Source organism: Gouania willdenowi, chromosome 11 (assembly GCF_900634775.1).
Source record: "Gouania willdenowi chromosome 11, fGouWil2.1, whole genome shotgun sequence".
Taxonomy (NCBI): domain Eukaryota; kingdom Metazoa; phylum Chordata; class Actinopteri; order Blenniiformes; family Gobiesocidae; genus Gouania; species Gouania willdenowi.
In genome coordinates this window covers 29,022,946-29,095,034 of record NC_041054.1, presented here as the reverse complement: position 1 = coordinate 29,095,034, position 72,089 = coordinate 29,022,946, and the positions used below count along the sequence as shown (strand labels likewise).

Here is a 72,089-nt window from a genome sequence, read left to right as displayed (position 1 = left end):
TTAACGGGGCTACAGTTCTGGATGTTTTCAAATGTTAAAATTGCAGCTTTTCTCTTCAAAAAACGACTTAATTATGCAGCATAGTTGTGTAAGGCTGAGACCACCACATGTAACCTGTTAAAACAGTTTGTTAAAAAACCTCTTCTGTTATGATTCCTTCAGCAAACTGATGAGTCATGATTGAAGTGAAGATTCCGGACTTTTGTGCAGCTCTAATTAACGTTCTGTTGAAACCAGAGCCATGGGATCAGCTTTCACATGTAACATATTACAATACTATGACTATATTAGTTACTTAGTGGAAGTATTTACAATAGTGGTCCTATATATATATATATATAGAGGTTTGTTTTATCAATCACTGAATGTTTCTTCTGGATACCTTTTTATAACTCTTTTATGTGATTATTCTTAAAGTATCATCTGAAGTATCCTTATATAACAAATATTATTTATTAATTCCACTATGTTTTTTGAATCATTTCTTATCTCTGTCCTCCACAGTAGTCTAGTTCTGGATGTGTATTTGTAAAGGGAAATATTGTATGTATTATTATTTTTTTTTTATTATTATTTTATCATATTAGTGATATCCCTATATTAAAAGTATACATATATCTCCTGTTGCCATTCTGTACGCTGAGTTTTAGTAGCTCATATATTGATTTGACATATTAATAACGTGTGTGTGTGTGTGCGTGTGTGTATTAATTGCACCTATCTGAAGTCCAATAAGTAGGTCATCCAAAACTATTGACCATAAATGTAATATAATTATCCATAAGTGCAGTGTTATAACAACACCTCTCCTTTATAACAAGGCCATAGGTGTCCTTTAGCTGTTTCTCTCCCTCACACACACTTTACTCTGCATTTTCTTTCAGTGGCTGTTAATATTGACTATCGTTTTATTGAAATTATTTTTTGATACTAGAAAGGTTACCTGGAGCATTTTTTCCATCTCCACTGTGTATTGTGTCAACCTTCAGAGCAGCGATGATCTCTGTGTGTGAGTTTTCACCTGCCTTTGAGTCTTACTATTTTCGGCGCAGAAACAGTCACCGCAAACAATTCCATATTTTGATGAATTGCATTGCATCATTGTTGTATTATCTATTAGCATTTTCCCCTCCCATTATTTATTCTCTTTCATCAGAGGGAAACGTGCTAAATGGATTGTGGGCACATTGTGACGGGCTGAAGATATGCAGTCCTGATTCCCTGGGGTTTGTACCCCTTATTAGCGAGTGGAGTGACATATGCACACATTATAATACCCCTAAACCTTTAGTGAATCCACCTCATAGAGTGCACCGCCATATAGGCCACACCCTCAACTTTAAATCACTACATTAACGACCTATAAGCTGGAAAATACAGTACTTTTCTTCTCAGCGTTAGAGTTCTACTTACGTCAAATAAATCATTAACTCAGAAGTTTTCAATAACTAGGTTTAACCTTAATAAATAATATATTTTATCAATATTTATCAGATAATAATTCATAACAGTGGGGAGAGAAACACAAGTTTAAAATGTAAATCCATCCACATATAGATTTATAAAACACATCTAGATTAATAAGGACATGAAAGACCCCCGGGCAACAGCTTAATCTGGGGCTTCCAATAGTTTTATATATTATGTTATATTTCATATCATAACGTTGGCATTTACACTGCATTTTTTCTTTAGAGCATAATGTAATACCTTGAAAGTTAAACAGAACAATTAAGCTATCACTGAACCAGATGTGAGGACTCTGCATTTCTTATGAAGGATTTGCTGTTATAATTTAACTTTTAGTTGTTTGTTTTTTTGCATATATAACCTGAACAAACACTTGTTAGTGAAATCCCAGGTAAGATTAGCAGAAGTAGCAAAGAGAGGTAAAGTTACGTGGTTAACGCCAGAAGCTCTGCTCCATTAAGACTTCCATAAATTGGAAGTACAATAGCTAATGGTCTGAGACCAAAGTCATGCATTTCTTCTTAATGTGCACAGTGGAAAAACGGGAGAGGCTTCACATGGTCTGATGGGACACATCTCCTGTAATAACCATCCATGACAACAAGCATTTCTGACTATTTGCCACATCATTAGCTCCATAAGTATAGGAAGAGGAAAAAGGCACTTATAATTAGCTGTGCTAAAGTAGCAGCTGGAGGCTACATAGGTAAATATCAATACATGAAAGCAGAGCCTTAAGTGGTAAAAAAAAAAAGTGCTGCTACTCATAAGGTTTTAGAAAATAATGATATTGTTCTCGATTAGCTTAATATTGTTATTTTCCTTCTGTAAAATATGTTTTTCTCAGTATTAGGCCTGGCCTCTGATTTTCCCAAACCCATCACACTTTACCAGTATTATATTATCTATTATATGAAAATATGTCAATGTCTCTAAAACTCAATTCATTGACCAGCCATACACATGCACGTGCCCTAAAGCTCAGCTTTCACAGATTCTCAGAGTAATGTTTTGCTCTCTGCACTGTTGAAGACGTGTCCCTGTCTGCTCTGAGGCGACCACAATTAGATTTTTACTGAAACCATGATGAAGCTGCATGGAATCAGAACAGTAACATAATGAATGAACTCCTCCAGGGTTTTTCACAAATACACATGCTTTGAAAATGTAAGAAGCCATATGAATGGCTGAAAGCAAACACACCTGATTGGCTGATGAATCTGTCAATCACTTTCATCAACCAATGTCGATGTTCGTTGATCCGTGACATCAGGGCAGTCTTAAAATTCACCACACACATTTCTCTCACAAATACACAGACGTTTCACAGCACAGAAGCAGTTTGTAAATGCACTTTCAGCAATTTGCATTATCTGTGGATTTATATTACAAGTGTGCCTCAAAATAATTTTTGTGAAGTAGAGCGTGTGCATTTCAGAATTTATATTACAAGCTTGCATAAAATATATATTTGCGAAACAGATCGTGTGCATTTGTGAATCTGAAATACAACTGTGAAACAAAGCATGTGCATTAGTGAAAAACCCTACAAGAGTTCATTCATTATGATACTGTTCTGATTCCATAAAGCTGTTATTAATTCAATGATACTCACCATGTGGCTCTTTATATCTTAATTTTAAATATCGTTCCCCAAGAAAACCTTAATCTTTATACCTTTGGCCATTTTACAACTTCTTTTGTCCCATTTTTGCCCTTTTTCAACATTTTTTAACACTTCTTTCAGGTTTCAGTTTTACCTTTTCGTATTTTGCCTCTTTTTGTTCCACATTTTTGCCATTTCATCTGAGTGTGCCCCGCACCCCCCTCCCCTCACTCGTCTCTCAGTGCAGCAGCACCAGCACCGACTGCTGCTGATGTGGTATCAACGGCACCAAATAGGTCTTCAAATTGTGCACATTCAGCAGCCTTAAGTTACTTTATATTTTTGGTCCACTGTTTCAAATGCCCAGTTGCCGTTTCAGAATCAGAAATATTTTATTTATTCCTGTGGGAAATTACGTGTGTTACAGAGGCTCATGAAATATCACAATAGAGAATAAACACTGACCAAAAAAAGTAATAAAGGAAAGCATACACAATTAAATAAAAGAATGTTAATTAAATATTGATTAAATACAAGTGCACCCATAACAGTAGAAATCATGTGCATTTTTTCCTGACTAGTTAAGGTTAGCAAACAGTTTTCTCACGAGGTCCCACCCCCAGCCTGGCTTATGTAGTGATTGACAGCACTGTGAGGGCTCTCTGAGCCTGTCAGCCCACGATTGATTGACAATGACAAACAATAGACCAATAATATGTGTCAATGACCGCTAGCAACACATTGCTAGGCCTCTGTAACCAATGACAGCATACCCTGCCCTACGCAACATAGAGAATACAGAGTTACGCACCGAGGGGTGGATTCACTAAGATCTGAAGTAAAGGCAAGGCAAGGCTAATTTATTTGTATAGCGCATTTCATACACAAGGCAACTCTGGGGCAGATTCACTAAGATCTTAAATAAAAGATGATAAATTAGTTGCTTCCCTAAATCCTTTCCTGTGAGGAATTCACTAAGATTTCAGCAATGATTAGTGCGTGTGCACTATTTACTGTAGATGAGCTTTTTGCTTGTTCAATGTGGAGATGTGAGTGCACAGAAGCACACAACGACATTTGAGGAAGTTAAATTGGAGGCAGATGGACTTCTCTGTCTACTACATAAACATTTGATAATGTAGAAAACTAAATTAACAAATAAAAATGTTTAAAAAACAACAAAACTTTAAAACTTATTGATTTTTTTTTTTTTACCTACATTAATGTGGCTGATCTGTTTGGTCCTGTAACTTTGCTCTGATCAGTCCATGGAAAACAGGCAGATTTGGACAGAAATCGTCCTATTGATCTGTTGATGCCATTGATCTGATGCAGAAAGTCTGTCAATCAGTTGATCAGCACCATTTGAAGATGATCTATTGAGCATCAAGCAGGTCTGAGCTCCTGAGCTTGTGCCATCACTGTGTAAATTACACAGCTGGTCAGCTGATTCTGGCCTGACGCACCTTGTCGTCAATGCAAAACGACAGTTTGATGGTCAAAAGATGGAGAGGAAAACACAGGAGCTCACTGGAGAGGTGCATCTGGAGCGACAATCATGGAGCTCCACATAAAGCATCCTCTGCATCGTTTAATGGATTGCAGGTAAATTGTGATGCTCTGAACACACGCAGTCCTGATTCCTGGGGTTTGTACCCCTTATTAGCATGTGGAGTGACGTTTACACATGTTTTAATACCCCTAAACCTTTAGTAAATCTACCCCTGACTGTGTCCATCTCAGGTGCACAGTGCTCACAACCGATGTGAACAGTGTTTGATTCGGTGTCACGGTCTGAGATCGGTTATGAGCATGCGCACTACCGGAAAATGAATTTATGCTACTTCCACTGAGCTTTTTTCTACTTCCGCCGTGCTGAGATAAAAAATGTAATTTCAAAGCTAAGGTTCAAAGCTAATGTTATTTGACAAGTGCTGGATGGCTCCTTTTCTTGTACAAAAATATACAACTGCTGAATATACGAGGCAGGAGAGGTTCCAACGGCACAAAGAAATGATAGACAAGTTAATCTTCTTCATGGTGAAGGGCACGCCATCACCAGACACCGACAAGAAGGAGCTCCATACAAAAATAAATAGATTATTTTCCAAAAAAACATCATTATAATATACATTACAGTAAAAAACAGTTTACCTAATGTAACTTTATTTTTTAAAATCAGTATAACCCAGTACGGGTACATCTCTGTACGTAGCAGTCACGTAATGAGATATTAAGAGGAACTCAGTACGATGTAACATCAGACCGTGACACCGGATCCCTTTCGTCTGGCAGGTTTATCTCACTGAGCCCTGGCCTTGAGTAATGAGGAAGTTTGGGGAAGGTGGACAAGAAAAAGTCGTGTGGGGTAAAATTTAAAAGTGCCCGCACTGTGTACCGTTGCATAGCCGACTGGCCCAACTAAAGCACTGCACAAAAGTGATTTTTATTGGGTGTCGTGGAAGCTTTGATAGCCAGCCAACTCATCTGCACTGCTGGACTGTTGTATCTGTGGCTTTAATGTGGGAATGGGAACAAGCTGCCAATTGGTTTTAAATAGTGCCCGGGGCCATCGATTGGCAGTTGCAGGTTAGCCAAGGTGGCTAAAATGATGACTGTATTAAGATCGAAAACTTGAACCACAAGGAAATCAATAGCCTTGTAAAGGAGAAGCTATGATAGGGTGATTAGGATCGACTTAGAAAGGCAATAAATCCACTAAAGTTTCCTTTAAGTCTGAAACCACAAGTAGCTGCGATGTGCAGCGGTGCATCGCTGACAAGCAAAGTGACACTTTTTAATGAGCATTTAGGAAGGTATTTATATATTTCTGTGGTGGAGCTTCGTGTTCTGATTGATTACTTTTAGACCATCTGTATCGACATATTCAACCAATCCTGAGGGTGTAAAGACTCAGACAGGGTTTCAAGGACTGGATTAATTTGGAGGCAAATGAGCTTTGATGGAAAGTGATGAGGCATCAACAAAAGCAGCACTCAGAGGCAGCAGCTGCCAGCTCCTGTGGGGCCGACTGAGCATTAATGCTAAGTGCATATAGGTAGAGAGCTCAGGGAGGAGGAAGATGCTGTTCTTTCTGATTTGTGTGGAGGAGTTCTTGTCTTTGTCCCAGATCACTTGTTGAGCCCTGAACGTATGTGTTGCCCTCGAGACTCACAGTCCTTCAGACGGTGAGTCATGTGGCAATAAACAACAGGTTCACTTCTCCTTTGTGAGAGGTTAAGAGAGGTAAAAAGTGGTTTAAGAAACTTTGATTGCAATATCAAATGCACACTGTAAACACATCACTTTTACTGGAAACAGGTAGAAGGGTAAAGATCAAACCTGTCAAGTATCCCTTTTTGGCCAAAAAACTACTGCTACTACTACTTTTACCCCTCTTTCCTCCCATCCTCCCGGAAAAGCATTTTCTCAAAAATATTCCGTATTACAATGTAGTAATAATTTAAAGATATATTTAAAAAAATAAATAGATCTTCGCTGTCACGAGTCTCGCGAGAACTGCCACCTGCAGTGTCCTGGGAGAAAGTACTCACGAGATTAGATTAGATTAGATTAGATTAGAATAGATTAGATTAGATTAGATTAGATTAGATTAGAATAGATTAGATTAGATTAGATTAGATTAGATTAGATTAGATTAGAATAGATTAGAATAGATTGGATTGGATTGGATTGGATTGGATTGGATTGGATTAGATTAGATTAGATTAGATTAGATTAGATTAGATTAGATTAGATTAGATTAGATTGGATTGGATTGGATTGGATTGGATTGGATTAGATTAGATTAGATTAGATTAGATTAGTGTCGACAGCAGGAACAAATCCGGGAACAACTAAAAAAAGAGATGATGAATGAAGAAACAAAGAACTGGTTTAAATACGTTGTAAAATGTGACATAGAGTTTATCTTCCTAAAGGCCATCAGGATGTGACACGTTCTGTTAGATTAATAACTGAGATTTGAACGTCTACCACAGCGGAAGGAACGACGTAAGTCCCCATGAAAAATCAGCCAATCACAAGCTCCACAAATATACACTGTTTATAAAGTGTTAAATAATGTAAAGTCTGTAATAAATGTGTCTATAATAAGTCATTAGTGAATACCAGAGAACCACATGAGTGAGTATGAGAAAGTATAAGAAAATATATAATAAAATTAAATATTAATGTCTAATTTAAAGACAAGCAATGTGAAATTAACAGTAAATATGCAACGTGTTGACTTGTATGTGAATTGTAAGTATATTAAATAAATAAATGTGCTTCGTATACACATTTATGTTTTTATTTAGGCTGTTTTATAATGTAGGAATTAGGGCTGGGTGATATATTGAGATTCAAGATGTATCTCATTTTCTATTTTGCTGATATAGAAAACAAGCCACACTATAGAACTCACTCACACATGCTGTCCCTTACAGGCGAAAAAGCCAAAAATGGCATATGTATAAAATAAATGGATTGTCAAAACATAAATAAAATAACACCAACAAACAAGTATAAGTATAGCTACGTTTATGAAATCTAAAACATTACGTTTAATCTGATTAATCGGATATGATGTGATGCATTTGATTGTTGTCTGGTCATTTCAGTTTTTGTAGTTTCATAATGTCCGTTGATCATTTCCAAACAAAAAATAGTAATTTACTCAGTAACGTTTGGGTGTAGAAATATAATGAATTACTTAATGTACTAACTGCAAGCACAAGTAAAATGACTAATTTAAAAATATACTGAAAAAAGTACAAGCACCCATAAAAGCAACTCACTTACAAAAAGGTGAGTACTTGGTTATTGAAGAGGGAGAAATGTCAGATCATTGAGTTTTGTTTTTTTTTTCAAAGGACAAACGAAGGGTATGTGCCTCCCTCCCACACTGCTGGAGATCCATGTGAGCACATCCATCAAGCAGTCGATCCAAATGCAGTTTACCAGCTGCCCTCCATTGTTGCTGCTCACAGGGCGCAGTAGAGCAGCGCCATGCAGCATCAATATCCAGCTGAAAGCTGCAGGATCTCAGCAAACAGTTCCCAGGGATGACATTTTTTAGACGCTATCGGATACATTTGATTTATTGACCTTCTTTAGCTTTCCACATCACTACTGAGATATTAGCTTAGTCGTGAGCCGCTACTCCTCTACAGTATGTAGCATTAGATTAGGGCTTACACTGGAAAAATCTAAATCAATAATCTGATCATTCAAATGTAGACTGTGTCCCATGTGGAACTATTATTTTCATAATTGATTAATTGATCAATAAATTAATCAATTAATCAATGAATCGGACAAAAAAAAAAAAAAAAAAAAAAAAAAACACCACATTTTTAATTTCAGCTTCTTTTTTTGTCCCATTGTGAATGTAGTGAAAGGTCAGCCTATAGTAGACTTCATTAGTTATCCATATATCAGCAGTAACAGCATGTTTGCTGTTTGTCTGAATTTCACTTCCTTTAAGTCTCTTAATATTTTCTCTTCATGAGTTTTATAAAATGTGTGGTTGAGGGCAGAGTGTGACCTGTCACTGATAATCATGTAGTGGATGTTCTCAGTCACAGCTTCTCTCTGTGGTTACAGGATGTTTAACATCATGAAACCTGTCATTGTTTGATTTTTTCTAATAAAATGAGAAATATAGTATAGCATTAGTATGTAATATTGCACAATTAACAACAGCTCAATAATTAACATGTTTTTTTTTTTTTTGCTTTATTAGGTGAAGGCAAATTAGTAGCCCAGAGAGCAAAACACATGTGCATTAGTGAAAAACCCTGCAAGAGTTCATTCATTATGATACTGTTCTGATTCCATAAAGCTGTTATTAATTCAATGATACTCACCATGTGGCTCTTTATATCTTAATTTTAAATATCGTTCCCCAAGAAAACCTTAATCTTTATACCTTTGGCCATTTTACAACTTCTTTTGTCCCATTTTTGCCCTTTTTCAACATTTTTTAACACTTCTTATAGGTTTCAGTTCTAGCTTTTCGTATTTTGCCTCTTTTTGTTCCACATTTTTGCCATTTCATCTGAGTGTGCCCCGCACCCCCCTCCCCTCGCTCGTCTCTCAGTGCAGCAGCACCAGCACCGACTGCTGCTGATGTGGTATCAACGGCACCAAATAGGTCTTCAAATTGTGCACATTCAGCAGCCTTAAGTTACTTTATCTTTTTGGTCCGCTGTTTCAAATGCCCAGTTGCCGTTTCAGAATCAGAAATATTTTATTTATCCCTTCGGGAAATTACGTGTGTTACAGAGGCTCATGAAATATCACAATAGAGAATAAACACTGACCAAAAAAAATAATAAAGGAAAGCATACACAATTAAATAAAAGAATGTTAATTAAATATTGATTAAATACAAGTGCACCCATAACAGTAGAAATCATGTGCATTTTTTCCTGACTAGTTAAGGTTAGCAAACAGTTTTCTCACGAGGTCCCACCCCCAGCCTGGCTTATGTAGTGATTGACAGCACTGTGAGGGCTCTCTGAGCCTGTCAGCCCACGATTGATTGACAATGACAAACAATAGACCAATAATATGTGTCAATGACCGCTAGCAACACATTGCTAGGCCTCTGTAACCAATGACAGCATACCCTGCCCTACGCAACATAGAGAATACAGAGTTACGCACCGAGGGGTGGATTCACTAAGATCTGAAGTAAAGGCAAGGCAAGGCTAATTTATTTGTATAGCGCATTTCATACACAAGGCAACTCTGGGGCAGATTCACTAAGATCTTAAATAAAGGATGATAAATTAGTTGCTTCCCTAAATCCTTTACTGTGAGGAATTCACTAAGATTTCAGCAATGATTAGTGCGTGTGCACTATTTACTGTAAATGAGCTTTTTGCTTGTTCAATGTGGAGATGTGAGTGCACAGAAGCACACAACGACATTTGAGGAAGTTAAATTGGAGGCAGATGGACTTCTCTGTCTACTACATAAACATTTGATAATGTAGAAAACTAAATTAACAAATAAAAATGTTTAAAAAACAACAAAACTTTAAAACTTATTGATTTTTTTTTTTTACCTACATTAATGTGGCTGATCTGTTTGGTCCTGTAACTTTGCTCTGATCAGTCCATATACTAACACATAAAGTACAAGTACCTTGTGTGAGTAGATGTGATAAGTTACTTTAAACTAATCTGGTGCCTGTCAGACTTTCTTTGTGTAAAGAATTACACAACAGCATGGATATCGAGGGATGAAGCTTGTATCATCTTTGGGAAAACTAAATGTCAACTCTTACATCTTTTCTTTCAACAATTGTGCACAATGGCATTTAAAGTTGTAATATGTTCTCAAACTTGAGCAAGAACTCATAAAATCTACAATCATATTTGTCAACAGTAATAATAAAGTTTTAAATTCATTGAAAAAATATTTTCCTTTTTTTCAAGCTCAATGTTCAGCAAGGCTCACCCCCCTTATGCCCCCCGTGATAACGTCACGCCCCCCTCCCCCCTATTTGGGAAGCACTGGATTAAAGGCTTCCTCTACTATCAACACTCATACTGCTTTATTTTGGTTTTTAATCATTACTATTGATGACACAGGATGGAACGTGTGTTGGAGATGCTTCTGATGTGTCTGAGGTTAATAACGGAACATCTGATGTGAATTGGAGCGGCCACAGCCTGCAGTCAGCTGGACTATGATGATGATGATGATGCTACGCAGAAACACTTTAGGAGAGAGACCAGATGTTGGAGAAAAACCTTTAGTGATTAGGGATGCACCAAAATAAAAAAAATGATTGTCCAAAAACTGAAAACGTAAACACCGGGAGAAATTGAAGAGGAATAAATCAATTAAAAATATATTAAAATATTTATATTCCAACAATACACAATATAATATGAAATAAAAATATTACCGTAATTTATGAACTATAAGCGCTACTTTTTTCCCCACTCTTTGAACCCTGCGGTTTTCAAGCTTCATGTCGCCAGAAAATAGAGCTCTGTCAGAGAGAGTTGAATGAAGTAAAAGTCAGCCATTGAAGGAAACAATAAACAGCATAATGTTGCTAAATCACTACGTTAGGTTTGTTCAGGTGGGATCGGTGCTCTGGACTCTGAGGCTGATGGAGAAGCTGACGTAAGGAGGACGGACAGACGGAGACACAGTGGAGATCAGAACAGCCTGGATACAGTGAAAATCAGACAGTTTGTAATAAAAGAAACAATTCCCAACATAAAGTTGTCAAATAAAATGTTTAGCTTGTTCAAAAGCGATCACGACTGTATTCTGACTCAGAGTGTGGACTCGCTGTGATCGATCCACAGTAGAATAGAGGGAGTGGTGTATCAGTCTGGATCCAGTAAAAAGTCACCATAAAAAGCTGTAAATGGACTGATGTGTAGATGTGGAGCAGTGAGAAGGAGACTTCATTTATAGATGGAATCTTATTCGTTAAAACATCGAAATCTCTGTTAAACCTAACATGAATCTAGCAGCCCGCCTACCTGTGGCTGAGTCATTTGAAGGGCATACTCATCAGCCAATAGGGTGAGGCCAATGTGATGATGCAGCCTTTGTGTGGATGTTTCTTAAAAAATTTCTACATGATTGGAATGTGGCCAATATAGCGGTGCAATTTATAGTCTGGAAACATTTTCAAGACAGAGAGAGAGCAGATTGCAACATACACAGAGCACAATTAGGGATGATGTGGATAAAGTGATGCAATGTTAGCTTTGATATGTTTGCTCCTCCTTTAGTTTGCATGAACTACCAATGTATTTGTAATACCCCGTCAGCGCGGGATATATCAGTTCTACTTTGGCAGGTGTGAGTAGTAGGTCACACACACACACACACACACACACACACACACACACACACACACACACACACACACACACACACACACGCCAATGGTGTGAGAAAGATCTCATGAGAATATTGATGTTAGTTGTACCAAATAAGGAAAAGTCATGAAATATGAATGAAAAAAAGTCAGATATTAATATTTTTTCAATTATAAACATAATGGGAGGGTTATTTAAACTGAAGTGTTGGCTGGACTTTATTCAAATAAAATGTGAATACATTTGACATTGAATGTTAACTTGTTTGTTTAATTTCCCTCATTCATTTATATAGTTGATTCCCTTACAAGAAACAGATGGAACCTATCGATGCTCACCTGCACTGTCCAGTATCCTGGGATTTATTTCACTCACACTGGTTACTTATTATTATTTTGAATAACAAGTTACTGAATCAATTTTAAATCACTGAATATGATCGAATCATTCTAAATCAACCAATATCATCCATGAATCAAATTGGCTACAACAACCATTACAGCCCTAATCTTTATGGTTATACATGATTTTTGGATTGAGCTGGCAGATAAACAAACCATAGAGGACTCCAGTTTGACAGCAGAACAAATCTACCCTTGAATCATGGGGTTAAATTAATCAAGTCTTGCAAAACACTTTATCTGAAAAAGCAGCAACAAAGGATACCAAAGAAATTCTCTGATGGGTTTGTTGGTTTAAAGATACTTATTGATTTTATGTTCATGTGAAAACAGTACACACTTTCTTAATATTTTTGATGCACAACCTTGAGATTTAATCTGGCAGAACAAGCGGACCAATCGATACATTTCCCTGTCTGTTAGCTAATGCTTGTTCTTTCTTTATCGCAGCAAAACACAGGCCTCAGACTTTTTCTCAGCTTTAGTCTCTATTGGCATTTTAATCACTTTTCCTCTTAGCTGTCCTGCCATTATGAATAATGTTATCTAGTGGAAAGACATGACATTTGTTTGAATCAGAGCTAATTTGGAAGCTAACCACTTTGATGTAGAATTTTCATGTTTTTGCTGGTTCAGCTTGACTGTCAGGTCACATTATATTCACAGCCTGGAAAAGAAAGCTACTCATGATTTATCCAGTGGTTAACACTGTGAGACTCACTCTCTATGGAAGCTACTCACTCAGCATTATGTCTTGTACCTTGCTTTATATCACAAATTGGCAACTATGATGGATCAGGGGCCACATGCGGCCATTGGTCTAATTATGTACAGCCCTGTATGCAACTGCACAAAATGACGCAAAACGCCTCCAGAAACACGAAACTGCAACAAAAACACACATTAGCATCTAAAAACACATGAAATTTATAACAAAAACTCAACTATAATACATAAACATTTTTCAGGCCCAGCCCTGCTTAGCTTCCAAGTTCAGATGAGAATGACCAATGACAGGCAGGTATGGACATATTATGGGGCCAACGTCAGGATAACTCTGACTTACAGTCAGGGTCGGCCCAGGTAATTTAGGGGCTCTAAGCAAAATCAGTACAGGTGTATTAGGGCCATAGTGCGCAGCGCTCACATTTTTTTTTTGGTAAAATAAAAACATTTTGGTGTGTATACACCTTTATTTTATTTGTCATTCCTGTTGATTGAAACTTACACTAGATGGGTCCAAACCTCAAAACTGAAAAGACAAAGACATTCTGCAATTCCTTCTTTTATTTTGTGTAACATGCAATCATTGCTTGTCAAAAGTAAGGTAAAATAGTAAAAGTGCTTTTAAATTCAAGTAAAAAAACACTCCAAATGTAAGTGTTGAACAAAAAAGTTAACTGAAATATTTAATTCTCACTGCAGACCAAACACACCCGAGTCATTTAACAAGCAAACACAACCTCTGTTTCGTGCATACGCAGTCAAATCCCAGTGGTGGTAGAGAAGCCCACAGACGGGCCACCGCGTTTTTGTGAAAAAAAAAATATTTTGGAATTATGAATATTTTGTGTTTTAATAAGCCATTTATTAGCTATACTTAAACGTAGAGTCTTACAAAAAGGCACAATCTTGAAATACGATTTTAACAAAACAAAACAAATACAATTCAAATAAATAATATCAATTGTTTTCACTTAAGTTAAATCCCAGTAAATTTTAAAACAAGCCACTGCTGGTCACATTTAAAAGTAAAATAAATTAACATAAATAAAAAAGTGCAAACATGGCCAATGAAAAAGAGATGCTATGCTAGCAGACAGAGCTAATAGAAAAATGTGACTTTTACAGATATTCACGCAATATCAATGATATTCTTTCAGTGCTAAAGGGGCGAGGAATCATTTATGAACATGTTTACGAGTAGAAGGCAATTACAGTTTTGATGCACGCAATGCACAGCAGTACCAGTAACATGCTAGTGGGGTTGCCAGGTTGGGGGCCTTCTAGTGGCCAAGGGGCCCTGAGCAGCCGCTTAGTCTGCGTATAGCAGTGGTCCCCAAACTACGGCCCGCGGGCCGGATACGGCCCTCCTCCACATTTGGCCCGGCCCCCTGAACAATACCAGAGACACCTTATGATTTTTTTAAAGTCTGGCCACGCGATCGAGATTACCCGCATAGAACATGACATGCTATTCCACCCTTCTGCAGTGTGTGCCCCTCCCTCCCTCCCTCCCCTCCCCTCCACTCCCCTTCCCTCCCCTCCTAGACTTGCCCCTCCCTGTTAGAACAGAATAATGGCGAAAAGGTTAGGTAAGAGAAAAATTGATTCTGAATGCAGGGTATTTAACCTGCAATGGACAAACGATTATTTTTTTGTTCAATGCAAAGAAAAGGCTGTTTGTCTCATCTGTCAGGAGGCGGTGGCAGTATTTAAAGAATACAACCTGCGCCGACACTATGAATCCCGTCACAAAGACAAGTATGATAGCTTGCAAGGCCAAATGCGCGCAGACAAACTCGCAAAGCTAAAAAGTGGACTGTTAACTCAGCAGAATACATTTGTACGCCAAGCTCAGCTGAACCAGGCATCCATTCGGGCCGGCTTTCGGGTTGCTCAACTGATAGCAAGCAGCGGTAAACCTTTCACTGATGGAGAGTTTGTCAAGAAATGTTTGAATGCTGTCGTGGAGGAGGTGTGTCCCGATAAGAAAGATGTTTTTAATGCCGTGAGTCTGTCAGCGAGTACAATCACCAGACGCATTGAAGAAATCGGGGGTAATGTATATGCCCAGCTGCAGCAGAAGACGAAAGAATTTTACTTTTTTTCATTAGCAATGGATGAGAGCACGGACGTGCAGGACACGGCGCAGCTGCTCATTTTTATTCGTGGAGTTAGTGCAAACTTTGAGATGTGCGAGGAGCTGGCAGCCCTCCAAAGTCTCAAAGGGACTACAACGGGGGAGGATATTTTCGGCAAAGTATGTCAAACCATGGAAGAGTTGGACCTGGACTGGTCAAAGCTTGCCAGCATTACGACTGACGGGGCTCCTAGTATGGTGGGCGCGTCTCGGGGTCTAATAGGACGCATGAACCGGGAGATGGAAAAACGGGGTCTCACCGCCCCGCTACAAGTCCACTGCCTAATTCACCAGCAAACACTGTGCTGCAAAGTGTTGAAGTGGGATTCTGTCATGAAGGTTGTGGTGTCATGCATAAACTTTATCAGAGCAAACGGACTTAAACACAGGCAGTTCCAACAATTCCTGACTGAACTGGAGTCTGCGCACGGCGATGTGCTGTACTACATGGAGGTCCGATGGTTAAGCCGGGGCAGAGTTTTGAGGCGTTTTTACGAGCTGCTACCCGAAATTAACACATTTCTTCATTTAAAAGACAAAACAATCCCAGAGCTGATCGACCCAGAATGGAAATGGCACCTCGCCTTTTTAACAGACATGACAGAAATGCTGAACAGCCTCAACTTGCAGCTACAGGGCCAGGGGAAACTCATTTGCGACATGTATTCCCACATAAAAGCATTTGAGGTGAAACTAGCGCTGCTTTTGGAACAAGTGAAAAAGCACAACTTCATCCATCTCCCTGCTACCCAAAACCTCTCTACAGAGAACCCAGCGGTCCCGTTCCCAGCTGAAAAGTGTGTGGAAGCACTGGAAATGCTGAAGGCGGAGTTCGGTGTGCGATTCCGTGAACTACATGTTAATGCAAAAGAAATCCGTCTTTTTCAGAACCCCTTTGTTGCCGACATCGATGAAGCCCAGCCTTCTTATCAGTTTGAGTTGGCTGAGTTACAGAACTGTGATGTTCTGAAAGACGCATTCAAGCCCAACAGTCTCATTAACTTTTATGCCGCCCTCCCAAACGACACGTACCCTAACATAAAAAAACACGCAATGAAGATGTCCACACTTTTTGGCAGTACGTATATTTGCGAACAAACCTTTTCACACATGAAACACCTGAAAACTCCGACTAGATCAAGACTGACAGATGAACATCTGCATCAGTGTTTGAGACTGGCTGTGACTAGAATGGAACCTGACATTAGCCTTCTCACCAGCCAGATGCAGGCGCACAGTTCACACTGATGAACATACAGGTAAGCTCACTTTTCTGACTTGAATGAGTCATTCTGAGTATAAACAAATATAATCATAAAAAAATCTACTGGGTTAAAATCCATCTCCACAACCATACTGGTAGTGAAATGTATTGTGCTGTATCACTTAGTTTGGTTTCTCAACCTGCTGGCTTTGTGGTTTTCACAGGGAAGTTGATGAGAGAGGGCTGCAAACAGCGATGTCTACAAGCCTACTAGAACCTACACATTCTGCTCTGACAACTAAGCTGAACTTTTACCTGTTAAGATTGTGCACGGCACAACAGAAAGTTAATGTTCCATGGATGTTTTTTCTGTGAAGAACCCAGAGAGGGTTATTTGATTATTATTTGTTTCATAAATAGTGTCATTATATATTTCCTGACTTTATTTTTTTTTGTGAAGAACCCAGAGAGGGTTATTTGGTGATTATTTATTTCATAAATATTGTTATTATATATTTCCTGAGAAGAAACCAGAGAGGGTTATTTGGATATTATTTATTTCATAAATAGTGTTGTTATATATTTCCTGACTTTATTTTTTCTGTGAAGAACCTAGAGAGGGTTATTTGTTTTTTATTGATTTCATAAATATTGTAATTTTATTTCAGAAAGTGTTATTTATTCCCTGACTTTTTTCTGTGAAGATCCCAGAGAGGGTTATTTGGTTATAATTTATTTCATAAATAGTGTTATTCATTTCATTAATAGTGTTTTTATTTATTTCCTGACTTTGTTTTCTGTGAAGATCCTGGAAAGGGTTATTAATATTTGGTTATGTGTGGCCTTCTGGAAAACAATAAATGTGTACGTTTAGGCACCCCTGTGATCGTCACACTTTTTCTGTTACAAACTGACCCCGGCCCCCCATCAGAGAAGGGAAAAGTTATGTGGCCCTCACAGCAAAAAGTTTGGGGACCCCTGGCGTATAGGCTGGTAGCGTCCGTATTTGGTTTCGAGACGCAAAATAAATGTTCCTGCTGGGTTTTTCTCTTGTTGTTATAGCAACCATTGGCTTTATGTTCAGAAAATGTAGACCAACAGAACACTATTGCAGAGCAACAGCTAACAGAAATCAACGAATGTGCGTCATATCCTGACCAAAATGGGGGATCTCTATAGTTTATGTCCCAAGGTATAAAATCATTCTATAAAGTTATTTTAGTTTGTTTTTTTATACTAGTACAGTGCCAGAGGTGTACATACTCTGTACTCTGTAGTGTTATGAAGGGGTATATTTGTAATTTTGTTTAAAGCTGTTGTATCTATATAAATCTGATCATGACAATCAATTGTTTTTTTTTTTTTTAACCATTGGTCGATTTTTTATCGATGGCATTTTTTAAAATCAGTACAGCAATCTCTGTGGATGGCTAATTCAGCACTGGTACATCTCAGTACGTAGCAGTCACGTACTGAGAATGGAAGAGAATCTCAGTACGGAGGTAAACTCAGACCGTGACACTCTCACACATCAGCCGTGTGTGTGAGTGTGTGTGTGTCTCTGTGTGTGTGTGTGTGTGTGTGTCACTACCTGTCCGTAAACTCCTCCGTGGGCGCAGTCTCACACACATGCACGCACATCTGCCGCACGCGCGCACCTACTGCGACTTCAGACCTTTGCTAGTATATCACTCACCCTTGCGCAGAACAAACGATAATCATTGTGGACTCAAAAAAGTTGCAATCCTCTGTCTGACGATGCCGCTGCGCACAGTAATGGAGACGGAGGAGGAAGTGAACTCCGTGACCCGTGATTTAAAGGAAGTTTGGATCACAGGGATCATTTTAAATAACCATGAAATATTAACTTAACTTTTAGCAGTACAAAATGTCTTTTTTAAATCCAAACAAAATGCGACAGTGACGTCATGAACCCGGAACCGGAAATACCGCGCTCAGTATAGAGAGCGAGGTATAATCTTAAAATTACATTTTGAGCATTTTGCAACACCAAATTACTCCAAAATAACGGATGCACACACTTGCGGTATTTGGAAGCCGTTGACAAAGTTTCAGGCCAAACTCATACCGTGTCAGGGAGATATTCACTAAACAAACACACTTACACACACAGCCTTTGCTGCTCTATATGTACTAGTACAATGCCCGTCAGAGAGTATGCATTCATTTGGGAGCTTAAGTAAAGTTTATTATGGCCAAATGAGTATGTGTTTGAAGGTTGGATGTACAAAGAGGTATACATAATCTGTACTCTGTAGTGTTATAAAGGGGTTTATTTGTGGGTGCACAGTAAAATAGTGTGTGTAATTTCCCTGGTTTAATTCTGAGACATGAACATGATAAATGTGTTTGTTGTTTTATTTTTTACTCACTTTTATATTTTTTGTTTGGTGTATTTTTCTGTAATGTATGTTTTTTAGAGTCATTATGTGTATTTTTGTATCTTTCTGTTGTGTTTTTGTGCATTTTTGTATAAATGTGTTTGTTGTTTTTTTTTTACTCATTTTTACATTTTTTGTAATGTATGTTTTTTGGAGTCATTATGTGTATTTTTGTATCTTTCTGGTGTGTTTTTGTATAATTATAGTTTTTTGTTGCCATTGGCATGTGATTCTGTTGTAATTTTGTGTATTTTTTTTAGTTTTATGTATTGAGTCATTTTTATATTTTTGTTGTTTGGTGTATTTTTCTGTAATGCATGTTTTTTGGAGTCATTTTGTGTGTGTTTTTTATCTTTCAGTTTATTTTTTAAATTACTGTTTTTGGTTGCCATTATAGAGTGATTCTGTAGTCAATTTGTGTACTTTTTGTATAAATATTGTTTAGTTTTTTACTCATTTAGTATATTTTTATTATAAATAAATAAATACCTTGTGTGTGTTCCCGTGAAATGTTTGAGACGCTGATAACCAAACTCCATATACATTGTAGCACCAATCAGAAAAGTAACAAAACTGCGCAAAACAATACGTAAAGCTCCAAATTACATGAGTAAGTAAATTAAAGTATTATCTACAATTCAGCTGTCTTTTTTTGAAAAACAATAATCATTTTTTACCTTTGAACCGAGTGGTCAGAGCTTAGCTTCCATGCACGGCACCACAGAGAATCCACAGTTTTCCAGATGGAGAATTGAACAGGTTGAGAAAGTTGTCTGCAAAAGACTCACCAGTGGCTGATGGTTTTAAATGATCTATTCAGAGAGCTCCGTGTCTCGGTCTAAACTATCTTCTTCTCTATCGCTCGTGTGTTTACAGTCCGTGTCTGCTTGGCTGTGCGCAGCAATTGGCTCTGGCTGCACACGTGACTCTTGCTCGGGTGAGGAGCTGTGCAGTGAAATAGATATAGATGGTGCGCTAGCGCCCCCTCACACCCTGAGGTCAAAAGCTGAATAGGTTTCATTTCGGGGCCGTCCAGAAGTGAAATAAAATTAAAATAAACATTTTGAAATGATCAAATTACTCCAAAATAACAGATACACACACTTGGGGTATTAGGAACCCGTTGACCAAGTTTCAGGTCAAACTCGCACCGCGTCGTTGATATATTTGCTCTACACACACACACGCACACACACACACACACAGACGTTCCTTGCTTTTTAGATAGATATTGATTTTAAGCAGTTGAATGTTTTCTGTTGCACTTTTTGATCATGTAAAGCACATTGAGTTGACTTGTGTATAAAATGCGTTATGCAAATGAATTTGCCTTTCCTTGCCTTGCCTATAGATAGATATATAAAAAGGTGCACATATTTTGTTTATTGGTAATACATTTCCACTACACGTAACCTTTAAACGCCCAACTGGCAACGCTGACAAACAGGGGAACTGGTGTATCGTCTACCAGTTGGATGTCCTCCACATGCATCAACCATCCAGTGTTTAGTTCTCATCATTTAATGACCTCTGAGACGTTATTGTTTTTGCTATGGCAGAGTGGTTTCTATGGTAACAAAGTTATTTGTACACATGTTTACTCAAAAGAACTGCCTTTTTCAAGTGTTAAACTGTTTTCTATGTTAGATATCACAACGTAGCACCTTGGCAACCGTCATAAATGGATCATCAGCAGTTTGGAGGTAAAGTGACCTTTGCTTTGTGTTTAATCCTCACCCTCACAGATGATTTCAAACACAGGCCGGCTCAATTTGCTGTGGTGATTATTGCACTGATGAATGACATCCATTAAGCAGAGAGCAAACCACGGCTCTCCTGACTGTGAGTCTTAACCTCTGTCCAATATAATTGTTATTGTGTTATTATGAGTGCCTAATAAAAAGACTTTCAGCTCCTCTTCTCCGTCACTGAATGAAATGAGTCCCTCAGTAAGTGATGAGCTGTCAGGAGAGCTGGAGCCATGATCCCACTGTCATTTCCACAGCTGAAACTACGCAGGAAGCTTCAATCGATGGCGACTCGTACTGCTTTTCACAGGATTGGCTTTTGTTAAATGGGGTGAAATGACAAATCCTTATCGACCACAGGGATTTTCTTTGAATGCAAAGAGCGAATCCTTTATCTGAGATTTCATCTGCTTTCTACGACGAACAAGCTCCTCAATGGACTGCATGGGCTAGCATGTTGGTGACATTGTTTCTGTTAGCTTTACTTAGCTCGTATGGTTAGCATTTATGTTGGCTGCAAGAAAGTTGTTTGGGCATAAATTAGAAATCCCTGTACCCTTCGTTCTTTAGTTATTTTGTTTCAAAACCAAATCAAAATAACAAATAAATGGTGTGGTTATTTTGTTTTACTGATTTAAAACCAAAACAAAATTACAGAAAAACTAAAAACCAGAAAAGCAGCATTTTTCTGTTTAAAAAAATAAAATAAAAAATTGTTTTGTTTGAGTATAATTTGGATATTTACCAGGAAATTAGACGAGAGCTCATGTTTTCATGCAGTCTGTGGATGTTTTAGCTCATATAAAGCTGCTCAAGCTTTATATGAGCAAAGTTAATTGTTTTATGGTGTAGGCAGTCTTAACAGTGTTACAGTCCAAATAGTAACCAAATAAACTGGTGACTGACTATTGACTGTGAGGCTGGTGTGAGGAACAATAAATGTTAGAACTTTTACCATTTGACACTTTTGCAAAAACAATTACAGCTTTTTTGAGGGCAATGAAAATATTTATTTTGCACATTATAATACCACAAGCCACTAACGGCCGCTGTCAACACACATGAAAGATGATCACAAGAAACAAGGAGCGCCAGTAGATTCATTACACCATCTCTGGTTCCTTTAATCCCATTACATGTCCATGTTTTTTGTAACATCTATTTTCTTAGTTTTGATTTGTTTATGTATTAATAACTTTTCAGTTAATCAGTAATGTGACTTATGCGTTGCTTTTTTTGTCTGAGTAAAAGTCTATGGGTCCTCTCTGTGTGGTGAGCCTAGTTTCTCCTAAATATCCAAATATTTCGCAATTCATTTTTAAACAGAAAATAGCTGCTTATTTGGTTTTTGTTTTTTATTTCCCTTATTTTGGGGGATCGGTGATCGGCCGATCCTTGCATATGAAGCCAATGTTTTCTGCCGATCTTTTCTACCTTCGCAAACGTCTTAAAGTGAGTCATAAAGTTAGCCACTGTCCTCTTCTGCTGTGAGATGACTGACAAACTCGCCCATCAGGTCATGGGTGCATGTGCGTGCGTCTCTGCTACACAGAATAACAACAACAGTCACGGAGGCACGGTTAGCTTAGCATGTCGGCAGTTCGGTAGTAATACACAAAAAAAAGAGCGCAAAGGATCACAATTTGTAATTCCTGTAACATGGAAATAAGTCCTGGTGGAGCAGCAAACAAAACGTTACCTCAATCACTATAAGACACCGTGGCAGAAATCAAGCTAATGCTAAAGCTAAAGCTAACGGAGCAAATAGTCCGTGGAGTTCTGTTAGAGCTAATACAGTTTATGATCAGTGAAAAGAGCAAAGCGACTATGAAGAAAATGATGGAGTTCATGGCTTTATACATGAATAAAAACCTTCCACTAATGAACAAGTAACTGTAATGAGCGACTAATGTGTGTCATTACACATTGACTTATGAAATTGTTACACATGCTGCGCTTTATTATTTCTGTAGAATGTTTGACTTTTAGGAGCTTTTATTTTGTAAACTGTTGCAGATCATTTTTAGACTGATATTTTTACATTTACAGTACATATCCACAAAGCTGCTGCATTTAGACGTTTTATTTTTTATTTTTGCACTACAAGGAAACTAAAACTCAGGACACTAATGGTCGTTTGAGATGTTCTTTTAGTTTGTCCTGTAGATTATTATTTTATCATCTACCCAAAACCCTGTGATTTTCTTTATTTGTTAACCCAAAATACTGCTGTACACTTTATTTTTAGACAAAGAGCTGAAAACAGGTCTGCAGTGTAACCTGATGAGCACATTTAGTTTGTTTTTTAAAATGTGAAAAATGAAAAACTAAAAAAAACTGATATATTTAAGTATTTTGGACAGCAATGTTCTAAACTGTTCATTCATATTTGAGTGAACTATCTCATGTGCATTTAAAACAACAAGTTTGTATTGTTTCGTGGATATTGTTCAATGTTTTACAATAAAATAAGATTAGAATATTCAAGGTGTATCTTCTTAAAAAAAAGAATAATAATAATCGTGATCGGATAAAATCGGAATCAGCCGGTCAGGCTTTTAAAAAAATTGCAATCGGTGCACCCCTAGTTTTAAGTCAGTAAAACGGAAAAATCAAAGAACGAAGAGTACACGGATTGTTCGACTTTGGTAATATCAACCGTAGTTCAGCTCAACTAGTGCTTACATTTTTAGTACATCTACAGGCTGTTTGTTTACTAGTTCACGGGCACACTTTTACTCGTGAAGCAAAAAGGGTCACTAGTTCTACTAGTTTGAACAATGCAAAATTGTCTACGAGTAACCAGTTTTGTGCTGCTAGTATTCCTTTTTTTCTTTTATGTTATTAAAATTATATTCTGTGTTTTATATAATCACAAAGGTTCACATTGATTAGCACCGTATTTTATGATCTTTCAGCGTCAAAGGCAATGGTTGAAAAACACTTTATGTAAAGCCTTTTATAACACCTGAAACCACAACTGTTTGCACTTCTCACATATAATATCTAGATGTGATGCAAGCATATTTTGTATTCATTAACTACTCACTGATGGAACCTAATCATGATTCATTTATGACTCTGGGGAAAAGTCCACAAATTGAAGGATGTCTACCTGGTATATAATCACGATGTAGAACTCATATGTTAGGACGAACATTGTGACACCAACTCAGGTTGTATTCTTTTGTCCTCCTTGATTTACCAGTTAATAAATCAAGTCATTATTGCAACTAAGAAGGCATATCTCTCATTTTTTCCTCTGTGTGACTCCTTTTGGTTTTTAAGGCACTACCTTAATATAATTCCAGTAACATTTTACTAGTATTATTATTATTTTTTTTTAGATCTATTAGTAATGGGGCGGACAGGGGGAGGGGTAAAGTGCCCCGGCAGCCAGCCAGCCGGAAACACAAATTGAATGTCCCTTGATTAAAAAAAAACTGCATTTGATGTTGCTTTTGACCATAATCATAAACTGTATTAATCATTAACTTGAACCAGCATTAAAGTGATTTTACAGTATGAAGTGATTTTAATGCAAACAGTTCTTGATACAATAAAATGTGGCTGACCCACCACCCCAACCAAGCTCCAGAATCCCTTATATTTTAAGTGTACAGGAAATCTAAAATACCCACTTATCAACCACTTACTAAAAACAATTATGTGTTTAGAATCTGAGAGGCCGACCTTTGTTGACATTAAAAAGCTGTGAATATTCCTACTCGGGCTGGGTGATATGGATTAAAACTTATATCTCAATTTTTTTTCTCAAAATGGTGATATAACTCTAACTCAGCTGTAGTGTAGCTCGGTTAGGGGTTAGGGGTAGGGTTAGGGTTAGGGTTAGGGGTAGGGGTAGGGGTAGGGGTAGGGGTAGGGTTAGGGGTAGGGGTAGGGGTAGGGGTAGGGGTAGGGTTAGGGTTAGGGTTAGGGTTAGGACGCACTTAGCAATCCATCTTTACAGCTTTACATGTTGTTCTGAGAAGTAAAAGCAGCCACTCCTAAAACAAGTATTTTTATACAAAATATGATATCAATTGATATATGCGATATTGGAGTTTTCTATATCCCCAAAATACAAAACTTTAAACATCTTGAATCTCGATATATCACCCAGCCCTAATTCCTAAATTATAAAACAGCCTAAATAAAAACATAAATGTGTATATGAAGCACATGTGTTTATTTAATATACTTACAGTTTATATACAAGTCAACATGTTGCATATTTACTGTTAATTTACTGCTTGTCTTTAAGTTAGACATTTACATTTTATTTTAATATATATTTTCTTTTAATTTCTCATACTCACTCATGTGGTTCTCTGGTATTCACTAATGACTTATTAGACACATCTTTCACAGAGAAAGCAGTGTATATTTGTGGCGCTTGTGATTGTGATTTTTCATGATGACTTACGTTGTTCCTTCCGCTGTGGTAGATGCTAAAATTATTAATCTAACAGAACTTGTAACTGTGTCACATCCTGCTGCTCTTTAGGAAGATAAACTCTCTGTCACATTATACAACGTATTTACACCAGTTCTTTGTTTTTTTCTTCATTCATCTCTTTTCTGAGTTGTTTCTGGGTTTGTTGCCGCTGTTGGCACTTATCTCGCGAGAACTGCCACCCAAACCACTTCAAGTGGCAGTTCTTGCAAGATTAGTGACAGCGTTCAGCTTAGAGAGGCAGAGGAATGGTTTTATTTATTTATCTTTTAATTATTATTACATTAAAATACGGGATATTTACGGGATATTGGCGGGAAAGAGGAGTAAAATACGGGAAGAACTCAAATACACCTCATGGTGATACTTTGATACGTTTTCAGGGTGTTTTGGGTCTTTAATCATCAGACACCCTCGCCCGGGCGACCCAGCCGGGGGTGATCAGACCCCAGCCTGTGTCCAAGTGGCGCACCACGCATCCCCCTACAAATCCACAGCCACCTGGAGGCCTTTGCTGTGGCGTCAATGATGTTCTTTGTGGCTTTTCTCAACTGCTGTCCTCTAATGCCTATGAGTTTGAACACTCGCTGTAGTGAGTGACCTGTAAAACCCCTGCACCCGATTTCGACTGGTTCTCTCCAGCCATTGCTCCGGCACTCTGTGGTGAGCTCACCATATTTGGCCCTCTTTCGCTCATTAGCTTCGTCAATCTGGTCCTCCCAGGGGACCGTCAGCTCCAGTAGCACCACTTGCTTGGTTGAATCAGATGTTAACACCATGTCTGGGTGGAGTGAAGGGGTAACAATATTTGCCGGGAACTTGAGTTTCCTTCCCAGGTCAACTTGGAGCTGCCAGTCACGAGCGGTGGCGAGGAACCCTCCTGAGGAGCTCGGTAGGTGGTTTGCTTTCTGTTCTGCTGTAATGAAGCTGATTGATTGCTTCGGGGCGACCTCAGACTTGCTGTTTTTCATCGCTACGCAGATGGAATCAGCCAGGGATTTTAAAACGGTCATGACGCCAGCAATACCGTCCCTCCCCTAGAGCCTTTGAGCAACAGCTCAAGATGTGCTCTAAGGTGCCCCTCCTCTGGCACGGTTTGAACTCCGGAGTGTCTGCTAGGCCCCAGTATAAATAAAGGCTCTCATGTGGGGCTGCCGGGTCCCAGATCTTGATTTTGGCCCTCTGCATTCAACCTCCGTAGACTTGACAATCATGTTCATGGCCAAGGAAAAGGGATACTTGACACTCAAGTACTCAATAAATGTTTATTCTTCCTTTCTTTTTCTCATGGCCCGACCCAGTGTCCACCGGGGAAATCCCCGGTGTCCCCGCATGCAGGTCCACCCTTGACTAGTACTAGCATTTGGCAATATATCTTGATATTTCACCGCGTGATTATCGTGTAGAACCAAAATGTCAATTTAATTGAGCTCACATATGCATAGCACCTAAACGCCCGGTCAAGAGGTGTCAGTGAACGTACCATCAGACCTTGTTAAACTACCTCACTCCTCAATGCATTTTAGCTGGAAGTTGATCCTACTTTATTTTCATAAAACATACTGGACACTTTGATAGATGTATGTGGTATATCGTTACCAAAATATACATAGAGCCTCTTCCATCAACCTAATTTTAGGCTGAGGGGAGGGCTGATATTATCACCCATCTCTAAAGCTGACTCGTGTGCTTGCTAGATAAATGTCAAGTAGATTTGTTGTTAAGACTGATTACCAAAGGCCAACGCTGCCCCCTGCAAGCTCAGTAAAGATCAGTAAACGCTCGCCTATGCAGCAGGGATTGATTAGGAGGAGATATAACGTAACACCAAGAGGCTAAAAGAAACCAAAATAATTAGATGTGTGAGCTTTGTTTTTCAGCTTGCGCTTAGTTCACAGCTTCCAACAGTATGCTTGTCAGGTATTAGCTTCCCACTGTGCACCCACACTGCAAATTCATCTAAACAAAGAGGAAATCCAGTGTGGACACATAGTATTTGTGACAGTGTGACATCGACACCGCAGGCAGCTCCAGTGTGTCACCACATCAATGACTGCCAAACCATGTTAAAGCTTAAACATAGGCTTAACTGTTTCACCAGTCATCTCTGTTTTTACAAACACACTAAAATTAGCACAAAAACACACAAAATGGCAGAAAAGTTCAGAAAATGACAACAAAAAACACAAAAAATTGTCCAAAAACACAAAATGACAATGAAAACATGCAAAATTATTCCAAAACAACAACAAAAATCACTAAAATTAGTCCAAAAACACACAAAAGGACAAAGTATACACAAAAAATACCAACACCTGATCTACCAGACCTTCAGTAAAGGTAAGGTCAGAAAATTGTTTGTATTTTCTACAGTGAAAGGAAGGATTGACTTATGGATGTGTCTCACTGAGGTTTCTGTGTTTCCAACACAAACAACAGATGTGCTGCCGTGTCATGAGATATATTTTGTTGGGAGAGTATGGAGGCTATATTAAATAATTGTTTATGTTTCTTTAATGGTGTTTTATGATGTTGATTTTGTTAGATGGTTAAATGCTTGTTCATGTGGATCTTGTTGGGTTTTTTCTTTCTGATTATGAATTTTATAGTTTGATAAGTGCATTGGAATGACTTTGTTGTAAATTGTGCCATACAAATAAAGTTGAATTGAATTGAATTAACCAGCAGAAACATATGTATTTGTCATTGGTGTTGACATTGGTGGTCTAGATTTGCAACGCCCTGCCTACCCAACCCTAGTGCTCACTGCACGTTGCTGATTATAAGAGCAGTGTATTTAGTGTAGCAGCAGCTGTGTGTAGCTGACAATATGCAGAGAGATATGGGGAGAGATTTGTCTAAAAAATTTTCACAAATAGATCCACAATTTCCACATGTGTTTTTCAAATCCACAAATATATTTACAATTTTCACATGTACTTTTTAGATTTTTACATGTTTTTCAGATCCACAAATACATCCACAACTTACACACGTGTTTTCTCATTTATGTGTGTGTATTCATCATTATTATCATGTGTAAATCTTCAATTGTGCTTGTGGATTGAGCAAAGTGCGTTTGTGGATCGGCCCGCGTGTTAAATTATTTTTGAGACAAACTTAACGCAGCTTCGCTCAGATTCACACAGAACTGCTGATCCACATGTGTCTATAGCACCATCATCCACTAGAGGGCAGTAATGAGGTATCTGCTGAAGATTAATTCCATTTACCGACACAAGAATATCTATTAATGTCACAATCACTGCAGCCTTCACTTGTCTCCTGCTGATCGTAGTACAACACTTGGTTTATCAAAAAGTATTTCCTCATAATTTTATTGTATTTCTATTCGTAAATTGTTTTTGATGACACTTCTCTTGATGTATGTGATGCTATGTTTTATATAACAGAGTAAAAATGGCATGGTTCCCAGTGCACCAGTTTGGCCAAATAAATGACAGTGTATAGTCATTAAACAGAATCCTCACCACACAGAGTCAGACACCATAATAATAAACTATTCAGGCTGCACCTCAAGTATGACAAATAGAAGGAAATTAAAATAGCACACCTTCTTAAACTTTTACAGTGTTAATTGATTATTGAAACCAGAATGTTTAAATTGATTAAATAGATTTTTCCTTTTTTTAAACCATTACAATTATGAAAAAATATTTTTTTACAAATCAAGTGTTGTAGTGTGATCAGTAGAACCATTTTGGTTGGATAGAGTTATGTCATTAGTATACAGTACATTAGAGTCTAAATATTAAATTTTATTACTAATAAATATCCATACACATTAATAAAAAAGTATTTTTTGTCAAACCAAGTGTTGTACTATGATCAGCAGGAGACAAAGGAAGGCTGCAGTGATTATGGTGACACTGCAGTGAATACCAATAACGTTATTTTTGTGTCCGTAAATACCTCATTACTGCCCCCTAGTGGTGGTGCTCTACACACGTGGATCAGCGCACTGAGCACCAGCCTCTGCAACATCTCATCATCACTGTGTCACAACACATGTTAGTGAATGAGTGACAGAATCAAGCAGCCCTTTAGTTTCCAACATCGGCCATTCATTCATTCATTCGTTCATTCGTTCTTTCATTAATTCAATCCATAAACTAAATCTTTCTTTTTACACTTCCCCAAAAACCATTGGTTCGTGTAGATCCTGATGTGTTTGTTCAAATCAGAGAATTTTAATCATCATAAAAATGCTGAATGTTTAAAAGATGTTTTCATCACTTAATGTAATAAACCCATTTGGGTTTTTTCAAGAGAAATAAGATGTGTGATGACAGGGTGATGCATCAGAGTGTCTAAGGGTGCGTTTACACCAACTGATCTTGGAGCAGTTAAAACTCTCCAGGATTAGTTTGGTGACATTGTGGGTGATCAGGAGAACTGGTGACAGTGCAAACCAGGGCTGTAAAACCACCAAAAGCACAACAACATGTTGTTGAATGTTGGTAAAGGTAAACGGAGAAGAAAGAAGTTTCTGATGCATGCATCGGGTCCTGATTTTAAATAAAGAGGAAAAAAATCTGTTCAGAATATGAATTCCATGTTTTCTGTGATCATGAGAAAACTGAACTGTCTGATTAAACATCTAAATAAAACTCTTCAATAGAAATATCGTCTGTATTTCAAAGATATTGTAGGAATTTGAAAGCCTTTTGATTGAGAACTCATTCACCTGGCAGCAGCTGCTGATTTCACCTCAGTGCATCATAAAGTTCATGCAAATGTTTCTCTTTTTAGAGATGAAAACACACCATTCTTCAAACAGTGGAGGAGCTTGTGGATCAAAATGTGTAGGACAATACACACACGTATTCTGGGCAACTTTTATCACAACCAGCCACAAAAAGAAAAGTGATTGTCTGAGCCGAGGGTCACATGAGCAACATTTATGACGACATTTTTGAGTTTTCGTTTCTTTTGTTTTGTATTTTTTTTCAAATTTGCCGTGTTTTTAGACCTATGTTGTGTGTTTTTGGAGTCTGTGTATTTTTGGCCTATGTATGTAGTCATCTTTTTGTATTTCTGCTCTTGCTATGTGTATTTCTCTGTCATTTTCTGTGTTTTTAGAGTTCTTTTTTTGATTTTCTGTGGTAGTTTGTGTGATTTTTGAGTCATTTTGTGTAATGTGGTTGTTGTTTTGTGTTTTTGCAGTCACTTTGTGTGTCGATGGAGTCATTTTGTGTGTTTTTGGAGTCATTCATGTGTATTTCTGGTGTTGTTGTGAGTATTTCTTGGGTTTTTGCATATTTGTGGTTGAATTGTGTTTTTTTCTGAGTGAATTTGTGTATTTTTGCAGTCATTTGGTGTATTTTTGAAGTTATTTTCTGTGTTTCTGAAGTAATTTATGTGTATTTTTGGTTTATATATGTAGTTGTCTTGTGTACTTTCCAGATTCATTTTTAGCATTTTTGTTGTTACTGGTGTATTTTCCACCATTTTCATTTTGTGTGTTTTTGGAGGTGTTTTGTGAATTTCTGTTGTAGTCTGTGTATTTTGGTTGTCATTTTATGTTTTTGCAATCATTTACTGTATGTGTATTTATAGTTGTCTTGTGTGTATTTTTCTGAGTGAATTTGTGAAGTTTTGCTGTAGTTTTGTAATTTTTATATTTATCAGATATTTTAATCTTTTTGTGTATATTTGTTCTTTTTGTGTGTTTACTCTGGGGGTCGTACAGATTTAAATATTTGCTAATGTGTGGTGTGATGATGATGATGATGATGATGATGATGATGATGATGATGATGATGATGATGATGATGATGAGGTTTTTTTTATAATAAAATTAAATAAATAAATGAAAAAATACAGTGTGTTTTTTGCTTCTTCTTCTTATTTCTTTTAAAAGATATTATGAACTCAGTGTGTCGTCCCACCCCTGTTGTTTATTATTTGCTCTTTTAAATTGATCTTCCCTGTCACAGTGCAAATCCTAAATGTATTTATTTATGTTCCTGGCTCTACTGCCTCTACATAACGTCTTTATCTTCTGATGCTCTGTCACTGGTTAAAGTATTTTTTTCTGCATTGACAAGCTGTTAACACCCTCTGACACTTCACTGAAGGGATCAACTTTTAACCTTTAAATCTACAAGTATAAGGCTTCACTTTATCACAGATGTCAGCGCACACTTTAGTTTTCTGCTCCACAATCAATGCAACGAAGCCTTTTACCCATAAATATCAGCTGAAATGTTGTCATTTATGTGGAACAGTTTATATTGAACGAATCAAGGGCATTGTTTTTTTTTTTTTTTTCTTTCCCAGGAAAAGACAATCAATCATAAATCACAGCAGCTCCCAGGCACAATCACCAACACACCCTAGAACAACGGTCATCACTCAAACCTTCAGGTCACTTTGGTGCAATTTGACTAAATCACACCCAAAATGACTTTTAATGAGAATTATTGGAAACGATCCTGTCAGGCAGAGTGTAAAGGAAATGTGAGCCTTCAAGGCTTTTATGGGGAGCCCAGGATGAAGAACGTAGAGCCTCTGATTTTCATAAGTTCCACAATTTATTTTCAGAGTTCACCCATCTCTGTGTCAGTTAATACATGTTCAGTGACGTGTTGTCAGGGTAGGCAAGGTAGGCAGTGCATACCCAAGGGTGAATTGATATTTTGATTATTTGTTTTATTTATAATATAATCATAAATTATTTATTTTTCCATTTCCAATAGCCTACAGTACCTATAAGTTTGAAAGTGTCAGCATTTTGTGCGTTTCATATCACCAATTACTAAACAGCGCTATTTCCTGGAACGGCTGCCGTCTCAATCCGCTGTAAAGCAGGAGGAGGCCACGCCCCGCTCAAACTCACGTTGCTCCTCTGCCTCCATTCCCATATTGTGTTTTTACGTGTTTGAGCATGCGCAGTCAGGTCCCCAAGATGACAACCATTTACGTCCAAAGGCAGCATAGAGAGCTGCCTTTGGACGTAACCGCGCTATGCTAAATGCTATACATTCACAGTACATTAGTGAATTGATCCCATGTGACCGCTGCTGCTACGTTCTCTCTCGCTCTAGCTTGTGGTCGTGATAACACTACAGTCAGGATGACAGCGCGAGAGACGATAGAGAAACTTTTTTTTGAGGAAAAACGACACCTTTTAAAAGATGGGAGACCAACACCTGAGCTACCAGAGCTTCAGCAAAGGTAAGGTCAGAACATTGTTGGTACTTTCTACAGTGAATGGAATAAAAGGAATGATTGACTTTGTGGATGCTCCTCACTGAGGCTGTTCTGAGTTGTTGTTGTTGTTGTCATTTTCTCCATGTTTCTGTGTTTCCAACACAAACACCAGATGTGCTGCCGTGTCATGACATATATCTTGTTGGGAGAGTATGGAGGTTATATTTAATAATTGTTTCTTTAATGGTGTTTTACGATGTTGATTTTGTTAGATGGCTAAATGCTTGTTCATGTGGATTATGAATTTTATTTTTTGATAAGCGCATTGAGATGGCTTTGTTGTAAATTGCTTTATACAAATAAAATTGATTTGAATTTAATTAACACTTGCCTGCAGAAACATATGAAATTGTCATAGGTGGTCTCGATTTGCAATGTGCCTACCCAACCCTAGTGGTGACGGCACGTCACTGTACAAGTTTGTTGTGTTTCTGTTTTGTCGTCTTTCCTTAATTTGATGTCATTACAGGCTATTCAACTTCCTGAAACTGGCCAAACATGCTCAATATGGTTAATGGAGTTAACTTTTGTCTTTAATTTCATATTTTTACACAACAGAAATGCACTGAAACAAGGACGCGCTCAGATCACGCCAGACCTCCTGTACGGTGAACGTTTAGGACATCCTCAGGTCTCAGAGTGATTATCAGGAAAACTTCTATCATTTATCAGACCAAACAGCCTCAAATAAAACATCCTAGGCCGTAAAACACGACATGAATTTTGAAGAAACCAGAAATACACGACGTCATCAAAAAATACGGCTTTGGATACGAGAGGAAGTTCTATTTATTTTTTCAATCAACGTTTCATTGAACTATGTATTTAATAATCAAACAATGCGTTGATATATCTTAACTTTTAAAATAATAAAAAGAATGCTTGGCTTTTCAACTTACTTACTCGTGCACTTCTGGTTCCTTCAAAATAAAACGCCATGTCGTGTTAAGGGCCTGTTGAGTTTGATGACTATTATTTTGAAGCCTGATGACGTGTCATTTGAGGCCGTTTGGTTTGACAAACAAGGCCTTTTTATCTGACGGAGGTTTTGCTGAGTCATGAGTCTGTTTGGTCTAACCAATGACAGAGGTTTTCCTGAAACCTGATACCTTACTCTGAGACCTGAGGATGTCCTAAAATGTACACCGTACGCCCGTTTTACAAGGAAAACTATCCACGTGAGCCTATATTCAGTGTTAGATTGAAATTTCTGTTTTATTTTGTTTAAAGAAATAATAAAAATAATCAAGAATATTACAATAATATTTCCATTTCCAGGTCAGAGTATTTTCCGTCCATTTTTGGCAATCACAGAAAATCAGACGACTTTTCTTGGAAAAGGAAGGTTCCGTTACATCAGGGTTTCTCAAATCGGGGTACGTGTAGCCATAGGGGTACGCAATGGCACTACAGGGGTTACTTGACAGATACAGAGAGGGGGAAATTAACAAATAAAAGCATGAAAAATATGGGGTTTTATAATGTTTATTTTTAGTAAAAAAATTATAATAATACTAAATATTATTAGCAACAAAAAATTACAACAGACACACCAAAGGAGAGAAAAACACCGAAGATCACTACAAAACACACAAAATATCAGAGAAACAACTAAACGACATCAAACACACACACATAGATAGATTAATTCAAATAATACCAACAACACACAAAAACGACTACAAAAACACACAAAATAAGAGAAAAGTATACTAAAAGATCAAAAGAACAGACAACAACAAAATACACACAAACACAAACAACAGAAAATGATGATTGAACTAATGTTGATTAGAACATGAACTAAAAATACAAAGGTCAGTCTTGGTTCCAGGAGGGAGATTACCATAAATGATAAAAACTTTAGAAATAAATCTATTCAGGAGCCACGAAATACTTTCTTTCCACTTATTCACAAAATGAGATTCTTTCAAATGTGTTATCACTCATTCATTCCATCATTATGATTTATAGATGTTGTTTAATAAACAGTGGATTTAAAACATCTACACACCCGTTTTTGTGATGTTAAAAAAAGACACAAAGATAAATAATTTCACAACGTTTTCCATCTTTAATGTGACCTAGAACCTGTACAATGCAATTAAAAAATAAAAAAAAACTGAAAAAATGAGGTTGCAAAAAAGATACCAGTCAGGGGAAGGGTACAAAATAATTTCCAGGGAATTCAATATAACATGGAACACAGTGAAGACAGTCATCATCAAGTGGAGAAAATATGACAAAACAGTGACTTTACCAAGAACAGGACGTCCGACCAAAATTGATGACAAGACGAGAAGAAAAGTGGTCAGGGAGGCTGCCAGAAGGCCAACAGCAACATTGAACGAGCTGCAGGAATTTCTGGCAAGTATTGGATGTGTAGTACATGTGACAACAATCTCCCGTCTTCTTCATATGTCTGGGCTATGGGGTAGGGTGGAAAGATGGATGATGTAAGAAAAACTTTCAAGCCCGACTACATTTTGCAAAAACACATTTGATGTCTCCCAAACACGTGGGAAAATGTGTTATGGTTCGATGAAACCAAGGTTGAACTTTTTGGCCATAATTCCAAAAGGTATATTTGGCGCAAAAACAACACCGCTCATCACCAAAAGAACACCGTACCTACAGTGAAGCATGGTGGTGGCAGCATCATGCTTTGGGGCTGTTTTTCTTCAGCTTGAACTGGGGCCTTAGTCAGGGTGGAGGGAATTATGAACAGTTCCAAATACCAGGCAGTGTTGGCACAAAACTTTCTGTTAGAAAGCTGAAGATGATGAGGAACTTTATTTTTCAACACGACAATGACCCTAAGCACACAGCCACATCAACAAAAGAATGGCTTCACCAAATTAAGATTGAGGTTTTGGAATGACCCAGCCAGAGTCCAGACCTGAAGCCCATTGAACATCTGTGGGGTGATCTGAAGAGGGCTGTGCACAGATTTGGAGCATTTTAGTAAAGAAGAGTGGGTAAATATTACCTCATCAAGATGTGCCACACTGACAGACTTTTACCCATAAACACTGAGTGCTGTAATAAAAGCCAAAAGTATTAGTTTAAGGTTATGCATGTTATGCAACCAGGTTATCTTAAGTTTTATTTTTTTATTTTTCCCCTTTAAATGTTTCAGTTTGTTTTTCAATTGTACAGGTTCTAGGTCACATTAAAGGTGAAAAAGTTATCTTGGTGTATTTATTTTTACATCACAAAAACCTGGCATTTGAACAGGGGTTCAGTAAATATCTAAGAACTGGTTCTAGCACAGCTACTGTACACTGATGATGTTCTTGTTTCTCACCTTCTGATGAGTTTCAGGTGGATGGTTGTCCAAATCATCTGGTTTCTAATCAGATATGTCAAAGCTGTTGAGGATGATCCCTAATATTTTTTCTAAATTGTACCTGTATTTCATCCAAAAGTTGTTCTACAATGACATTTAATTCATTTCAATTCAACTATAGCTCTAATTACAACAATGGTGAACTTGTAACGCTCATCACAAAATAGTAAATTGTTAAGAAAAAACCCAACAATTCTACAAGAGCAAGTATCAGCTATAGTAGGGAGAAATGATGGACAGTGTGACCCCAAAACCTCTGCCAAAGTCACACTTGTGCTGTTTTTACAGATCAAAAGTGCGTTGATGACTCACTCAAATACGGCCAAAATGTAATGTGCCATATCACAGAGAACACCACCAACAAACCAGGACAAAAATGACGTCAAGCCTATACCAGTCCTCCTCGTCTGGCAAAGAAACACAACAACTCACAGTAAAAAGACTTCTTAAATATCACAAATGTAAAGTTTGAAACTTTTGTTTTGAGTTTTCTCGAGCTGACGGAAGACGTTGAGGATGAATGTCAATTTTTAAATTTTCTTTTATTTCTTTAACCGGTACCGCAGGGGTATAAACAGAAATAAATATAAGCTGGTTTCATATTTCTATTTAGCACTATGGAGTCAATTTTGCTTTAAAAAGTATTCATTTTCTACAGAATCAAAACAACACAATGAAGCTTCTGTGAATCGCTGCCCTTTCTCATTATTTTACATGACTGCCAACACATCTGTCTGAAAACACAGACTGGTGTTTAATTAACAAGATTCAGTTAAAAAATGCAAAGCCGTATGTCAGCAAGTTGGTTTGCCAACAAAGGGATGGAAATAAAAATAAAGGATCTGGTTAATTAGTCAAGTTGGAATCAGAACGTCAGAATGCAACACTTTAAAGATTCTCTCATATAGTGAAAACATACAATACAGAAGAAATAGACAAGCTGATTTTGTGTAGCTAAATAAACATAAATTATTTTTTTTTGTTTTTTTTACAAATAAATATAAAATTAGTACCGGTATTAATTACAAAACACCTAAATGTAAATGAGATGCTGAGAAAAAAAAAAAAAAATAAAAAATCAAATAAGTGCTGGTCAAAATCTGGGAGGTGCTGGAATTTGCTCCAGCAGGATCTGGCCCAAATGAAACCCTGAGGCCAGGCACATGTTTAGTGGTGTAAAATATTGTGTAAGTATGTGATGTTTTATAGTTTTATGGCTGGAGCAGGATTATTGCCGTTCCTGCAGGTGATCCCTCTCTCCTCCATCTGATTGTCCCTTATCACTCAGATGTTTTAAACATGAACTTTGTACTTGTTGCTCTCAGCTTTGGGTCGTTTCCACTTCCTTGTGTCCCAGCGTCTTGTCTGTGGTTCGTTAGTGGAGTTTGTAACAGACGTGTTTACACACTCAGAGACCAACAACATTTTATCACCTGCTCTCAATGCTGCTGTTGCCCTTTGTTGCCGCTGTTGCCTTGTTCCCCCAACTTTACCTGCTGAGTTAGAGCTCACCTATCCATTCAGCGTCAGTGACACCACCTGACAGGTATGTGTTTATCCTGTTCCTCCTTTCCCATTAGCCAAGCTAAGCTAAGCTAAGCTAGTGTTATTAGAGAGGTGGAGACGCTGCTGCGTTGCTTTGCTGTGATTCCTGCAGTCAGGGGCTGTTCTAGTGATTTGGAGGCCCCAGACCAGGGTGTTAAACTCATTTTAGTTCAGGGGCCAAATACGGAGCAGTTTGATCACAAGAGGGCCACAGATTTTATGCTGGAAAACCAGTAATTTCAACATTATTGTGCCATAGTTTGTACTTCTACGTAGACATAAAATACTGAATATGTAACAAAACAACAATATCCAAGCAATAAGTGACATATATCAGTCCCAACAGGATCTACACTTTGAATTTCCTAGATTTTTTGACCAATTTCTATTTAATTAAGGCAAATATGTCATAATTTGAGGAAAATGTAAGGATTTTGTAAGAATTTGGAATTTTTTCAACAGTTTAACATTAAAAATGACTGCAATCATGTGATAAAAGCACCAGGAAAACTGTGAGAACCTATAAATATTGTTGAGTTTCATTTACACAATGATTCATGTTTTCTCTGTCATTTTCACTTTCTCCAGTGGGCCAAATTAGAGGCTCCAACGGCCGGATTTGGCCCTCGGGCTTTGAGTTTGACACACAAACGCCAGACAAACACAAATATCCATTTAGCTTAAAGCAATCAGAGCTAATGAACAAACAGATGTTTTCTTTTAAACAAGGCCACAGAAATAAAAGAGAAACTAAAATGAGCTTTGTTTATGTTCTAACTGAAGACCTTCAAATGACCTTCAGTCTGATAGAGAAAGACAATATGACAAGAAACATAGAAGTAGATTATCTTGCACTAGCAGTGTTAATGTAAACTATGTTTTAAAGTTTTCTGATGACGCTGTAAGCCTTCACTGTATTTTAATGAGCTTTAGTCTTTTGTTCACTGTGTGATGCCAACTTAATCACCATCAATGGAAGAAAAACCCATGAGACGGTTCTGGACCCTCCATTAATATGCATTCACAATAATAATAATAATAATAATAATAATAATAATAATAATAATAATAATAATAATAATAATAATAATTAATTCTAGAAATTCTCCAGAAATTCTTGATATCAAAACGCAGTCACAATCCAAAAAAAGGTTGGAACCACTGAACTAAATATTTTTTATTTCCACTTACTGATTCTTTAAAATGTGTTATCACTTGTTCATTCCGTCATTATTATGATCTATAGTTGTTTTTAAATAGTTTTCTAAGGAAAATGTTGAAGTTGGACAAAGGGGGGACTTTGATTCAGAAATGAGAGAAAAGGAAACTAGAGCCATAAAAGTGTGAGAACCACTGATCTAAATAACCAGTTTAACTGGGAAACGCACGTCAATAATCTGTGTTCCCGTTTACAGCAAAGGTTGTATTTTTTACTCAGACTAAGAGTGTTTGGTGTCAATCTAAAGATGATGTTTTTGTTTCATCAGCTGTTTTAGAAAGCATCATTGGTTCCAGAATGACAGCGTGGTACGGTAAACTTTGTGTCCAGTTGAGGTGAAAATGAAGTGGTCTGGTGCAGACGAGCCTTGAAGGTTGTAGGAAGGACTAAGAACTCCTCCTTACAGTCCATGTATGAACAGTGTGTTGTCACACATTAAATCTGAGTCGTCTCATATCTTCAACCCTGAGGATGAACTCCTTTTGTCTGGCAGACGATACAGAACCTGAAGTGGAAACTCAACCTCTAGAAAAACTCCTTTGTTTTGACCTTAATCAGGGTTTTCAATGGTGCCTCATAATAATGTAGCAGGACTGTGTAATAATGCCATGGTGTTGTCTTATCTCATCTTTTTATTCCTTCTATTTTTATGTTTTTCAGTTTAAAAAAAAAAAAAATCCTATTTATTGTCTGTAGGTCCTGTGTAAAATGGCTCAGTGCAATGGATGATGTGGTAGCAGCTTATTTATGCAACTTAGAGTCCAAAGTTAATTTCCCCACGAGGACGCCACAGTGCATCATATGGTATCTTTTATTGTTTCCATGCTAATATTATAGTTAATGCTATTTGATAACTCAGTTGATGATTGACTATCGTCTAGGTTAAAGTTTAAAGTCTTTAGACGTGTGTGTGTGTGTGTGTGTGACCTTCTGATTGAGGCTCTTTACAGCTTTGTTGATTGATTGCTTATCTAATGAAAACGTACCTCTAAGCCACACTTTATTGTCTATTTGTTTTTATTCTTCTTTAATCCTGACATTTCTCATTGTTTACATTGTGTTCAAGATTTGATGAAATTTGTTCCTTTCTCTAAAGGTGTTTGCTTTATGGCTTGTACTTTAGTTTCTTTATATTTTTCATGGTGAGCCTCAGCACTGATCCTTTTACACTCTGTTCATTTTCTTCCCTTTTTGTATGAATACAGTTTTTAATGGTTTTTTATAAGCTTTAGTAGTAAGATAATTTTTTTAAAGGTCCAGTATTATGCTTTTATTCATCCATCTTAATTTGTTCTAAGAACCCCAACAACATAATATTTCAGGTTGTTTTTTCCCAAACTTGCCTGTTTTCTGGAGTTTTAGCCCTCTGAAAAGCCACTCTCAGAGCAATTATCAAAAACGGGCTGATTTGCGGCATACTTATACATATTCATGAATAGGCGTGTCTGTAGACTCTGACTCCACACACAACAGCAATCACTAGCGAATATCTTTTGCTATGCACACACTCTTGTTATTGTTTTCTGCCAAAAAACTGCACATTACAGTAAAACACATACAGTAGCTATTTAAGCAGCTATTGTGATTTTGAGTCAGAAAAGTGTGTGTGCGTTGCTGCAGAACCAGAGCAGTAGTAGCAGCTCCTCCTTTCCACACACAAACACAGCCAGACTCTCTCCTTTCTGCTTACCACTCTCCATCATCTGTCCCTGTCCAATTCCACAACCGAGTCCGTTGTTAGCGCTGTGAGCCACAAATCTGTAAACATCCCCATCGTTTCCTCCTCAGTTCACAGAATAGGCTGGTGTAGCATTAGCACGGAGTGCTAACAGCTGATGTGTGTGAACAATGGCCGTGGCTCCAAGCAGTGACTCCCAACACAGCAGAAAAATATGTGCAGTTTGCATTTACATATATGGCAATAAAGTCAGGGCTCTAAACTGCGACCAAATTGGCCGCATATGTGACTATTTTATCATTGTGTGCTAGTGAAAATTTCATCTGGTTGCATCCATGCAAGTTTGTATGGGTGACCTGATTTTGGACGGAGCGGCTGAGCGCCTCGTCACATCCCACAGAGTGCACGTCTCTTTCTTTCTCCCCCCTCTCTCTCTCTCTCGCGCCGCGCTGCGGGTGAGGAGACGGTGCGCGCTCACGTAACTTGACCTTAGGTATTGGAACGGTCAATGCGCTGAGTATAAACACAAATGTGCTCCCTTGGAGTGTGCGCGGTCTGCGAACGGAGCCAGGCATTGAGGGCAATGGCTTCCTATAGCTTTAAAAAACTATTGAAATAAGGAGTTGTTTTTTTTTTACAGAAGCTATTAATGATTAATGACAAATCAAATCAAGATATAACAATTTGTTATCCTAAAATAAATCATGTTGTGCAATGACTCAGCACCTTCCAACTTCACCTCCTGCAACATCTACAGATCATCAACTTTCCTTAAGTTTTAAATCCCTGGTAAGATAATTAAACCAACAAAAACACTATTCTGGAAGAAAATAGAGATTTTAATTGTGTGGGAACAGATTAATTTAACCACCAATGTACAGGTTAAATATGCATGTTTTATGCGTGGCAAGAAATGAGTAATTAGCATGTGTTGATCTTTCAAATACATCAACTAAAAAACATCTTCTTTCTATAACATTGTGTTCATGTAAACTGAGATGTGTAAGAATTTGAAAATGCAAGATACTGTTTTATTTCTTGATGTCAATTTATTTTATTTTATTTTAAACTGTTTTCATTTATATGATCAACACAAATCAAGTCAAATTAAATCAAACATTATTCTATACGATTTTAACTGTATATAATTTAATACACTGTATTGTCTTCATTTAGAAGGTATTTTTAAGGCTCCAGGAGGACTTTAATCCAGGTGAGATGAGGTTAAATGGTTCCTTGTAGAGTAAAGGTTGCAGACCCCTGACCAGACCCCACGATCAGAGCTGGACCCTCTGAATTTAATTACATGAGGTGAAACAATGCAGATGCTAAGTTGGTTATGCTACTGTTCAAGTACAGCATTTCTGTAAAATAAAAATAAAAAACAGAACCTGTAACCTGTTGTTAAGCTTTGCTGTTATTTGAAAAAAAAAAAGTTGTTACTTCTTCTTTTTAAAATATATAAAATAAATTACCTGTTATTTCAGCCACTGTTTGTTTGCAGAAAAACTTAATATTGACACTAAAACATTAAAACATTTTGTAAATATATCTCGAGTCATTGTCAATCTTTACTTCATACAAAACTACGGTACACCAGTCGCACACAAAGGAAAAGACAAGCGCTATTTATTCCCCTTGGAGAAAACTCTACATCACATAACTATCACACAAACTCAAGGTCCGGGGGCCAAATTTGGCCCTTCAGAGCATCCGATTTGGCACGCAGGTGAAAATGAGGTCACACTTTACTTGAAGTCTTTTACATGTAGGCTGACATTACACTGTTAATATTATGACATGACACCTGTCATTTCATTTTATTTGTTTCTATTGTCATGGTAAAAATCACAATTTTTTCACAAGGAATATTGAACTTCATTACATTCCATGTCCAAAAAGGAGGAGGGAGAAGAAAACTTTCTTATATTGCTGCCACTTACTCAATCATAATGTATACATTATTGGTCTGCCAAGTTTACACTAAATGAGATAATAATATTACAGCATTATTAAAATAAGAAAGAAAGAAATAAAACATTAACAATTTCAAGGACGTACACGCCTACTCTCATAATTGACTTAGGAGTCTCTTTATGTACATTATCTTGAACTGAAATACATTCAAACAGATCTTTATATCACTATGTAAAGAATTCCATATTATTAACAGAAATGCACGTCTGCTTTAAGGTTGTTCGTGCAAACTGATGTTTGAAAATAAATTTCCTTCTGTGGTTCCATCCTCTGAAAATGAAGGCTGTCATTAAGTGTTGTTTATTACCCTAACCCCTACCCTACCAAACCCCTAACCCCTAACCTTACCTAACCCCTAACCCCTAACCCCTACCCTACCTAACCCCTAACCTTACCTAACCCCTACCCAGCCTAACCCCTAACCCCTAACCTTACCTAACCCCTAACCCCTACTCTAACTAACCCCTAACCCCTAACCTTACCTAACCCCTACCCTACCTAACCCCTAACCTTACCTAACCCCTACCCTACCTAACCCCTAACCCCTAACCTTACCTAACCCCTAACCCCTACCCTACCTAACCCCTAACCCCTAACCTTACCTAACCTCTACCCTACCTAACCCCTAACCCCTACCCTACCTAACCCCTAACCCCTAACCTTACCTAACCCCTAACCCCTATCCTACCTAACCCCTAACCCCACAACAACATCCAAAGCGTATCTTGTGTGTCCGCCGCTTCCGGATAGTGCAAGATACACTTTCTAATTGGTCGAGTAGAGGGTTGCGTGACTGCACGCAACCCGCACGTAAAAAACAACCAGCAGTGACGATTCAAACAGACGCAGTGGTATTTGTTTTGTCCTTCACCAGCCAAAATGGCTAGTAACGCTACAATGTCACCCTCCAAAGTTAATTTTTACTCACATTTGATGGGTTGGCAGGTGTAAATTTAAAGCCCTGGTTGTGAGGGTGACACTGTTCAATAGAGACAATAAAACACATTCTGATCACCATGACATAAGCAACTGATAATGTAGAAAACAGCAGAGAATTCAACATAATCATTTGAATGGACGTGACAAAAAAAATGCTACATTTTGATGAGCAAAAGTGACACAATGCTATAAAGATTGAAGAAGTACTTTTGAAAATTTCAATTTGGATCTGAGAAATGTGAAAAGCTGTAAATAAAGAGATAAAAAAGAAAGAAAAAGGACTGAGATTTTATGTTCCGCTTCAAAACTTCAATTCTGTGTTTTTCGGAGACTGTAGAAGTAGTTTAGAATTGATCAACATCTAAAACAAGGACAACTGACCTCCAGGAACAAAGTTCAACACACATAAACATAGATAGATAGATAGATAGATAGATAGATAGATAGATAGAAAGACGTGTGTACTCTGAATCAGCAGGTGTGTGTGTGTGTGTGTGTGTGTGTGTGTGTGTGTGTGCGTGCGTGCGTGCGTGTGTGTGTGTGTGTAGGTGTGTCTCTGCTATGGATCAGGACACAGTGAAGGAACAACATGAGATCCAGACGGAAGCTCAGAGGTAAGACCACGTCAGAGCTCAGCACTCACACCTCTGCACATCAGTGTTACACAGTCTGCATGTGTTCTAGGACCAGGAAGCAGCTCACAACTGCTGGACCTGAACCTGGACCTGGAGCCAGCTGTGTGTCCTTTAGAAGTGACCAGTCCAAAGACGCACCCATGCACTTCAAAGGAGCTCCATCTACTGACCCACAGTGAGTCCACATAAAGAAGTTTCTGAATAATAATCTAATTATGAAGAGCTTATTTGTGGATTCAACAAATAAACAAAGTGTCTGACTATAAAACGTGGTCATTAATTTTATGAAAATCATTTTCTGGGGGCAAATATCCCTGGGGTCGGCTTGACTTTTTTTTAACTTTTGCCCTCTGACTGAGGCTAAAGGAATGTATATCACTGTAGCAAAACCATTATAAAGTGCATTTTTTGTAATAGTGCCCCTTTATTGACTGCTCCATCAGTTGGTGTAACTTTGCTTTTATCAGTCCAAGGAAAAACAGAAACAGCTTTGTGCATGACCAGAGCTCCTAAGTAGTGCTGAGTCACCACACACTCGAATGTGAACCTTGTTCAATCTTTGTGTAAATAATGCAGCAGGTCAACTGATTCTGGTCTGATGCTCCTTACCATCAATGAGACACTTTGAGAGAGTTTGAGTGAAAATATGTAGAGCAGGGGTGCACAATACATCAATCTACTAGTATCTACTAGTTGATTGCAGACACATTTTGTGTCGATTGCTCACGTGGGCCGCAAGACCTCATAAATGAATGAGAACAGCACAGTCACGAATACTGAAAAATAAAACCTAAGAAATGAAACCTGTTCAGCTTTTGACCTCAGTTTGAGGGGGCGCTAGCGCTCTAATCTGTTCATTTACTTATCTTTCCTTACCAGGTGGAGCTAGCTTGGCTTTTGTTGGCCCTTTCTATCCATCCATCCCTGTCACTCATAGTGGTAGCCAGTTCGACATCCCGTATCATCAGTCAGTTGGTTGATGTAGGATTTCTTTGGCCACCCTTGTGATCTCTTTCCATGAAATGGCGTCCACAAGATGACTTCTGCAGCCAGTTCATTCTTGCTGCGCCAGCAGTGTCAGGCAAACCACAGTCGTTGTTGTCGTATTGAGGTGGTATTGGGTGGAATGTTGTCATAGAGTTCTTTGTTGGTATGACGGTCTTTCCAAGACCGGTTAAGAGCAGCGCGGAGAATATGCGTATAAGCACCCTCTATCTTTCTTTCAAGTTTCAAAGTCAGGGTCCATGAGATGGAACCATATATAATGACAGACTCTACAGTAGCTCTGAAGAAATGTCTCCTTAACTGGTCATGGAGGTCAGACCTCCAGAAGTTGTCAATACCATTCAGTGCTTACCATGCTTTTCCAAGTCAAATGTTGACATCCTGTTTGGTTGATGCAACGTAGTTGCCTAGATATTTGAAAACATCCACCTGCTTTACCATAACATCTCTTGGGCTTTTCATGCCTGCGGATGCATCCTGGTTGAGGCTCAGTTTTCTCTGCATTGACATATAGCGTCTTTCAGGGAGTCTGCCGCTACTGCTAGGTCGTTGGCATAGTCAGTATCTGTGATCTTCTGAGCTGCCTGTCGTCTGCTCCTTCTTTCCTTAAGGGTGAATCCAAACTCTAAGTTTTTGTCGAGAGCTTTTCTAAGCACGTAGTCAAGAAAGATGATAGATACGTATGGAGCCTAGGTGTCTCCTTGGAAAAGCCCAGCAGTGATAACAAAGAAATGGGTATCCAACGACTGGGTGTTTTTATATATCATGATGGCATCTACTGTTTCCTTTGGAGTCCCATATGCTAACAGAGTCTCCCTCATTTTCCCCCGGTGGATGGATTTGAATGCCTTAGAAAAGTCTACAAACAGGAGGGTTGCTGGTAAGTTCTTTGCGTTTACCCCCTTCTCAGATACGTCGGATAGTAAGTGTCCTGAGGTTGAGCTGTTGGTTCTAAGTCATTTTAATTTTTTCTCAGCACTGGATCAACTTCGGGTCTTATCCTGATTAACAGCATCAGATTGTAGATCTTTGGCATGATTGCTGTTAGCATAATGTCACAATAGTTCTTTATGATCCCAAAATTGCCCTTTTTGGAAAGGGGATAAGGCATCCTTTTGTCCATCCATCTATAGGGTCTTGGTTATACACCCTGTTGCACATGCCAAGTAAGATGTACTTCTGCTGGAATCTCATCTAGTCCACAGGCTTTCCAGTCTTAGATGGAGCTTACTGCCTTTTTCAATTCATCCAGCGACAAGGGGCCTCTCTTGATGTTGACCTCTTCGGTGAAGACTGAGCAGGTCTTGGAAGTGTTGCTGGCACAATTGTACCTGCTCCTTCTGGCTGTATCTTTTATTTTTGCTCTGTTGCTGCTTTTTCTGCCACTTATTTTGTTGACAGTCTTCCAGGCTTCAGCTGTTTTTTTGTTGCTGACGGCTCTACTGATGTGCTTGATCTTGCTATCCAGGTATTTAGTTTGTCCGGCTTTGTAAGCACTTTTTAGGGCTTCTTGGGCTTCTTCAAACAGGTTGAGGCTTTCAGGTCATGGATTAGAGTTTCTAAGATGTGCAGCTTTATGGATGTCTTTGCAACTTTTGGCTAATCTCTTCAGTTTCCCAGGGTTTTTGTTTCTTTACCTTTGGTTTCAATGGGTAGGTGTCTACGGCTGTTTCTTTGCATGCTGTTTCAAAGTTTTCATAGATGACATTGGCAGACGTTGGTGGGTCAGAGTCTTGGAGAGCGGCAAATCTATAGTTCAATCTAATAACGAAAGTCCTACCAATCTCAGAATTGGACTTTAGAAATGTCCAGTAATAGGGTGTTATATTACTGAATTTCTTCTTATTTGCTCATAGACTCAAGCTAAGTTTAGCAATGCAGTGATCAGATGCAATACTGACAAATGAATTAAAAGCTCTGCAGTTCTTGGCAATGTTCTTCCACTTTCGATTTATGATGACATAGTCCATTTGTGTCTTGTTTCCATTTGGTGCTCTGTGTGTCCATTGTTGGCAAGACTTTTTCTGGAAGATTGTGTTTAAGCACAGCAGGTTGTTCTCTTGAATGTAGTCTTTTAGCATCAGGCCATTTTGGTTCCCAGATGGATGTTGAAATCGCCACCAATGATAAGAACGTTGTGTTTTGGAACTTTTCTGGTGACTTGCGTCAGTTCCTCATAAAATCTTTTGACTTTGCTTACATCACTCACATTTGTCGGACTATAGCAGGAGATTACAGTGGTTTGAGGATTTCCATCCTCAAACCACTGAAAATGAAGGCTGTCATTAAGTGTTGTTTATTACCCTAACCCCTACCCTGCCTAACCCCTAACCTTACCTAACCCCTAACCCCTACCCTACCTAACCCCTAACCTCACCTAACCCCTACCCTACCTAACCCCTAACCCCTATCCTACCTAACCCCTAACCCCTAACCCTACCTAACCCCTACCCTACCTAACCCCTAACCCTTGCCCTACTTAAGGCAATGCAAGGCAAATTTATACAATTTTTGGCCACTTGGTGCACCACACACTCATACCCAACCCTTGGGGGGCTGGGGGTGGAGGGTACCGCCACCTGTGCTACTGAGTAGTGGCAAGGGAGCGGCATTCCCACCTCAAGTTGCCCTACCTGGGAGGGGTGTGGGGGGGTGTTGCTGGGGGCTTTCTTCATGGGGTCTCTCCGGGTGGTACCAGCTACTCACGACCCAACAACCATTTAGTATTAAAACTTTCTTCTTTTCAGATTCTCTTTTATCTTCATTTTCCCCTGTGTCAACAGCAGCCTTCCTTTTTTGCAGTTCAGGTTTTTCAACACCCTATAAAAGCTCCTATTGTTTGTTTTGCGCCGTTCTGTTTGTGTTCTGATACCAAGCCATAACAATTCCGTGAATGTAAACACGTAGCCAATTGTTGTATGACACGTCACGACATAGTGTTCATGGGAAATGTAGGATTATGTAACACATATGATACTTAGATTATTAAGCAAAGTAAAGTAAGAGTGAAATAATAAGTATTTAAGTCTAATTTTAGATGAGTAAATCAATAGACTAAGTACAACTCAAGGAGAGAGGAGCAGAAACTGAAGAAAGATCAATTGCTTTTAAAGGTTCCTTGTATTATGTGGAAGACATTTACATATATCCAACATGATTTTGAATGGCCATTCAGTGAATATGTACAGTGTCAAGTATGATAACTATAAATAATATTACTGTGAGTTTCTGAGAACCCTGTTCTAAATCAAAATATAGAACATTTAGAAAACAAATTATTCAAGATTACAATTCTAATAAAGAAAAGTCAAATAATAATTCCTTGGTTCAATTGTCCGTTTCATTCACACACAAATTAACAGTTCATTGACCCAAGCAGGGATTCCACAGAATATTTCTCTCTGTACACAATTCCTTAAATAATACAAGTTGTTTTATAAATAAATATATATAAAAATATTAGTCAAATATTGTAGAATATATTTCATTTAATGATTCTCAGATTATTAAATTATTCTCAATACGATTAACTATATAATTTAATCATCTAAATACTTAAATATTAGCAAATATTCAATATAAATATCAAAAAAGCAGCATTGGAACCATGAAGCACAATGTTTTTGCGATAAACACACCAGAACATAGGATAATGATCCACATTAAACATGATTACTAATATAATTATTAATTAAATTCCATTGTCAATATGATTGAAAGGAAAATGGCATAAAAAAACACCGGCTGATGAGAGGCATGATCGTGGTGTCCAGCATTGGACAGTCAGCTCCTATGACTTATCGCTTAATTAGATCACTTTCATGATTGGTCACAACAGTTTTATCATTAACCGAAGTTAACCTACCTGTAGCAACAACATCCAAAGCGTATCTTGTGTGTCCGCCGCTTCCGGATAGTGCAAGATACACTTTCTAATTGGTCGAGTAGAGGGTTGCGTGACTGCACGCAACCCGCACGTAAAAAACAACCAGCAGTGACGATTCAAACAGACGCAGTGGTATTTGTTTTGTCCTTCACCAGCCAAAATGGCTAGTAACGCTACAATGTCACCCTCCAAAGTTAATTTTTACCCACATTTGATGGGTTGGCAGGTGTAAATTTAAAGCCCTGGTTTTGAGGGTGACACTGTTCAATAGTGACAATAAAACACATTCTGATCACCATGACATAAGCAACTGATAATGTAGAAAACAGCAGAGAATTCAACATAATCATTTGAATGGACGTGACAAAAAAAATGCTACATTTTGATGAGCAAAAGTGACACAATGCTATAAAGATTGAAGAAGTACTTTTGAAAATTTCAATTTGGATCTGAGAAATGTGAAAAGCTGTAAATAAAGAGATAAAAAAGAAAGAAAAGGGACTCAGATTTTATGTTCCGCTTCAAAACTTCAATTCTGTGTTTTTCGGAGACTGTAGAAGTAGTTTAGAATTGATCAACATCTAAAACAAGGACAACTGACCTCCAGGAACAAAGTTCAACACACATAAACATAGATAGATAGATAGATAGATAGATAGATAGATAGATAGATAGATAGATAGATAGATAGACGTGTGTACTCTGAATCAGCAGCGGTGTGTGTGTGTGTGTGTGTGTGTGTGTGTAGGTGTGTCTCTGCTATGGATCAGGACACAGTGAAGGAACAACATGAGATCCAGACGGAAGCTCAGAGGTAAGACCACGTCAGAGCTCAGCACTCACACCTCTGCACATCAGTGTTACACAGTCTGCATGTGTTCTAGGACCAGGAAGCAGCTCACAACTGCTGGACCTGAACCTGGACCTGGAGCCAGCTGTGTGTCCTTTAGAAGTGACCAGTCCAAAGACGCACCCATGCACTTCAAAGGAGCTCCATCTACTGACCCACAGTGAGTCCACATAAAGAAGTTTCTGAATAATAATCTAATTATGAAGAGCTTATTTGTGGATTCAACAAATAAACAAAGTGTCTGACTATAAAACGTGGTCATTAATTTTATGAAAATCATTTTCTCGGGGCAAATATCCCTGGGGTCGGCTTGACTTTTTTTTAACTTTTGCCCTCTGACTGAGGCTAAAGGAATGTATATCACTGTAGCAAAACCATTATAAAGTGCATTTTTTGTAATAGTGCCCCTTTATTGACTGCTCCATCAGTTGGTGTAACTTTGCTTTTATCAGTCCAAGGAAAACAGAAACAGCTTTGTGCATGACCAGAGCTCCTAAGTAGTGCTGAGTCACCACACACTCAAATGTGAACCTTGTTCAATCTTTGTGTAAATAATGCAGCAGGTCAACTGATTCTGGTCTGATGCTCCTTACCATCAATGAGACACTTTGAGAGAGTTTGAGTGAAAATATGTAGAGCAGGGGTGCACAATACATCAATCTACTAGTATCTACTAGTTGATTGCAGAGGCATTTTGTGTCGATTGCTCACGTGGGCCGCAAGACCTCATAAATTAATGAGAACAGCACAGTCACGAATACTGAAAAATAAAACCTAAGAAATGAAACCTGTTCAGCTTTTGACCTCAGTTTGAGGGGGCGCTAGCGCTCTAATCTGTTCATTTACTTATCTTTCCTTACCAGGTGGAGCTAGCTTGGCTTTTGTTGGCCCTTTCTATCCATCCATCCCTGTCACTCATAGTGGTAGCCAGTTCGACATCCCGTATCATCAGTCAGTTGGTTGATGTAGGATTTCTTTGGCCGCCCTTGTGATCTCTTTCCATGAAATGGCGTCCACAAGATGACTTCTGCAGCCAGTTCATTCTTGCTGCGCCAGCAGTGTCAGGCAAACCACAGTCGTTGTTGTCGTATTGAGGTGGTATTGGGTGGAATGTTGTCATAGAGTTCTTTGTTGGTATGACGGTCTTTCCAAGACCGGTTAAGAGCAGCGCGGAGAATACGCGTATAAGCACCCTCTATCTTTCTTTCAAGTTTCAATGTCAGGGTCCATGAGATGGAACCGTATATAATGACAGACTCGACAGTAGCTCTGAAGAAATTTCTCCTTAACTGGTCATGGAGGTCAGACCTCCAGAAGTTCTCAATTCCATTCAGTGCTTACCATGCTTTTCCAAGTCAAATGTTGACATCCTGTTCGGTTGATGCAACGTACTTGCCTAGATATTTGAAAACATCCACCTGCTTTACCATAACATCTCTTGGGCTTTTCATGCCTGCGGATGCATCCTGGTTGAGGCTCAGTTTTCTCTGCATTGACATATAGCGTCTTTCAGGGAGTCTGCCGCTACTGCTAGGTCGTTGGCATAGTCAGTATCTGTGATCTTCTGAGCTGCCTGTCGTCTGCTCCTTCTTTCCTTAAGGGTGAATCCAAACTCTAAGTTTTTGTCGAGAGCTTTTCTAAGCACGTAGTCAAGACAGATGATAGATACGTATGGAGCCTAGGTGTCTCCTTGGAAAAGTCCAGCAGTGATAACAAAGAAATGGGTATCCAACGACCGGGTGTTTTTATATATCATGATGGCATCTACTGTTTCCTTTGGAGTCCCATATGCTAACAGAGTCTCCCTCATTTTCCCCCGGTGGATGGATTCGAATGCCTTAGAAAAGTCTACAAACAGGAGGATTGCTGGTATGTTCTTTGCGTTTACCCCCTTCTCAGATACGTCGAATAGTAAGTGTCCCGAGGTTGAGCTGTTGGTTCTAAGTCATTTTAATTTTTTCTCAGCACTAGATCAACTTCGGGTCTTATCCTGATTAACAGCATCAGATTGTAGCTCTTTGGCGTGATTGCTGTTAGCATAATGTCACAATAGTTCTTTATGATCCCAAAATTGCCCTTTTTGGAAAGGGGATAAGGCATCCTTTTGCCCATCCATCTATAGGGTCTTGGTTATATACCCTGTTGCACATGCCAAGTAAGATGTACTTCTGCTGGAATCTCATCTAGTCCACAGGCTTTCCAGTCTTAGATGGAGCTTACTGCCTTTTTCAATTCATCCAGCGACAAGGGGCCTCTCTTGATGTTGACCTCTTCGGTGAAGACTGAGCAGGTCTTGGAAGTGTTGCTGGCATAATTGTACCTGCTCCTTCTGGCTGTATCTTTTATTTTGGCTCTGTTGCTGCTTTTTCTGCCACTTATTTTGTTGACAGTCTTCCAGGCTTCAGCTGTTTTTTTTTGTTGCTGACGGCTCTACTGATGTGCTTGATCTTGCTATCCAGGTATTTAGTTTGTCCGGCTTTGTAAGCACTTTTTAGGGCTTCTTGGGCTTCTTCAATCAGGTTGAGGCTTTCAGGTCATGAATTAGAGTTTCTAAGATGTGCAGCTTTATGGATGTCTTTGCGTCTTTTGGCTAATCTCTTCAGTTTCCCAGGGTTTTTGTTTCTTTACCTTTGGTTTCAATGGGTAGATGTCTACGGCTGTTTCTTTGCATGCTGTTTCAAAGTTTTCATAGATGACATTGGCAGACGTTGGTGGGTCAGAGTCTTGGAGAGCAGCAAATCTATAGTTCAATCTAATAACGAAAGTCCTACCAATCTCAGAATTGGACTTTAGAAATGTCCAGTAATAGGGTGTTATATTACTGAATTTCTTCTTATTTGCTCATAGACTCAAGCTAAGTTTAGCAATGCAGTGATCAGATGCAATACTGACAAATGAGTTAAAAGCTCTGCAGTTCTTTGCAATGTTCTTCCACTTTCGATTTATGATGACAGTCCATTTGTGTCTTGTTTCCATTTGGTGCTCCGTGTGTCCATTGTTGGTGAGACTTTTTCTGGAAGATTGTGTTTAAGCACAGCAGGTTGTTTTCTTGAATGTACTGTAGTCTTTTAGCATCAGGCCATTTTGGTTCCCAGATGGATGTTGAAATCGCCACCAATGATAAGAACGTTGTGTTTTGGAACTTTTCTGGTGACTTACGTCAGTTTCTCATAAAATCTTTTGACTTTGCTTACATCACTCACATTTGTCGGACTATAGCAGGAGATTACAGTGGTTTGAGGATTTCCATTGAGGGTGGATATCATGTCCTTGGTGTTATCATTTCAACACTAGCGAGTGCTTGGTATGCTTCGGGGCTAAAGAACATACCGATTCCTCCATTTGCTGCATTCACACAGCTTTTCCATGCTGAGCAGGTAACCAGTCTCCAATTTCCAAAGGTGTGTTCCTTTGTCGCTAAGGCGTCATGTATAAGTCTGTGTTCTTGCACACACACAATGACAATGTACAATTTACAACCTCTAATATTCAGTAGAAGTAGACCCTCCTCCAGCCCGTTCACACTGGGCCGTCTAAAGCAGGGGTTCCCAAACTTTTCAGTCCGCGACCCCGAAAATAACAATGACAGAGACTGGCGACCCCCACTATCCCAGGTGGTGATTGAAAATGTGCACACAGGACTCGTGCATTTATTAACTCAAACGCGGGCTTCACAGCAGTACAACAAAGAAAAACAGCATATCTATTAAGTTATTTATATGTTTTTAGAATAATTAGTCATGGTAGGTTTAATAGACACAAACCGGGCACAGACTGGTTTCTTTTTGGAGGATGTGTGTTTGCAGTTGTATTTCTTCACTCTTCTCTCTTGCCCTCTCCACTGGCCTTACTGTTTTGTCTTTGGTCAGTATTACTATTAACCAACACTTTATTTGCCTCACACACTTGAGGTGCAGTAAAATTACGAGCAAATGTGAATGCCGTAAATCTGTCGTTATCGACTCTTGAGGAGCATTCTTGAAATCATCTCACAAACCCCACTTGTGACCCTCAGGAGGTCAGGACCCCTGATTTGGGAACCACTGCTCTAAAGAACAAAATGAGCTACAAATACTGAAATGCTCTATGTGCTACTGACTGGACTAGCTAAATGTGCTTTTTATGGGTCTTTGATGAAGTGTTTGGTGCTTTGCATTTTCAGTGAGTGATTGAAGCCAAATAAAGCCTTAGTCCAACAGACTTCTTCTCCTGTTCAGTGGAAACATGTTGAGAGGTTCCACACATGAGCTGAGCTCCAAAAGCTGCTCCACACTTACTGCACTGTAGCTCTGCAGGACAGTACCCACTGTTGCTGATGTTCACATGATGTTAGAAGAGCTTCCTGTGCTTTCCTCCAGCTGCTCCTCAGCATGTCTGAGTGTCTGTGTCTTCTCCACAGCAGCTTGGAGGGTGTGGATGGTTCCTCTGCAGCTGAGCCTGACTCCATCTTTACGGTGTGTACGTCTACAAAGACACTAAACCTGAGTCAGCCTGTGATCAAACCACTGTACACTTATTCACACACGCACACACACACACGCACACACACACACACACACACACACACACACACACACACACACACACACACACACACACACACACACACACACACACACACACAGCTTCAGGCTCTCACTGATGATTGGAGCAGGCCTTCACTCATCACCTTTAATATGTTGGTGTTCCAGCTGCTGGAGGACAACATCATCACCTTTGTTAAGGCTGAACTCAAACACTTGCAGAAGATTGTGGCTGGAGATGATCCAGAGTGCTCAGGGACTCAGATGGAAGGTGAAGATGAGGAGCAGAGGAGGAACAGGGAGGCCTTTCTGACCATCACACTGGATTTCCTGAAGCGGATGAAGCAGGAGGAGCTGGCTGAGCGTCTGCAGAGCAGTAAGAGCATGTGAACATCTTCACTGTGAGGAACATTACATGAAAGACACAAAGCTGGGTTTTCTTTTTCAAAGCAGGATTCAATCAATCACATTTAATCTGAGGAATCATCCAGACTGAGAACATCACACACTTTGATCTCCAATGTTCAAACCTGCTCTGACTTCTCCACTCTAATATTAAGTTTGTCTTCATTCAGGAACAAAGGCTCCTCGATACCGACATGAGCTGAAATCCAACCTGAAGAAGAAGTTCCAGTATGTGTCTGAGGGTGTGGCTAAAGCAGGAAGTCCAACCCTCCTGAAGGAAATCTTCACAGAGCTCTACATCACAAAGGGAGGGAATGGAGAGGTAAACCAGGAACACGAGGTCATACAGATAGAAACAGCATCCAGAAGATCAGACGCAGCAGGAACAGCCATCAGACGAGAAGAGCTCTTTAAATCCCCTCCTGGAAGACCTCGACCAATCAGGACAGTGATGACAAAGGGCGTGGCTGGCATTGGGAAAACACTCTTAACACACAAGTTCACTGTGGACTGGGCTGAAGGCAAAATCCAGCAGGAGGTCCACTTCACATTCCCACTGACCTTCAGAGAGCTGAACCTGCTGAGGGGGAGGAGCTTCAGCTTGGTGGGACTTGTTCATCACTTCTTCTCTGGAAGCAAAGGAGCAGGAATCTGCAACTTCCAGGACTTCCTGGTTTTGTTCATCTTGGATGGTCTGGATGAGTGTCGGCTCCCTCTGGACTTCCTCAGTACTAAGACCCTGACTGATGTGTCAGAGTCCACCTCAGTGGAGGTTCTGCTGATAAACCTCATTAGAGGAGAACTGCTTCCATCAGCCCGCCTCTGGATAACCACACGGCCTGCAGCAGCCAATCAGATCCCTCCTGAGTGTGTGGACATGGTGACAGAGGTCAGAGGGTTCACTGACCCTCAGAAGGAGGAGTATTTCAGGAGGAAGTCCACAGATGAGGAGCAGGTCAGCATGATCATGTCCCACATTAGGAGGTGTCGTAGTCTCCACATCATGTGCCACATCCCGCTCTTCTGCTGGATCACTGCTACAGTTCTGGAGGACGTGTTGAAGAGCAGAAAGGAGGGAGAGCTGCCCAGGACTCTGACTCAGATCTACAGCCACTATGTGGTCCTTCAGACCAAAGTCAAGACGGTGAAATTTGATGATGGAGCTGCCACAGATCCACATTGGAGTCCACAGAGCAGGAAGATGATGGAGTCTCTGGGAAAACTGGCTTTTGAGCAGCTGCAGAAAGGAAATGTGATCTTCTATGAGAGTGACCTGACAGAGTGTGGCATGGACATCAGAGCAGCCTCAGTGTGCTCAGGAGTGTTCACACAGGTCTCCAGAGAGGAGAGCAGCCTGTACCAGGACAAGGTGTTCATCTTCATCCACCTGAGCCTTCAGGAGTTTCTGGCTGCTCTTCACGTCCATCAGACATTCATCAGCTCTAAGGTCAACCTGCTGGAACATCAACCACAGAACAAGAACTCTTTGATGTTGACTATAAAACAAACCTTCTCCAATCATGAAGTTGAGCCTGACTTAAACCTTCTCCATCAGAGCGCTGTGGACGAGGCCTTACGCAGTCCAAACGGACACTTGGACATGTTCCTCCGCTTCCTGCTGGGTCTTTCACTGTCGACTAATCAGAAGCTCCTACAAGGTCTGCTGACACAGACAGGAAGCGACTCACAGACCAATCAGAGAACAGTTAAATACATCAAGGAGAAGCTGACTGAGAATTTATCTGCAGAGAGAAGCATCAACCTTTTCCACTGTCTGAACGAAGTGAATGATCACTCTCTGCTGGAGCAGATCCAACAGTCCATGAGATCAGGATGTCTCTCCACAGAGGAACTGTCTCCTGCTCAGTGGTCAGCTCTGGTCTTCATCTTACTGTCATCACAAGAACATCTGGATGTCTTTGACCTGAAGAGTTTCTCTCCTTCAGAGGAAGCTTTTCTGAAGCTGCTGTCAGTGGCCAAAGCCTCCAAGAATGCTGAGTATGTGACTTTAGAAGAACGAGTCTTAAATTTTCTCACAGTTAAACATCTGTAAAGTTTCTCTGATTCTTCATCAGGTTGAGTTTCTGTGGTCTCTCAGAGAGAAGCTGTGCAGCTCTGTCCTCAGTCCTCAGCTCTCAGTCCTCCAGTGTGACACATCTGGACCTGAGTAACAACCATCTGCAGGATTCAGGCGTGAAGCTGCTGTGTGAAGGACTGCAGAATCCTCACTGTAAACTGGACTCTCTCAGGTCAGTGGGATCACAGGGAATCAAAGGATTAAACCTTTTTACAACCATCACATTCAAGATGAATGTCTGTGATGTGTATAAAGCTAAACTACTGAGAACAGTGTTCATACTAAAAGTCTAAAAATATCTTATGAAATTACATTTAAATGTTTTCTCAGTTTATCAACTCAAAAAATAAATCATGTCATCTGCATTAGTAAAGTTTACAAGAGCACTCAGAGATCTCCAGTGTTCATTTGGACATCACATTATAATTTAGTTTTAGTCGTTTTGACTAAAATGCAGAGGTGAAAATAATTGAGTTGCTTTTATGGTACTTGTACTTTTTTGAGTACATTTCTAAATCAGTAATTTTACTTGTACATAAGTACTTTAAAAACAAATTAATTAATTTCTCCACCCAACTATTACTCAGTAAATTGTTACATATAAATTACATATGTAAATGTGGGCGTGAACACAAGTGCGCTCACATCCACGCTGATTTAGATGTTAAAGGATAGGTGCGTGGATCTTGTCCTATGCACCGTTTTAAACATCTGAATTTTTTGAAGCGTACGTCTGGCTCTAGATTGAGACGTACATCTTTTTCATACCAGTTTTCACGCAAGTCTTTTTTTTTTTTACATGAGACCCCTGAAGAAGCTGCTACATGCTTTGATCTCCATCACACTTGACTATTGTAATGGTTTTCATCAAACATCTACAGCTGTTTCAGAACGCTGCAGTTCAGGTCTGAACCAGAACAAAGACGTCAGAGCACATTATACCAGTTTGGCTCCCAGTCAGTCTCTGAATGGACCTAACTAAAGTTCTGCTGCTGGTGTATAAATCTGTGAATGGGTTTGGTCCAGAATACATCAGTGAGATCAGGTATGAACCCAGCAGGTCTCTCAGATTTATGGACACAGGTCAGATAGTGGAGCCCAGAGCTCACAGCAAACATGGTGATGCTGCTTTTAGTTGTTATGCTGCAGAGAAGAGGAACAAACTGCCAGCAGATTTGAAGTCAGCATCTAATGTGAACATTTTTAAATATATTTATTTATTTATTTATTCAGTTTATTTCCGACTTGGTTGCATTCACAGAAGTTTTCTTTTTCTCTTTTTTTTTTTTTTCTGTACATGCTGAAAAAGGAGACGAGAGAAGAAGGTTGCTGAGAGGGAGATTTATCATCATGTTATTGTTGATTTAAAGCTTTTACTGCTGATTGTAAGTCTTTTTCTGTTGGTAATGTTGTTATTGACTTTAAAACTGTTAAATATGTTCTGTTGCAATTTTTAATATCGTAAAGCACATTGAATTACCTTGAGTATACATGTAGGAGGTCATGTCTATGACAGATACCACGGCACACTTCTTGACCACTTTGGTCAGAAACAGTTTCCTCCTTTTTCCCTTTCAAACACAGACAAAGAGCTGAGTACAGGAATTTACGACTGTTCTTCCCCCACTGCTCCTTGAAGCACATGGCAGAATCTTTCCCTTTGTGTTATACTGTTCTCCAAGAATTAACAATGAAACATCCTAAAAGCGGACACAAATTTCTGATAAAAGTTTGAAATGTATTTTTCTACACTGTCATTAACTCTCTTTATTCACAGGAAATCAAGGACAACCTTAGAATAAGATCATATAATTGTTTTTACAGTTAAAGTGTTCCTAAACAATATCTCTCATTAACTTTAGGTACATCATGTTTGGTGCCAGAATAACTGGGAAAATATGATCTCTGCTTTCGTCTCGTTTTGAAAATTATAATGTAACTGGTTTCTGAGTTATATTCATATTTCTTGTTCCGAAATGTTTCTTATTTATTCATCTCTTATCACACATACATGAGAGCCACAACCCACAAAACATCCAAAGCAATCTAATTGGCTCCTGAAAACACGTCGACCAATAGAATCGCTTAGACCACGACAAAACCAAAGCGCAAAATTCAAATCATGGGATTTCGGTGCTGGCCGCTAAGATGTCTTCTTTAATCTTTTATTTTCTTTGTAACAAAGTGTTTTCTTTCATTAGACCTTTTAAACAAGCTTGCGCGTCCCAGAGATAAAACCTCCTGTTCCAACTGAGATGCTGAACACTGAACCAAGAACCAAGAACCGAGCCTGAAGGAGCTGAACACTGAACCACAAGGACAAAGCCTGCACACGCTGAACAAAGGCCAGACAGGCCTAACACAACTCAGAACCAGTGGAAACCTGCTGACTGAACGAGCTGTGAAACGTGCTGAACAAGGAACAGAACCGTCCAGCCTAACACATGCCAGAACCAGGTCCAGGAAAGGACCCTTTCGGACACACTCCAGTGGTCCGGAGCCACGCTTTGCTGCTTCAGACTCCTCTCGCCAGTCCGCTCTGCCACAAGAGAAGGACCACCGACCACGGACCCATCAGAACCGAGGTCCTCTGGATCTCAAATTCTAATCGGGCCTAAAATAATTGCAGCCACATTATTCTATACTGATCTTATCATAGCTCACACACACACACACACACACACACACACACACACACACACACACACACACACACACACACACGCACACACACACACACAGAAATCATGCTACTTTTCTTTCTTTCTGTCCTTCTTTCTCTACTAAGCTTTAACCTTTAAAGTGTAAATACATTTATCCTTAGGTTAGTGAGCGTAGCGCTCTTTTAGCTTTATTGTGTTTGTAGGTTTTAACTTGTTTTGATTAATAAATGTTTATACTTTGAGAAGTTGTCTGTGGTTTATGAAAATATTACAATCATAAGGTTTGTTATATGGAGAGTAGACAGTCTTGACAAGAGTTCACAACCCTGGATGACAAGGTATTAATAACTAATTAAGTGATCTGAAACACTTTAACTCAATTTCAGATGGCACCTCTTGGCAAATTACTGTAACATTAATAATAATTAATTTTATAATTCCAATCACTCCTTGTCCAAGCTCATCCTCCTACATACAATATTCTATACAAATACATTTGCCTTGCCTAGCAGTGTAAATCTTTCCTCCTTGTTGGAGGTAATAAAGCAGATGAAGTGTACAGCAAAGGTTTGAATCCTGTCAATAATGTGTTGATGATTATTATTATTAATAGGTGATTGTATTTTTCCCACAGACTTAGTTTTTGTGGTCTCTCAGAGAGAAGCTGTGCAGCTCTGTCCTCAGTTCTCAGCTCTCAGTCCTTCATTCTAAAACATCTGGACCTGAGTAACAACCATCTGCAGGATTCAGGAGTGGAGCTGCTGTGTGAAGGACTGAAGAGTCCTCACTGTAAACTGGACTCTCTCAGGTCAGTGGGATCACATGTTCTATCAACGTTCTCCTGTTCCTCGTCTCCTCACTTGTTTCCTGAGTTGTGGATGTTTTTCTGAATCCAGTCTTTCAGGTTGTCTCATCACAGAGGTGGGCGGGGCTTCTCTGGCAGCAGCTTTGAGCTCCAACTCCTCCAGTGTGAGAGAGCTGGACCTGAGCTACAACCATCCAGGAGACTCAGCGGTGAAGCTGCTCTCTCAGAGACTGAACACTCTGAGGTGAGACACATCACAGCAGCTCATCACATGTTCACATCAATCCCCACCACATGTGTGACAGAGAGCTGTATCAAAGGAATGTGATGAAGGTGTGAGAGGTGGGAGACTAAAGGAGGAGGACTGGGACAGGTTAGAGGGATGAAGGACAGAGATAAGAAGGTAGTGAGGAGTGAGGAGAGGCTGATGGAGAACTATGAGGAGCTGATGAAGGAATGAGAGAGAAGATCAGAGGAGGTGGAACCAATCAGTGAGGATGAAGAGAGGAACAAAGAGATAAAGAAGGTGAAGCTGTTGAAGAAAAACCAGTGGAAACATGGAGAGCTTGATAGAGATGGCATCAGGTTTCTGAGCAGCACTTTGGACTTTTTAGGTGTGTAAATCACTGCCTGTGTTTGCTCCTGCAGGGCGGACCATGGAGGAGAGCGGAGGATCAAAGCTGGTCTGAGGAAGTGTAAGTGTGTGTGTGTGTTCATTCAAAGTGTCCTCATGAAGCTCTGAGTGAATGAACATGTCAGTGGAATAGAGAGAATGAAGCATCACATGATCAACTGTTGTTTCTTTGTGTCTCATCAGATTTCTGTCACATTGACCTCGACACAAACTCCATCAACACAAATCTCAGACTGTCTGAGAACAACAGGACAGTGACACGTGTGAAGCAGGAGGAGCTTTATCCTTATCATCACGACAGATTTGATTACTACCAGGTTCTGTGTAGTAGTGGTCTGACTGGTCGCTGTTACTGGGAGGTGGAGAGGAATAGAGATGTTTATATAGCAGTGAGTTACAGAGGAATCAGACGGAAAGGAAACAGTGTAGATTGTTGGTTTGGATTTAATAATCAGTCCTGGAGTCTGGACTGCTATGATGGTTTTTACTCCTTCAGACACAACAACAGAGTCACACCTATCTCCTGTCCCTGTCCTTCCTCTGGTAGAGTAGGAGTGTATGTGGACTGTCCTGCTGGACGTCTGTCTTTCTATGAAGTCTCCTCTGACTCTCTGAGACTCATCCACACCGTCTGTACCTCTTTCACTGACACTCTGTATCCTGGGTTTAGAATAGGTTCCATTGGTTCCTCAGTGTCTCTGTGTCCTCTGTGAAACAGACAGACAGACAGACGTGTCTCTGTCTCTGAGGGTTAAACTTCAACTAATACTCTTCCCATGTAGTGTGGTTGGTTGTTGGCTGGTGTGTTTTCATTGAATGTGTGTAATTGTCAGTGATGTGTGATTAGTGATGAACTCAGAGACCAAACAGCTGCATCACAGCTGCCTTTTAAAGCTTCTACCAACAGGTCTACTGTAGATATGAGCAGATCAATGATGGGAGCATCTTTGTCTCTTTATTGTTGGACTTAGATGAGTTGAATTGTGTATGAGCCTATTGCACTGTGGGATCAGCAGTAAGATGCAGAACTAAAGGAAGTCCTACTTCATTCTGGGATTTGAATAGTCACATGCAGAGCCAGGCTCTAGTGTCTTCTACTTTGTTGATCAGAAGTTGATCTTTAGTTTTCCTGTCCTGCTCTGACTCTGAATATGGGAGACTGTCTTCCTTCATCTGCATCATGTGTTCAACCATACGATGCAGTCACAGTAATGAAGGACGTAGCTGTCACATGATCCACATTCATGTCAGCATTAGAATAATGACCAATCGGCGCATTAACACAGGAAACAACAGAGGCTTTGTGTTTATTTCTGTTGTTACTTTGTATATTTTCATGTAATTTTTTTTTTATTTGAAGATTTGAACCAAGAATGAGTGACACAATAAACATTGGTTTCCAAGTCTTCCTCTGTCTCTGGAGTTTTTCCAGTTCTCACTGTTTCTCAGTCTTTTAGCTGGGCTAAATGTTGGCACAGCGCACCCCCTTGTTTAACATACATCAACAATCTTCATGTCCTGTCTTTAGGACTGGAAAATAGATATTTTATTGACAAACATGCACACACACAGAGGCTCAATGTGGATTTTGTAATACACACAAATAGGCTGATTACATTCAACAACCAGAGTCAATGTGTACACACTCCAATGATCCCAGTATCCCCAAAGGACAGACATTTTACACATATCAGATAAATACAATGAAACATGTATGTTTGACACGTGCACAAAAAAATTAAAGTTTTAACACGGCATCTCCCAATGTGTATTTGTCTCAATTCTCTTCTGTATTACGTTTCACACTGAGGTGTTGTTTTTAGGGCGTTTCTTTGCTGTGTTGCGTTAGAGCAAAATCAATCACTCTGTGTAAGTTGATGAGTCCTTTTTGATGATTTTGTAGGAACCGGTTCTGGACCGTGCAACAAAGTACTGCAGACTTCTTACGCAAAAATATTTTCTCCCATATTATCTTAATCACACTAAATTCTGGTCAGTGATGCTAAACTGATAATAAAAAAAAAAAAAAAAAGATAAATACATGAATAACTAAAGAAAAGGGTTTATTGCAGTGTTAATTTTGTTGACTAAATATTTTCGTCATTACTTTCATCACAAATATTTTTTTGCGTACGAAAACAAAACAAAAACTAAAAAAGAAGTAATTGATTGAGACTAAAACTATAACTAAATTGATTTACATTAGTGTCAACAAATGAAGGACAAGACAAAAATACACTGTGACGAAAATCAGGGAGAGATGTAGCCTGGAATTAATCCTAATCTCCTTGTATTATTCATATACAGGTGATTAGTCTGGAAGCACTCACGGCGTTTAAGTTCTGGTGGCTAAGGGGTGCAGGAAAAAAACGCTCATAGTAACCAATCAAACAATGAGTGAAATGCGCGACAAGCATAGTTCTTTTTCCCTAAACGGAACCAGCAGATGAAAAAAGCATGAAGTACGGTTTCAACAATATATCCAGGTCTTTTAAAACCGAGCAGAGCGCAGCTGCGATGGTCTTGTCCGTGTCTTGTTCATGTTTGTTTTGATACGTTTTTTTCTGTTTGGCTCTCATTGGCTCTGCTGTCATTACCTAATCTTTATTAGGTAATTATTATTTTGAGTGAATTCCAATTAATTTTGGTTTTTACCTTATTTTCTGTTTGTTTTTTGAGTTTATGATCTTTGATATTTGCTATATTTGTTTTGTATAAATTGAGTTGGAAATTAATACTTATTGCACATTTTTGTTTGCATTATTATGGGAGAAAGGTACCATTTGTTATGTTTGTGTTATTCAGCACTGCTTTTGTATTGAAATTAAGACACAGTTGTGTTGAAATAAATTTGAATTTGTGTTTTATATATTACATATACACACATAAATTACAGTAGGTTTAGTTTGTTTCCCATACCAGTGGTAAAAAATTGTCTAGTAAATCTGTTTTTGATTCAGTCGACTAAAATAAGACTAAAATTAAAACAAATCAATTGTCTAAATCTTGAATAAAACTAAAAATAATTTTAGTCAAAAGACTAAAACCAAAACTAAATTAAAGTTTAATGTCAAAATTAACACTGGTTTATTGGTCACTGTGGTGTCTGTGTTGTTGTTGTCTTTGTTATTGTTCCTGTGATAGCCATTTGTCTGTTTGTTTTTGTGACGTTAAAGAGAAAAAAGGAAGAAAAATAATGAATTAGGGGCAAGTATAAAGGCAGCATAAAAAATATTTGAATAGATTAAATAGGAAGAGATTAAACAACACCCTGTGAAATTGAGCAGTGGGTGTGCACTGTAGCTGTTCTCACTCAATATTTTAAATGAGGTTTACGGTGTCTGGAGTGGTTATTAGTCAATGTTTTACCCTGCCTTTATTGGTATTATTTACATGAGTGTGTGTGTGTGTGTGTGTGTGTGTGTGTGTGTGTGTGTGTGTGTGTGTGTGTGTGTGTGTGTGTGTGTGTGTGTGTGTGTGTGTGTGTGTGTGTGCGTGTGTGTGTGTGTGTGTGTGGAAGGGGATATGTAGGGGGCCTGTATTCCTGTAGAACTTTATGGCTAGCAACGCCCTTGCCTATCCTGGTCTAAGTCTGCATCTCCATTTATTCATTTATTTGAATTAGGACATAATAATATATTATTACATATTAATCAAAGTGTCAGCAAACAGCATCAACATAAATATGATAGAGTTAGCACAATATCAGTGTTGTGCTAGTGACTGAAAAAACGTAACTAGTTACCATTACTAGTTACTTCATCCACAAAGTAACACAGTTACTATTACACCAAAAAGTAATGCATTACTGCTCCCATTAAGGCACAATGTTGCAATATTACATTTCTGTAAAAACTTACAAAAACGTAAAAAATTAGGTAACCCTTCAATTTCTGTATCAGAGGCCTCCATAAACAACATTAGAGAGGTGAATTTTTTTTTTGCTCTTTTTTTCTATTCTTGGGTTTTACAGCAACGTACAACATAAACAAATAAAACCTTCTAAAATAAATAAATGAAAGCAATCTGAATTAACATTTAGAATACATTTTGACCAACTATGCTTTGCAAAAACTGCTACAAAAAAATAAAAAAATGTGCATATAAAGCACTAAACAGCTGCTCCAAAATTAAAACTGAGCAATTTTTCAACCTTAGCACAACTTAAGAGTTGCACCTAAACACATGTAAAATAAGCTGTGCATATACCAAGTGCAGATTCTGCTGTTGTACAGTATATGCTTATAAAAATAAATATTGAAAAAAAAATCACAACATTCTCTGAGCTACACAATGCAATGCATAGGACATGGTATCAGGCTAATGAGCTGCTGAAAGCAGTGACTCCACAGCAGCGACAGGCTGCTGATTTTCAACAACACACCGTGCAATAGCTTTGTTGATCTGTCGCTGGCTAACAGTCACAGTCCGTTAAAATCCAGCTGCTGTTGTTTTGGTGCAGAAACAGAAAAAAATGATCACACATACTATTTACAATAAAAATGAACAGTCAGGAGTTAAAAGAGCCCAAACAAAAAGTACAGTATTATCTATCGGTGCATGACTGCTTTGTTTTCAACCAATTTATGAGAATTGCTTTGAAGGTTGGGTAATTGCCACAGTTTCTCATGTTTTCTGGAAGTGTATTCTATAATTTTGTGCCTCTGATAGACACCATTTAAAATTTAGTCCGGTGCCTTTGTACTACACAGTCTCCTCTAGTTAAGGCTCTGGTCTGTATTACAGTGTTATTTTTTTTACATATAAAATCCATCAAAGGTGGAGGAGCAAGCCCATTTACAACTTTAAAAATAAAGCATGCATCCAGGAACATCTGATAACTTTCATATCTAATATGTTGTACTTAGTTAGAATATCACAATAATGATACTGAAAAGACTCCTCATAAAGAGTTTTCAAAGTTTTCTTACTTAAGAGGTCGCAAAGTGCTCTCAGTTTTCTGAGACCATGTTATGTGACAATAGGTTGTATGACTAAATATCATATATTTAGTCATATAAGTAGAATTTAAGCCTTCACTAATTCTGTAGTCAGATAAGGTCTTATATGTTTAACATTTGATGAATTAAAATTATATTGATGAATTAAAATAATATTAAAATTAAAATTAAATTAGAATCAAAGAATACTCCAAGATGCTTGTTTTGTTGAACCACATTTAAACATTCTCCATTGACTAAGACGGATGGCTGTTCACACCTTGCTGGCTGCCGTGAAAAAAACATGAAGACTATTTTTTTAGTATTAAGATGGAGGCAAGAATTTTGAAGATAGTGGGATACTGGGACCATAGCTCCAGAAATGACAACAGCAGCTTCCTCTTCAGTCTTTCCAAGAGTATACAGAACTGTGTTGTCTGCATACGATTGTATGTTTTCATTTTCACATGCATTTGGCAAGTTGTTGACATATAGACTAAATAGGATTGACCCCAAAATTGAGCCTTGCTGGACTCCAGCAGAGTTGGTAATAAATGAAGACTGGGAATGATCTATTTAAACAGCCTGTTTTCTGTTGTGAAGATATGATTTAATGCACCAAAGAGGACTATTAGAAAAATTAAAAATAGCTTGACTTGGCAAGAAGAACATTGCAATTTATAGTATCAAACCATTTGGCCACCAGTGATCTAAAAGACTCATTCAAAGTCCAGAGTGCTAACCAATTACACCATGAAATCACTGACAGTGTAGGCTCATTGACTAACCTCTACCTTAAAGTTCTGTAGAATTTGTCCAAATGAAGCATATTAATCCTGAACAGAAGGAGAGCATCAAAAACAGAATTAACTCATTTTCCCCAAAGCTGTTACCTGGGGTTTCCACTGGATACGTCTCTACTGCGCCACGGCACCAATCCGGTATTTCACCGCTGTCCGCCGTCCGGTAATTCACACTGGTTGCGTTTTGAGTGCGCCGCGGCGCGCTCCGGTTGAACGACTGTGACGTCATGAGGCAGAGCAGTTCCCACGATATTTAAATAATTGCGCGAGAACACGGTTAAATGTTTGTGTTATAAATAAACAGACAAACAGGTCAGTGTTCCTAACGAAGGAGTACAAGAAGGTTGGACTCTGGATTTATCATCGACACATTTTTTATCAACAGCCAACAAAGAGAAAAAACTGCACCGTTACAGTATGAGAGGAATCAATATAGTGGATGTGAATTTGTTTTTACACATTATGATGTTTTGGTGATGTATTTACTTAAAATATAATCTGAAGTGTTTTATTTTGAAAAGTAACCCGATATTTTATTGCGGAGTACGTGCCTAATTTCCTGTTTAGCTTCATTTGCTCTGTGCTGATTGATGCGTCGTGCTCCGGTATCTGCCAGAAATAGAAGCCCTGCGTATATCTGGCGGAGGGCACCAGACTACCGCATCTGGGAAGGAGCAGACACGCACCGCAGCGGACCCAGTGGAAATTAACACAAAGACTAAAATGAAAACCTATCAGCTCCGGTGACGCAGCGTTGACGTAACGCAGCGGAGCCGCATCCAGTGGAAACTGGGGGTTAGACTGTTTGAACTCTGCTGGAGCTCCTTCATGCAGCTTCGATAAGCTGATGTTTCCAGTAACGTGTTGGACAACGAAGAAAATTGTAGTAGGTCCTGTTTTTTTCTGAAGATGTTTAGCCAAGCTAGTGGATTAGCTGTGAGAAAGGCTTTCACTTCTTTTTTCTTCTTCAGTCAGAGAAATCTTGTCTGTTTTGGGCTTGAAGTCCATCAAAGTCAGGCTGAATGTGTGAATGTGAATGCTAATTTCCATCTGCAGTCCCATCAGACTGGAGCTGAATGAGTTCCAACTGAACATCAGTGGCTGCATTTGTAACGCCCAGGTGGGGTTGGGATCGTCGGAGCAGGCGGAGACAATATGTCCGTCCTCGCCGCACTGGAAACAGTACCATGGCTTGGGTCTGTTTTTAGCAACTGGGGTGTCGATTGGTTTGGTTTGGGATTTGTCTTGTTGGCTTGTGTGTCAGTTTTCTTTTTATTTACACTTGGGGGGTTTAGTCTTGCAAGATGGCTCTGGAGTTCAGCGATTTGGGCTTTTAACTCTTTGACAAGATTGTTTTGGGAAGTGACTGGTGGTTCTGTTTTTTGAGTTTTCATTTTTGTGAACTGATTCTTAAGCTCAGTCATTTGCGCACACATTGTAGTTAGATCCATTTGCATTGCAGAGTCCAGATCAGTGTTTGCAGCTAGGGCATGTGAAGCAACTTTGGGTTTGGTAGCAGCAAAGTGCTTTTTCATTCTGCTTTCTTTGGCTATGTGTTTGTCTTCTTCTACTCTTAACTGCAGAAGAAGATCTGCAAATGGGGGTGGGGAATCTTTCTTTCTTTCTAGCTGAAGGTCTGCTAAAAGGGAATTATCCCAACACCCACGACAGAACTGACGCAACTGACGTGTTTAGAAATTTGGCAAAAAGCTCATCGCCATCCTCTACTGTGCCAAAAGCTGAATTAAGCAGTTCAATGTAAGCGGAAGGCAGCGCTTTGGGGCCTAAAGGTTTGACTACATTCGCTGCAGGTGGCACAAGACTGTCCAAAATCTTCCTAGAGCGCTTTAAATCTGACAATTCTGGATCTTGGAGGACAAGCTCAACACTATTGCGCCATGTGTCAAAGTCTACCTCATGACTGGGGCAAGGGAGTTTACCAGAGAATGGCCTCAAGAAAGAAAGAGTATGACTCTTTGGACAGATGGGCTTCACTTCTGACTATGTGCTCAACAACTACTTTTTGCACATCTGGGGGAGTTATGAAACTCTGAGAAAAGTTTGTCGATTGAGCAAGTGGTGTTGGCTTGGCTGGTTCGGTTGGATTAGCATTCAGGTTGAGTGGACTCGTTTGTTCAGTTTCACTTTGGGTTCCATTTGTGACAAGTGGAACATTGATGCTTGGTGTCTCAGCTGGTTCGGTTTCAGTTTCATTTGTTATCGACTGACTGCATTTTGCAATGTGCTCATTTAAAACTGCTTCAAATGACTGTCCTGTCAGTCTGGCTATTTCTTGCAGTTTGTTGAAGAAACTGTTGGTGGCGCTACTCGTGACCGTTTCCATGTACTCAGTGGACAGGGCTCTGATCTGGCATGTTTCAGTTTGACTTCGAAGCGTATGAGGAAGCAAAGGCTCAAGTGCTTCCAGGGCAGCTCTACTCTCGTACTCCACAATAGCATGTTTGTGGTATGGAGACTGCAGATTATCAATTTTTAAGGTTCTCAGTATACACCCGTACTTTGTCAAAAAGTCAGTTAACTCAGCATCAAGAGCATCATCAGTAAACTCACTAATGATGACTGAGTTTGGGATTTTTATATTCTCAGTGTTGACTATGTCCATGTTTTTGCCGGTTTTTTTCACTATTTTGGGGTCTGGGTCAAAATAGACGTTTTCAGTTGCAACTTACAACACGTGAAAAGCCGTAGAATAACTCCTGGCTGGCTCGCCAATTCTGTAACGCCCTAGTGGGGTAATTACAGGGTAATATCATCTAATAGTGTATCACACAAGAATGGACCAGAAGAATTTGGTAAGATACGACTGCTGGAGAAATTCACAGCTTAACACTACAGAAATGTAAGTAAAAGACCACAGACCAGAGGATAAGTTTAAATAGCCGGCTTGTATTAGGAAAAAAATAAATAAATAATAAGGACATACAACAATGACAACATAAAATATACAATAGCAAAATCACAATTTTGTGTGAATCCCTTTTTGTTAAACCCTTTTTTTTGTGTTTAATTCAGTTTCAGATCTATTTTGAGTTTTACTGGTTGCAACCTTTTAATTAATTTTCTATTCAAGTTAGTTTTATTCAAGTGTTTCAAGGTATCATAAGCTAACTAATTAGTTTGAATCACATTTAAGTACCTTTTAAGTTGGACAGTTTGTTTACAACAAATATCATTTACAATTATTAGAAAATAAAAATACAAAAAATAAAAATGAAAAGAATTCAGCAAAAGGCTGAATCAAATCTGTATTTCACAGAAAAAAAAAAAAAAAAAGTCTCTTCTCCCTTTACTCTGACTTAGCAGTTCAGTTCAGTCTTTATCCTCTGCAGTGTTGCAGAAGTATGGGTGAATCCTACCAGTTCAGATGAAAACCATGCACCTATCAGCAGAGGGCGTAGCACTCGAGGCAGATGCACAGCTCAGAAGGTCCACGTGGTTCGAAGGCTGGTTCGAGAGCGGCTCGCCATCTTGTTTCAAACACGTCTTCTTCAAAGTTCACTTTAGCTGGATATTTTTCAACCCACACTAAATGGCCTATCATACACAACATAAAATACATAAAATAAAAACACTGGGTAGCTCTAAAACAACGATAATGTGCATTTCTGTCCGTAAATGTTGCTTTTTGAAGCAGCACCGCCATCACGTAATGGCGGACACGAGCAGAAAGACAAAACAGCAAACAGAGTTTTTGCCTTCATTTAGCTTTTAAATGCACTTTACACCTTCACATTTTACCAAAGACAACATAAATACGCTACCATTGCTTTACATTTACATGAAATAATAAAAAAAAAATACATTTCTCTCACTCACCAAGTCCCGTTTATCACGGTACCAATCTCCGCACTGGAACAGGATGGAAAGTAAAAATACTTATCCAACAACTTTTAGACTAGTTTTCTGCTCTTCTTTCTTCCTTCCCTGCAGCAGCACCGCCTGTATGCGTTCTCACTGCTCTCTATTTTGCAGAAGCTCCGTGTATGTTTCCGCCTGGTCTCCTTTTCTCCTATTTTTTTGCAGCAGCTCCGTGCATGTCTCCCTCGCTTAGCAGGTACATTTCCGGGAAACAATCCGGTTGGCTGATGATAATCACATGGGTCACGCAGCTGCGTGCTTAATAGGAAGATACACTTTTTTTTTTTTTTTTTATTATTATTAAAGTAGATTGAACAAATAACCCACAAATTCACAGTTTTAAACTTTTAACAAATTCTTATAAATAAATAAAATATGAAAAACGTTTTAAAACATTTTATCATATTTACCTATTTAATAATTCTTTTTACATTTATTTATTTCTTTTTTATTACTGTTGTTTATAACATGCTTTCACTTTGATAAACACTGTTAACCTGGGTTACACATTATCCACACTGCAGGTAAAGAAGGAGGCCATCATGTGCATTTGACCCTCAGCTCTTTGAAGTCTTTCAATGGTGTTTAAAAGTTTCCACACAATGCTCCTAACATGGATGAGGAGCTGCAGAGGTGATAAGCTGATGGTAGAACTTCTTTCAGGGTTTGCATGTGAGTCAAAGTGTTGCTCTCCAGTTGGACACAAAGAAACTCTGACTTTCTCACCAAAGCCTTCACCAGGTTGGACATTTCATGAATGTAAGGAGCCTACATTGTACTTTGGTACTGAGTTCATTTAGCAGAGCAGTCACATCAACAGTAAATGATAACCCTGACATCCAGTCATCATCTATGAGCTCTGACTAATTCCAAGGCACTGCTGGGATTGGAACCCAGGATCTCCTGTTTATGAGTCACACACTTGGACCAGTTAAGACAGAGCACCATAATGTTTAACATTAACTCTAAAGTTTGCTGCAAAAGTCATCAAACATCATCTGAGTCAGAAAAGGAATATGACAATAACTGAGTTTCCATTACCCTTAGAAATGCGCAAAATTGAAATAGCACAATACAAACTACAAAATTTCAGATGTTTCTATATAGAAATGTGTCGCAAAAGCGGCGTGGAAATTTTTTTTCGGCAAATACATGTCACGGAACGTGACATACATAATCGCATGATGCGAGGTGCCTGGTCACATGACCACTTCTCTCAGAGAAAACATGGCGCAGTAAGTGTAAACAGAAGAGGAGACCCAGACATTTATTAGCATTATACCTAAAAACTATTACTGCCACTATAGACGTGAAACAACAAAGGACTAGGGAGTGTTAAAAGGAGGTTCTGAGTGTCTGTCTTCCTGCGGTGAATTCTCCCAAGATGAGATTTTATGTTAGTTGCGAGGCTTCTTCTCAAAACAGCCTTCAATGACAAAGACAACATTGTAAGAAGCCGAAAAGACACTCAAAATGATATTTACAAATTGTGTGTGTGTGTGTGTGTGTGTGTGTGTGCGGCAGCAGCTGTTATCTGAGTCAGCTGTTTCAAAAACTCGCCGAAGTGTTAAACTGCTAAGTCACTTTCTTGTCATCCTCACCTTTCTGACCACAGAAATAGTCCATTTAAGGTGATTTGTTTTGTCCAAGCGCTGCGTTGCATTGGGTCACAAACGCATGATATGATGATGCGAGGCAATATAACAGCTACTAAAAACGGAACTGATTGTGAGCGCTTCGGATTATCAATATACTGAATTATCTATACAGTAGTCCCTCGCTATATCGCAGTTCATCTCTCACGGCCTCAGTGTTAAGCAGATTTTTTTACAGTGCAAATTTTGCATGCATTTATTATGGAAATTGTTATAATAATCATCATATCATCAAATGTGTGTTCATGTGTACAATTTGTCATGTTTTAATACACAATGACTCCATTACTCTTTGCACTTTTGAACAGCTGAGTCATGTTAGCACACAGATAAGACACCAGCCTGAACCTTCAAGGTCAAAGACGGGCACATATG

At 38.8% G+C, this 72,089-nt stretch overlaps 1 protein-coding gene across 1 annotated transcript; it reads left to right on the top strand.

Moving 5' to 3' along the window:
- The first annotated feature begins 36,918 nt into the window (after positions 1 to 36,918).
- Positions 36,919 to 61,845, top strand: LOC114472501 (NLR family CARD domain-containing protein 3-like). Its single transcript, XM_028461805.1, has 13 exons — positions 36,919 to 37,142; positions 43,503 to 43,568; positions 43,639 to 43,764; positions 49,229 to 49,294; positions 49,365 to 49,490; positions 53,730 to 53,784; positions 54,022 to 54,229; positions 54,429 to 56,256; positions 56,334 to 56,507; positions 59,633 to 59,806; positions 59,895 to 60,047; positions 60,452 to 60,498; positions 60,621 to 61,845. The coding sequence occupies exons 2-13, from the start codon at positions 43,516 to 43,518 to the stop codon at positions 61,148 to 61,150; spliced, it is 3,540 nt and encodes a 1,179-aa protein (XP_028317606.1). The 5' UTR covers positions 36,919 to 37,142; positions 43,503 to 43,515; the 3' UTR covers positions 61,151 to 61,845.
- Positions 61,846 to 72,089: the final 10,244 nt, after the last annotated feature.

Coding starts and splice junctions, on each gene's coding strand:
- LOC114472501 (XM_028461805.1), top strand. CDS start 43,516: ATGGATCAGGACACAGTGAAGGAACAACATGAGATCCAGACGGAAGCT. Junction 43,765..49,228: donor GCTCCATCTACTGACCCACA/GTGAGTCCACAT, acceptor GTGTGTGTGTAG/GTGTGTCTCTGCTATGGATC. Junction 60,048..60,451: donor CAGAGACTGAACACTCTGAG/GTGAGACACATC, acceptor TTGCTCCTGCAG/GGCGGACCATGGAGGAGAGC.